This window comes from Lactuca serriola, chromosome 3 (genome assembly GCF_051521515.1).
Source record: "Lactuca serriola cultivar US96UC23 chromosome 3, Lser_US96UC23_V15, whole genome shotgun sequence".
NCBI classification, from domain to species: Eukaryota; Viridiplantae; Streptophyta; class Magnoliopsida; order Asterales; family Asteraceae; genus Lactuca; species Lactuca serriola.
In genome coordinates this window covers 303791732-303863820 of record NC_136410.1, presented here as the reverse complement: position 1 = coordinate 303863820, position 72089 = coordinate 303791732, and positions in this window count along the sequence as shown.

Below are 72089 nucleotides of genomic sequence, written 5' to 3'. Positions count from 1 at the left end.
CATGATGATTCCGGATGAAAGTATGGATATGTGTGGAGGGTAGTATTGGGTCCGTACTACTGAAAGCACAGGATCCATACTCGAATCGGGGAGAATCTTGGAGAATCTAACAGCCTTGGAAGGAGAATCCTTCGTTATGATTGGACCGTGGGGATAGCTTCTGTGTAGATTGTAGATGAGCACGCAAGGGGAAGGACCAGGGTTTAGTCCCGGCTCCGGTGGTGAGCTAGTTAGCGGAAGGACTGCCAGGATTTTGAATTCACATTGGATCTCTTTCATCAGGCGTCAAGGATTGATTGTGTGATCTATTGCACTTTCGAGATTAGATACCATGTCTTGGGGGTAATTTGTAGACCGGTTTAGGGCAGAGGTTGCTTCATCTACTGCAGTTTACCCGTGGAGGATTGAGCTGGTGAGTGTGCCAGGGTGCGACACCCTAAGTGATATGATTTCTAGAGCTCTAGAGCAGGGATTGATTTGGGGCACATTGGAAGAGGGTATCAGATAAGGTACATACATTGGAGGGTCCTGGAAAGGGACCCAAGGGTTCGAGTCAGTTGTGAAAGGCCAGCAGGGCCGGATTTAGTGCGGTACTTGCAGGAAAGTACATGAGGGAGTTCTCATTTCGATGGGTTTAGTAAGTGTATCTATGGGTTTGTTGCCCTGCTTGTGATTGGATTATGCCTTCAAACATAGATCATATTCCATTTGCATACCGTGAGTTATGGGGTGATTAGTGAAGGTCGTTTCTCTCTTTGCTAGTTTAGAGCGTTCAATGTTATATGGGCCTATGGTCGAGATCGGTTCAGAGATGCGATGTGGAAGGTCTACGGTCTGGATAGATGACTTAGCCATTATGCCTGGGTCGGCTTTTGGAAGCACCAGGGGATGTGGTTTACTGTTGAGACTTTGGTATGGTCACCGGTTATGTCACAACTAGGAATTCTAAGGTTTTTGTAAACATTAACAAGAGTAACATTTGTGACTAAAACTTGAAAGTATGCATGATGTTTATTCAATGACAACAAAATTCCATCAAACACTCTATACAAACACTTCAAACGGTCAACAAAAGATTGGAAACCCTAAAAATCTCGGTTTAAGTCCATTATGGACTAGGATATCCTTATTGGGCCTAATGGACCAATAAGCCTCCAATCTGACTATTTTGGGCTTAGGACCCTTAAGTGGACCCTAATTGGACCCATTTTCATAAAACTTCACATTTTGGGCCATAATGAATTCAAAATGAATTGGTTTTCATTAATGGGCCTTATTGGGCCATAGCAAATCCAATAAGCCCTAATGGGCCATAAAACTCATTCTTTTATGCAAATTGGGTCGTAAACTACCCTAAAGGCCCAATGGGCCGAAAACTTCTTTATGGACCTAATAATTTCGAACCAAGATAAGAAGTGGGCCAAATCAAATTACCTCCTTCCTCCTAGCCCAAATATCGGCCCAAGTATAAAAAAAAGGGAAAAGAAGTATTGTGGGGAGAGTTGACTTTGGGAGGTTCCACCGCCATATTACCCTTCATATGTCCATGCATGGACCTACATACATTCATAATGGTCATTTCACTCCTCTCTCTCCCCTCTCATGTTATCTTCTGCGAGAGGAACACACACACATTACACAAATTATCTCCATTACTCTCAAAGATCAACTTCTTTCTTCCTTCAAAGAAATCTCGAAAATTTAGCTTGGATTCAAGGATCTTCATCAAGTGTTGTCAATCTGTGGTAAGTGTTATCAAACACAAACATCTTCTTCCATTACAACATTTGGAACTCTTTCTTACAAAGCTTTATTCCATGAACACCTTAGAAGCTTCTTAAGTTCGAAATCAACTCAAGGAGGCTTGCTAGGACCAAAAATCCTCTTCATTTCTTCTTCAAAACTGTGAGCAACTAAGCAAAGTAAGTTCATACCCCGTTGTTTTCAGTTTTCACTTGTTTTTGGGGGGAGAATACAAGTATTATGTGATGATCTATGTGTGTTTGCATGTTATATGTGATTTGTTTAGTATTTGGTTGTGATAATATGTAATACTTGTTATATTTTGAGATCTATAGCAAAAAGGGTGAAAGAATCATAAACAAAAACATAATAAACAACATACATCATAGATCTAAGGGTCCTTAAGTTTAAAAAGTGAAAAACAAAACCAAAGAACCATACAAGTGTCATTTTTGCAAAAATAACAAAGATTGGGTGTAAAAAGCTGATTTTATGTAAATGATACTTTTCAAAGGGGTCAAAAACATAAATTTTAGCTTATTGGGCTTAAAATTGGGCCTCACGAGTTTGTCGGCCCAAGGTTAGGAAAAAAATGAAGTTTTGAGGGGCTGAATTGGAAAACTTAACAAACTATGAGTCTAAAACGTAAATAAACTTTTACAGGGGTTAAAAATGAGTTTATTACCAACTTGGACTAACAATGCAAAGATTTTGATTTTGGGGTCAAAATTGTAAAACTTACGGAAATAGGGCCAAAAATGTAACTTTTTACTAATAAAGGCTGGAAATGAAAAATGTAATAGTTTTGGACTGAAATTACTATTCAAATAAAGTTTGGGTGGAAAATGTCAAGAAAAATGGTTAAAGGACCAAAAATGTCAATTTTTATAAAAAGGGACTAAAAGTGTCATCTTAAAAAAAAGGTCCAAAATGGTCAATCTAAATGTTTTTGGGCTAAATAAACAATTATGAATGTTTGGGTTAAAATATCAAACTTATAACGCATGATTTTAAGTATATATATATATATATATATATATATATATATATATATATATATATATATATATATATATATATATATATATATATATATAACTAAAGTTTCGTTATAATTCGAATGTTAAGATATTTTTTTAAAACATTGTGAATAAACATTTAGTATACAACAAAATACCAACAATACGAACTTAAATTCGATAAAATATAAGCGATTCAATGGTTGGGCTCAAATACCTTCTATTTGTGTTATTGGGATTTGTGGCCCAATATCATGATTATTGGGCCCAATATAAAGACACATGGTTATTGGGACTCAAGTGACCTAATTACATGCCTAAGGGACCCTCAATGGCTTTTACATGCTGTTGGGCCGTAGTGGCCCATTTGCACTGCTAGTAAGGTCCAAATCAATTATATGCGTGATGGGCTAACATGTTTGTCGCATACTCGATAGCCTATAATAACATACGTGATTAGTGGGCCCCCGTAGTCCTCTTCTATTCGTCTGTTAGGCTTACATTTTATTCAAGTAAACATAAATCAGGTTGTTAAACAAGGTTATTCAATTTCGTTTGGATTTAGTGAGTAATAACAGGCGACACGAATAAGTGTCATTCGTAGTCTATAGTTATAATCATAGTCTCCTGGAGGGAGAGTGAGATTTTGTGTATAGATCTATACGGGGGTGACTGCCCCACACCTAAGTTGTTCGCTACAGTTAGACTCGGCCAGTCTGCGGTGACAAAATCTTCATTCAACATCGGCATTCGCTAGAATGCGAAGACATACGAATTAGTCATTATTATGCATGGTTATAACGACTCACATAGAGATCCAATACTGTCTAAGTAATCATGCGGAATCATATTCATTCGATTGTGACGATACAATAATACAAAACGATCATACTATTTTATCGGAAAACATTGGGTTTTCCGGGGAAACAACATTATTCACCTGTACTTTCAATAACAATAATACAAGAATTTATTATGAGAAACATATCACTTTTACACGTTTTGAACTCATTCACGCATATACTTATGGATCATTACACCTATTGCATAAACAATTGCGGTTTCAGAAAATATCGGATTTTCTGGGTTTTACAAACTATACAAAACATTTTCATATCAAACCTGATTATGAACTCACCAACATTATATATGTTGACCGTTTTCAAAATAACTTGTATTCTCAAGTAACAGATAAGCTAAAGAACAATACCATGTGTGTTAGGATGTTATGTTTTGAAAACTCTCAAACAATTTATGCTATGGATATGTAATATTTAGAAAATGTACTTGATGTGAACAAGGTCAGTTGTAATGTATTAACGCATGGTGATGTTTATGTTATGATTCATGTATATTCATTGTGATGATATTTCAATTTAATTCACGCGAGCCCTCAGACGTTTCCGCAGTCTGGTTCGGAGGTGTGATAGGTTATTTGGACTTCAAGATATGTGTGGGACATCATTTCATGGTGTCCGAGATTATCAGACTCTCTGGGATTCTGGAAGTGTTTGTTTGATGTTTAGGAGTTGCATGGTCCTTGGGGATTTGGGCCCGTAATAGAATACTCGCACGGACAAGAAATAGGTTGTTAACAGTTGGTTATTAAACAGTAAGAAGGATCGGGAAGCCTTCAAATGTCATGTATTGCGAAGACTTAATCGAATCTAAGTGGGGGAGAATCGCGCAGGTATTCAGAACAGGGTCAGGTACGAGACTGGGATAGCCTTCTCGCCCTCATCAAGGGAAAATGGCAGCCCAAGTGACTATTTGGTTTGTGGGTTGTGCGAGTTTGGAGTTCGGTAAAAGTCCCCAGCGTGTGAACTGCGTCTTCTTGAGGGCTTGATAACAAAATTTGGGAAAGCAGGTTGGCACTCAAATTATGAATTGAGTTCATTTTGGGTGTTCAGTCGAGTGTGTGATTGACTCTATATGCGAATCGAATTGGTAGATTAGGGTTAAGGCATTGGGCTGTGATTGTGTTAGTGTGGGAAGTGTGGTAAGACTATGGGGGTTCCTTAGCATTCACTAGCAGCCAGATGGTGCCGGAAGTGTTGTAAGACTACGAGGGTTCCATAGCACTCACTAGCAATCAGATGGTGCAGGAAGTGTTATAAGACTATGGGGGTTCTGTAGCATTCACAAATGGTCAAATACTGTGGAAAGTGTTGTAAGTCTGTGGGTATAGCCGTAGCATTCATGGACTCGTTCAGATGACATAGGTCAGGGTGAGCCAGTTCGTAAGGTTGTGAGTATGTCACAACAAAATTGGAATCAGGAGTCGGTAGGTTGAAGGAGACAGGGTATGATGTAAGACTACAGTTATATTGGTAGCATCCACCTTTTGCGTTGGATTTAGTGGCGACATGTTGTCAGTCTATCATGAGCAGATGGATCAAATGGATGGAAGGAGCCATGAGTGGCTGTATAGGTAGGGCAGTTATTGTCCGACGAGGTATCCTTCATGGATCATGTGGGACTGCTGTATGTGTGTTTCTGGCTCAGAGATCGGGTAGGTGACCGGTGGTTCGGACAGTTGGCAGAAAAGTTAGGACCAGGGAAGTCCCAATTGTTCTTCAGGAAAGCAGCTATGTGGCAGCAAAAGGAGTTGGAGCCACTTCAGTGATTTGGGGTCTGTATGTGGAATTGCTTGTTATTCGGTAGCCGCAGTTGACCGGTGATTTTGCTCTTTAGGAAGCCTCAAGGTTTTACAGGTAAGAAGTATTCTAGAAAGGCTGGTTCTTGTGGAATCAGTTTAATGATGATTCGATGTGGGTAGTCTGTCATGGAGACAAACCATCTCGAGACTACAGATATTAGATGGAGCAGAAGCGACCATGATGCAAGATAGGGTAAAGTAGTCTTTTACCCCAAGTATGGAGTTGTGGTTATGCATTGGGACCCAATTATTAATTGGTTGTTGTTTGATGTTGACAGTTCGAGAACCTGTCAATCAACACTAGAGTTTTATCTTTGGGAGTTCAGCAGTGCCAGATGAGTCTCCTCACCATACCAATGGGTCTAAGGCACCAATGTCGACCCATTTTATGATATGTGATACACTAGCTGAAGTTGTATTATGTTGCATATTAGCTGGTTATGTGACAGGGAGTATGCTAGTGATTATGTGGTATGCTAATTGATTATATGGTGTGTGATATGCTAGTGGTCTTTATGATACTTGGATGGAAGACCTCGGAGATTTCCCGGGGCACTTAGGTGTAAGACCTTGGATGTTTTCCACGACATCCTAGGTAAAGACCTCGGGGGGTTCCCGAGGCACTAGGCTGTAATACCTTGGAGGGTTTCCATGGCATCCTTAGTTAAGACCATGTGGGGGTTCCCACGGCATTGGGATAAGGCCATGTGGGGGTTCCCATGCCACCCGGTGTAAGACCCTGGAGGGTTTCCAAGGCATCCTTATGTGTTTGCATGTTTAGCATATATGTTGGTATGTATAGTTTTATTGATAGTTAGTGATGACCATGTGGGGGTTCCCATGACATTCGGGTAAGACCGTGGAGGGTTTCCAGGGCACCCGGTGTAAGACCTTGGAGGGTTTCCAGGGCTTCCCTATACGTTTATATGCATGGTTGTTGTATTTGATATGATTTACATGAGTATGTGAATAAGACCTTGGAGGGTTTCCATGGCATCTTTATATGTGTATATGCATTCTTATGCGATTGTTACGATTTATGTAGCTGTTATAGCTGATATGGATTATGTGGTTATGTGGATTGAGTGGGGTATTCTCTGGGGAACTCATTAAGCTTCGTGCTTATAATTTTGTTTATGGTTTCAGGTATCATCGATTTGGCAAAGAAGGGCTCGAATTGATCGCAGTGCAGACACCTATAATTTACGCAATGAATGATTTTGGGATAAACTCTGATAAATATTTTACTTAATGATGATTTGAAAATTTTGAAATAAATGATATCAATTCCTTGGCTACATTTACAAATGAAAATTTCACCCTTGATATTCAGGTCGTTACAATTAGTGTGCCGGTTAACCACACACGCTCCACTAACGACCAACAAGGTGCAATGTACAATTTCATGGATTAGCACCAAATTCACATTTTTCCTAAAGTAACTAAGATTGGGAATTTGTAAAAAAAAACATTTAGTTACTTTATATAATCATTATACTTATTAACAAGGAATTAATTGTCATATCCTACCCGTTCGGCTAACGACCCTCCTCCAATCAAGGATGCGGTGGGTGAGAGTGGACACCCATTAAACCGCCAATTTATAGGCAGTAACCTTATACCCCCTTTATAGACCGGCTTCATGAATGAGGCTTATTAACGGTAAGACTGGCTCGTCTTATACATATATAAGTATTACGCTTTTAATATTATAATAATATAAGGGTGTATTTTAAACATTTCAAAATAGTATGGTTTTCAATTAATACTTTAAAATTTTCGAAAATTAATACATTTTAATTTTAAAATCTTAAATATTAAAAACCTTGATTTAATTATTATCCAAAATTAAACAATTAATTTAAGTTATTAAATCTTAAAGGATTATCCATTAAATTAAACAATTAATTTAACCTAATCCCTTAGATTTCGAAAATTTGGGAAGAGATAATACAAAATCTTTAATTATCTACTTAAACAATTGACAAGATATTTACCAAAGATTAACCTAATCCTAAAATTTTGAAATCTAATCATGGGGAGGTAATTATTTTCGAAAACCCTAGGGTTAACCAACCCTTAAAATGAAAATATGAGGCCAAAGGAAAGGGTTCATGAAACCCTAACAAACTTCAAAAACTAGGGTTTTGAAACCCTAATTTCGAAATTCCAAGCCCTAGGGTTTATTTTCCATAAACCCTAATTTGTCAAATTCATTCTTTTGTATCAAATCTAATTGAAAACAACAACCAAAAACTATGATACCACTGATTGGTTTTATATTGACAATCCTATGTGTGCATGCAACCCTAGTTTGGATCTATGTTTGCACTATTAGACACACAACTTATGAACACAAGAGAAAACCCTAATATGCATCTAATAATATCAAAATACACAAGAAAAGGATTATATTACGTACCTTTGTTGCTATATAGTAATAACAACTAAATCTTGAAGTTCCTTTGCTCTTGAGAATAGGTACCACAAATGTAGTACCTCTAATGGCTCACAAACACACTAGAGTGAATGGATGAATATGAGAGAGAGGAGAGAGGGTGGCTTGCTCTAGAAATCGTCTCTTATAAGGTTTCTCAAGGGGTAGACGAAATCTAGAGCTTAGGGCTCTATTTATACTTAGGCTAGCTTGGGTTTCAGGGTGGAAACCCTAATTCCTTAGCTTAGGGCCTAAGCAAGTCCATGGACCTCCCTTCCTTAGGCCTTGGACGAAAACTCCTAGATCCTTCTACTATTTTCGGCCCATCCCTAATAAGGGTGATCCAATGGCTCAAAGCCTCAACTATCAAATAATTACAAAACAGCCCATGTACTTCTAATCTGTTCCGTTAATCCCAAAATTAATTCCAAATTAATTTCTGATTAAATACTAATTAATAATATGATTCCTAATTAATATATTATTCTTATAATATATTAATAAATCATATTTATACCTCAATTTAATAATTTTAATTATAAAATCAGCCTCTCTCCTCAATAGTCATCCTGTCTAGTCACCAGTCTGAAGGCAACCCAAAAGGACCATGCTACAATAGGGTCAAGTACATACCAAATATAGTTATGGGCTTAGACACCTAATCCAACAAGAAGGTTATAGTTGGTATGGACTGGTTGAGCCCCAATGGGGGCAGTGATCGACTGCGAGCAGAAGCTAGTGAGGGTTCGGACTCCTAGTGTGGGCGGGTTTGTGATTTAGGGCGAGAAGCCGCAAGGTGGACCGACTCTATGTTTAGCAGCAAAAGCGAGGCGCTACCTTCAGCAAGGTTGTATGGATTACATCATGTATGTTATGGATACCCGGGATAAGGGTATGACGATAGTGGATGATGTACCGGTGGTGCCAGAGTACCCGAATGTATTTCCAGAGGATTTTCCTGGGATACCTCTAGGGAGACAGGTTAAGTTTAGGATTGACCTAGTCCCTGGTGCGGCTCCAATAGCCAAGGCACCATATCGGTTGGCTGCTTTCGAAGTGCAGGAGTTGTTCATGCACCAACAAGAGCTGCTACACAAGGTAACGATGGAGAACCATCACCCCCTCTTGAGGATTGTTGATTTGTTTGACCAACTACAGGGTGCATCTTGGTTCTCCAAGATTGATCTACGATCGGGTTATCACCAGATGTGAGTCAGGGATGAGGATGTATAAAATACAACTTTTATGACTCTCTATGGTCATTATGAGTTTGTGGTGATGCCGTTTGGGCTCACCAATGCTCCAGCCACGTTCATGGACCTCATTTACCGCGTGTACAGATCGATGTTGGATCGGTCTGTAATAGTCTTCATTGATGACATCTTGGTTTACTCCAAGACTCAGGAGCGGCATGAGGAGCACCTGTGGGAGGTACTGGAGACACTGAGGAGAGAGAGACTTTTTGCAAAGTTCTCCAAGTGTGAGTTCTGGTTGCGCAAGGTGCAATTTCTAGGGCACCTTGTCAACCAGAAGGCAATTCTGGTCAATCCGGCCTAGATATAGGTTGTGATGCAGTGGGAGGTTCCGAGGTCTCCAACTGAGATTCAAAGTTTTCTTTTTTTAGCGGGTTATTACCGGAGATTCATCCAGGATTTCTCCAAGATCGTTGTTCCTGTGTGTAACGTCCCAAAATTCAAGTGAAAAAATTTCATTTTAATTAAGTTACTTATAAAACTTTCACTAGAAAATATTGAATCAACACGTCATTTCATAAAATCAAGTAACATGTTTCAACCCCTCAACATAAGCAAATAACATATAAGAGTACAATCCCAGAAAACGCCGTGCGGAAAATCAAATGTGTGTGTAATGCCATGCTACGCCACCGACTCCTTCCCCTTAGATGAAGTTGTACCTGAAACCAAAAACTGAAACTGTAAGCACAAAGCTTAGTGAGTTCCCCCATCATACCACATACCATACAATACCATCGGTATCTTTCAACCGATAATCATCATCGGTATCTTTCAACCGATAATCGTCATCGATATCTTTCAACCGGTAATCGTCATCGGTATCTTTCAACCGGTAATCGTCATCGATATCTTTTAACCGGTAATTAGGGACTATTCCACCCCTACCACTAGCATACAATAGCAAGATATAAGCACACAGTCAGACATATTCGGGTACTGACCTGCCCCATGCTCATAAGGACCACTATCAGGGAAACTATCCCTATCAGGTAACTTATCATACAGATATAACTTATAACCAAATGCATACCAGACCAAGATAAGTTATCACAAAGACAATTATCTTCTAAATACTTCTCAATGGTGGGTCGACATTGTGGCCTTAGACCCACCCCTACTGGAAGGTAACTCACCTCGTAGTAGCTGATGAACTGTGCGGGAATCCTCTGACTGCTGCTGCTGCTGCTCCGGAAATCCTCCGGCTATAATTCCCACAAGTAACTTAGTCAGAAACTGACATCTACTCTCAGGGTAAATGACCATTTTACCCCTTGACCAAGTCAAAGTCATAGTCAACTTCCAATTGACCTGATTCGCCGAGTCTCTATCCTTCCATTATACCTCATACCTCATACCCGTCTCTACTCGTCGAGTTAGGCGATGACTCGACGAGTTTTCTTTCTAAATGAACACCGACTGAATCCTCATACGACTCGCCGAGTTGTATGAACAACTCGTCGAGTTCATCATCAACTGATACTCATGTCTTGCCCTGACTGGCCGAGTTGTATGAACAACTCGTCGAGTTACTCTTCATCCTAAGAGCACATTCTGTCCTTGACTTGCCGAGTTGATGAACAACTTGCCAAGTTATATGATGATTGTCTTGCACTCGCCGAGTCCGTTCATGCACTCGTCAAGTACCATGAATTCCCAGAACACTTTGCTTAGTCCAGAACGTTGGGTCACTCCCCGGGACTCCCTAAAACCCTTCCATACTCAACTGGTCCTTATGACCCTCACTGATATGGGACCAAAACCCTTGGACTCGCCGAGTCCAAGAACGGACTTGCCGAGTCGGTCACATCCCTTACTAAGAACTTCGATTTCTGATGCACAACACTTAACCAAATGATAGATCCAGGCCCCTAAACTCGATCTAGCACGTAAAGTTACAAACTTTACGTTCATGCATGGGACTTCTGAGCTTAAAAGGCTCTAAAATGGTTCTGTTGATGCATGGGGCCTTCCTTGAGTGCAAAAGCATCCCAAGTCTGACTTTTGACTCCAATAATGACATGACCTAGAAGCTCAAACCCGCAACCATGTTTGCAAACATGATTGGCCACCAAAAATGGCTTATAAAAGCCCTAAATCACCCTAAAGAGGGATCTAACAATTGAATGAGCAAGGTTCAGACTTTATACCTTCTGTAGACTGTAAATGGTGAACCAAACTCGAATCCTTTAGTCTCCTCTTGATCCTCCTATGCTCTTCCTTCTTCCTTGAGGTCAAAACTCACAAGAATCACTCAAAAGCCTTGGATTTCCTGAAAAACGGCTAGGGTTTGCTATGAGAAGTGTTTGGGAGCATATAGGGGGAAAGGAGGCTGCATAAGGTCGTTTAAATAGGGTGCAAACCCCTGGATTAGGGTTTTTGTCCAAACAGCGGCTACTCGCCGAGTCCGGGACCCAACTCGCTGAGTTTGCAGCTTAAACCCCGCGCCTCATCCCGCTTCTACTCGGCGAGTCAGTCCTTCGAATCGCCGAGTCCAAGGCTAAAATGCAAAAATAAAAGAAGATTTAATAACAAAATACATACCAAGAACCATGTGCTACAAATCTCCCCCCACTTATTTTAGACTTCGTCCTCGAAGTCTGCCGCTCGATCCTGAAACAGCTCGGGGTAGTGCTCCATCATCTCATCCAGCGGCTCCCAAGTCGACTCCGATCCCTTCCGGTGCTGCCATTGCACCTTCACGAGTTCTACTCGTTTGTTCCTTAGATCCTTCGACTTCCGGTCAGGAATCGCTATAGGCCGCTCAATGTAATTCAGGCTACCATCAACCTGAAGGTCCTCCAAGGGTGCCACCGCTGTATCGTCCACTAGGCACTTCCGCAGCTGAGAGATGTGGAAAGTGCTGTGGATCTGACTGATTTCGGCTGTCAGATCCAGCCGGTACGCCACCTTGCCAACCCGGGCTACAACCCTGAAGGGTCCAATGTACCTGGGCCCAACTTGCCCCGCTTCCTGAATCGGATGATGCCCTTCCATGGTGACACCTTCAGGAGAACCATATCCCCGACCTGGAATTCCAGGTCTGATCAACGCTTGTCGGCATAACTTTTCTGCCGACTCTGAGCAATCTGAAGCCTGCTTCGAACCTGTTGAATCTTCTCTGTCTTGAGCACTACTTCGGTGCTCCCCATGACTCTCTGTCCAACCTTGCCCTAACATATCGGGGTCCTGCACCTCCTCCCATACAACATCTCGAAGGGAGGATGGTCGATTCTCACATGATAGCTGTTATTATACGAGAACTCCGCCAACGGGAGGTAGGTATTGATGGGTTTTAGACATAAGAACTTTCCCTATGTGCACATACAACCCTATAGCTTGGATCTAGGTTTCACTAATTGAACATGCGGCATATCCAAGACTTTCATGGCTAGATCTAATGTAAACTAACAATCAAAACATATGAAAACAGATCTAGAATGATACCTTGAGTTACTTGCTTGAAACCTTCTTCTTCTTGGAGCTTAGAGTCACAAATGTCACTCCTCTAATGGCTTACAAACACCAACTAGCAAGAAGATGAATTGAGAGAGATGAGGAAGAGGAAAATTGGCTCTAGGGTTACTCCAATCACAATAATGGCCGATTTCCTCAAACCTATGGGTCTATTTATACTGTGAGCTCCTAGGGTTTCACCCTTAAACCCTAATTGGATAACTTAGCCTCAAAGCAATCCAAATCCTCTCCTAGATAAGGCCTTGGACTACTTCTAGGTGATCCACATCCTTAAAGTCATCCAACCCATATCCCTAAGGGTTATCAGCTCAAAATACAACTTTCACACATTTGACAGTTTATACCCCTTTATTCAATTAATCTCTTTAAGTCACCAAATTAATTCCTGATTAATTTATGACTTATATTAATCAAATAATATTATTATTTCTCTAACATATTATTCTTATAATACATTAATAATAATATCTCTTCTCTCTAAATCACCCTATCAAGTTGCTATGGTGAAGGCAACCCAAAAGGACCATGCATAATCGGGTCGAGTACTTACCAAATATAGTTACAGCCTTAGACACTAATCTAACAGGTATCCTAACTACCTCCGAAATCTAAAACACATGCCCGCACCATATCCTCCAGAGTCTGGATGGTCCGCTCGCTCTGGCCATACGTCTGCGGGTGAAAGGCGGTGCTAAAATGCAGACGAATACCCAGCTCGTCATGAAACTCTTTCCAAAACCTAGAAGTAAATCGCACATCTCTGTCTGACATCACCGAAACTGACACTCCGTGCCGCGCCACCACCTCCCTATTATAGATATCGGCCAATTTCTCGGCCGAGATGCTCTCCTGAATTGGAATAAAGTGGGCGCTCTTGGTCAATCGATCCACGATGACCCATATCGAATCCATTCCCCGTGCGGTCCTGGGAAATTTCGTGATAAAATCCATTGTAATATCCTCCCATTTCCATAGAGGGATATCCAACGGCTGCATCTTGCCGTGTGGTCTCTGATGCTCGACCTTGACCTTCCTGCAGGTCAAGCACCGCTCCACGTACCTGTTGGATTAATGTCTAAGTCCATAACTATAATTGGTAAGACTTCACCCGACCCGGCAGGGTCCATTTGGGTTGCATGGCATCATGCATTTGGATAGACTATAATGAGAGAAATAAGACACTTATGGTTATTAATATATTATAAGTTCTAGTATATTAATAATAAGAATAATAAGATTATTTAATTAGTATTGATCAAGAATTAATCTAGGATTAATTAAGTGATCAAAAGAAGACTAATTAAATATATGGGTTGATTGTGTAAATCATCCATACTTGTATAGTGGGCTAATGCTCCATGGATAATTAAGTTGGGCTAAGACCCATAGGATGGTCCACGGATGCTCCATGGTGTATTTGAACCCATGGATCCAAGGAAATGGAATGCCATGACAATTAGGGTTTACCCTAATTGTAACACTATATAAAGATCTTATTCTTGACAAAATCGGTCACTAGTATCATTCTAGAGAGGGCTAGCCGATTTCATGAAGTGTAGATTTCTCTCAAGTTATTCCAAGTGTATTTGGTGTTGTGTGAACCATTTGAGGTGTCACACTTGGGGCACTAGGCACTCAAGCTTCATGAAGACTTTCTAGATCAAAGAGGTATGTATTCTATCTTGTTACACTCATTGTTTTGTATGCTAGATTAGGATAATACATTGGAAGTTCTTATTTGCATGTATAATAGAGAAAACATAGATCCAAGGTATTTAGGGTTGCATGTACACTTAGGAGTGTTAGAATGCTCATAACCCAACAGTGGTATCAAAGCCACGGGTTGTTTTCTGTTATATTGATGCAAATATTTTATATTCAAAATTGAAAAAAAAAGAAAAAAAACATGAAGTTTGTCAAATTTTAAAATAATTACTTGTTCTTGTGAAAAACTAATTATTTGTAAAATTTGAATAATTTTCTTTATGAGTTGAATTAGGTCAAATTTAATAAAAGATAAAATGATATAATTATTTTATTAGTTTTAAAAGTTTGATCTAAAGAGTTTTGTTTTTTGAAACCTCTATAAGTTATGGATATGAAAAGGTTTTAAAAAAAATTCATTCAAAGTTTTTATGGAGTTACAAAATTTGGTGTTAATGTTTTAAAGGATTCCATAACTTAAGAATAAGTTATGGATCACCAAAAGTTTTTTGTGTTACCTTGTTCTTATGAGTTGCTTAGATTAATAGAAAAGTTGAGTGAAATAGTTGTTTTCAATCCAAATTAATCTAAGAGTTGATTCTAAAATGTGTTTTTGTAACATGTCCTCAAGTTATATGAAAAGTCACATTTAAGTTTCATAAAACTCATAAAAGTTGGCAAAGGTTACAAAAATGAAGAGTCTAGTTCTAATTAAATGGTTTTATGACTCCATAACTTGTCCTCAAGTTATGGAGGAACAAGAGTCTCTTCATTAAATAATAAAAAAAAATGTAACCTGAATTAATTCCATAAGTTATAAAATAAAGAAAAGTTACTTTTTTTATTAGTTTAAAGTCTTCCATAACTTGTCCTCAAGTTATGGAACTTGAAGAGTTTTCGGATTAAAACTACTTTAAACACATAAGTTATGGAATTAATTAGTTTTGAATAGTTTCAAACCTTGCCCTCAAGTTTTGGAATTTGTAAAGTTTTCTCTTATGAATACTTTAATTCCAAGTTAGCCCTTAGAATTTTAAAAAGTTAAAATTCAACCCTTTTACTTTATAATATTATAAGTTAATAATATATATATATATATATATATGTATAAGAGTAAAGTCAGTCTTACCACTAGTACGCCTCATTCACGAAGCCGGTCTATAAGGTGGGTATAAGGTTGTTGCCTATAAAATGGCAACTTAATGGGTGTGCACTCTCACCCACCGCTTGCTTGACTGGTGGAGGGTCGTTAGCCAAACGGGTTTGACAGGACTATAATTCTCCCTTCATTAAAAGTATTAATGATAAATACTAAGTAACTAAACTCTTAATAATACCCAATCTTAGTTACTTAGGAAAATGTGAATAAGGTGCTAATCCATGAAATTACACTTTGCACTTTGTTTAAGTCGGTTAGTGGAGCGTGTGTGGTTAACCGGCACACTAACTCGTATTTAACAAGGTAGGCAAAGGGTAACTTAATGTTTATCATAGTATCGATGGAGTGTGTGTGGTTAACCGGCACATCGATTGAGGGGTAAACACTTAAGGGTACCAAGTGTGACAACCCGATAATTCAACTCTTTGTAATGACCAAAAAGGGTCAAGTTTTGTAACCACTTTTGAGTAATAAAATTTAGTTTCATAATAAAATGTACAAAAAGTTCTATTTAATTTCCTTCTATGTTTAAATGTCTTTGAACCATGATCGTACGTGAAAAGAACGCCCAAATCCGACTTCATTTAGCGAAGTTATGATTTTTCCAAATTCGGCTTAGCAACAGACAGCTAAAAACTCGAATCGGAGATCGAGCGACTTTTGGCCGGAATGACCTAAACGAGAATCGAAGGTCTCGACAATGGTATTCCAGCGGTAAAAAGTCTGGCAAAAACCGAAATCAGATAAAGAAGTTATGAATTTTCAAAGAAATTCCTTAAACACGTTGGGTTTAAAATAAATAATAAAAAAATAATTTCGGAATTTGCCGTCGGAGTCTAAACGAAAGTTGTAGAGCGTAGTCTCACCTACGCGTGGATATAAAGACCATCGAAAACGGAGTTCGTATGAAGAAGATATGAATTTTTGAAGTTTATTAAATAAATTATATATTTATTTAAATCAAAATTTCGGACCTTATCCGAAGAGGAGTCAGCGTCCTCATCCGGGTACGCAGCGCGTACCCGAGAGACTTGGCCTCTGATCATCCACGTCGCCCTCTCCGAGGCATCCGACCCGTCCGAAGTATCCGACCCGTCCGACCCGCTGTCCCGTCCGACCCGCCGTCCCATCCGAACCGCGTACCCAGCAACCCGTCCCATCCGAAGCCGAGGCAGTCGAGGCTTCGGTCATGAATGACGTACGCGTACGCGCTGCGTACGAGCGTACGCCCCGCGTTCGGAGGCGGTTCAGCCTTCCTATAAATAGAATGCGAGGCTTTCCGAAAATTTTGCTCACTTCTCTCTTCTCTCTCACGATCTTGCCTCGTTTTCCGTGCCCGTTCAAACCCGAAGCTCTGGTCTTTTTGCTCGAGTCCCGAGGGTCGATTTTACTCCCGAGATTCCCGAAAATCCCGAGAAAAATCCGTTTTCCGAGTCGAAACTCTGCCCGGTTTTCCATCTCGCTTTCTTTAATCAATCAAGTGAGTTTCATACCCCTTAATCAGCATTTTTAAACATTCTAAATGCTTTTATATGCTTTCAAGGGGGGGGGGATACAAGCTAAATACTTATAGTTATTGCTTCAATCACATCTGATTGCATTAATCACGTGTGATTAATAACTAGGGAAAACCAGTGATTTTATCACTGTTCAAACTGTCTATCTAACCGTTTTACTTCAAAATGTTTTACAAACCCATTTACTTTTCAAGTTATATTACAACTGTGATTTAAACCAATGTTCCTTATACTTAAACAGTTTTAACCAACCCTACGCCTTCAATTTGTTCTATAGATCGACATCAAGTCGATCTTTCGTTAAAAATAATATTTATGTTTCAAATGTCTTATAAAAACTTATTTATGCTTTTATATTATAAATTGCATGCCCATATATGTATAGATGTATAAATAATGTTTAAAGGGCTTAGGAAGGCCATCCACCCTATTTCCTTTTCCTCGATTTGGATGTGGTCTGGTGGGATTTCAGGTGACCATCCGAAGGTCGTTTCCATATTAATTATATATCAAATATACATATATAGACATAAAAGTACTTCCATAATCATACGTACTAGACGCACAGTTAGCAAGTTACCATCGGGGTAACACAGAATCATACTATTACAACTGCTAGATCAATGAGTCAGTTCATTCATGAGTCTATACTAGGAAAAGAATATATACAACTATACTATGAGAACATATACAACTATACTATAACGAGAAACATTTCATCACATATGCAAGAATACGATAACAAATGTGATCCACTGTATCGGAGCATGCCTTAAATGTCATGGCCCGAGTTGTAGCCAGAATTCTCTTGGAGGGAGAGCGTTGGGTTTGCGTATAGATCTATACTGGATTGACTATCCTACACCTTGCTGCTAGCTACAGCCGGACCTACAGGTCTGCGGGTGCCAAACGTCATTCCATTATTACGACCGTTCTTTATGTCGTTGTTAGCAGTCGATAGCATGGTGCCATTTATCACATTATACCTTAATATAAATCCGGTTTAAGGTAGTAGTATTTAGTACAACAGTAGTCTTATTATACCAAGCTACAGTGCTACAATGATTTACCCATTACATATTTTAGTGATAACCTCACTTAAGCATTAATGTACAAACTATATTTTTAAATGATAGTTATACTTGGGTAATTACACACTTTTACAACAGACAAGTTTACAAAACAGTTTAGCCTTGGTAGAAGGTTACCTTTATAGAAAATATAGGATTTTCTGAGAGATTCAAACTTTTACAAACTTATACATTGAGACAGGTTCAAACGTTTTTGACTACAAACATTGACACTAAAATACTTATGAACTCACCAGCTTAATGCTGATAAACTCTTTCAAAATAACTTGTATTCTCAGGTCATCAGTAGTCAGGTACCGATGCCAGCTTTTGAGATGATGGAGCGCACTCAAGACTCATCATTTTATTATTTTGATTTATGTTATATTTTTGGTGTCTAAAACTGTACAGAACACGCATGTATTAAATTTATATATTTAATGAAATGGATGATGTTGTTTGCTTATTTACATTTACTGTGTTGTGATTACCTTACATGACGTCCTCCGCCCCAGAACGTTTCCGCCGTTCTTGGTTTTGGGGTGTGACAGATTGGTATCAGAGCATTGTTTATAGTGAATTGAGTATATCAACCCATAAAAGATATACTAAACTATAAACCCATTAGGGATTAAACTCTGACCAAGAGTCTATACTTTAAATATTAAAATATTTAATTAAGTATACTAGTCTGCATTCATACTAAAACCAGTGTCACAATGACAAGAACAAAGGTATTACGATTGTTAAATATCACAAGTGAGCTCGGGGATGTATGGTCAGTCCTGGGAATGGCATAGCCTGATCAACTATGCTGGTCCTAGGAGTGATTAGCACATGCCCTAGAACGGTTGTGATAGGTTAACAAGTCTAAAAACTTACCAACAATACCACAAGAAGATCAGAAAAACTTAAACTTAAAATACTATAGGTGTATTTTGTACTACTAGTTACACGTATACTATATTCGTATACCTCTCTTCTCGCGTAGATCTAATGGCTAGATTCCATCACGGCGACCAGTACTTTCCAAATGAAGGCAATGCCGGGTGGATCGATGAAGAGCCCGATGTTGAGCATCCAATCCCTTTGGATGATCACCTTGAAGAAGGCTTTTCTGATGGATCCGACTCCGAGCCTGAAGTCAACAACCTACCGGTAGTAGGTCAAGCCCCGAACAACAACCCTCGACCAGCGTTTCTAGGTCCTACTCCCTTGTGAGCAAACAACTTGAATCGCTGAAGTGATGAACAGGGTCAACCCTTACCAGACTTGGGGAACCGAAGCTTTCACAACGTCAGCGATGGTGGCTCTGCTGACCGGACTCTGCCTGTCATTATCCATGGAATAGCTTGTGAAGTCGAGCAAGGTCGACAACCAACGACCGGGTCATAGAGTTTGATGCCATCTCAGGTGTCAACACAGTACGCATCCGCCGTCTTGAAGAAGACATGGAACTGACCCGGAGAACAAATAAAACCCTGCAGTAGCAGTTGGCTGCCTCTCGAGCTGAAATTTTGGAACTTCGGGCTCGTCAGAGGACTCAGGATCGACACCTTCAAGAGGTGTTTCGTCAAGTGTCCGACCGCAGTACTCGCCCAGGATTTTCCCATCGCCGTTGGTTGATGTCTAGTACATCTCTGTCTTTTAATTAAAGGATAGCCTTTAACATCTGTGCTCCAAGTAGCACTTGTGTGTAAAATATTTCTAACTTTCCGTACTCAAATTTGAAATCTAAGAACTATCAAACTTTTCTATATGGTATGATGTATGACCTACTGTTAGGTCGATTTTCCTTGAACTTATTACATCAGTAATACTAGTATTTTTTTTGTTGAGATCTATCTATCTGGGGAAAAATCTATACACTGGTGCTTTCCTACTAATATTTCTTATTGTGGTTCCAAGCACTCTTTCAACTGTTGGACTATGTTTAGTTAGTCCATGTGTCACTCTCACGTTGCTTACAAATTGATTCTGACCGTTTTCTTATCTTTATAAACTTATAGCTGAAAGATGCCTCCTCGCAAATCTCCCAGGAATAATCCTGCACCACCACCTCCTCCGCCTCCGGTCATCGATATTGTAGCCCTGAATGCTGCCGTAGTTGCAGCAGTGGCAACTGCCATGGCTCAGTATCACTCAACAGATGCTAGCAGAGGTGGAACCCCTGTGGAGTCAACACCGGTTGAAACCCCTGTGCGCTCGAGAGAGTGCTCATACAAAGATTTCACAAATTGCAAACCGAAGCCTTTTTACGGCACCGGTGGAGTCATTGCCCCCTCGCAATGGCTCGAGAAGACTGAATCAGTCTTCGAAATCTGTTCATGCCCTGCGGCGAGTAAAGTCAAGTACGCCGCATGCACCTTTGAAGGAAAGGCCCTGACATGGTGGAACGGCCATGTTAAGGCACTAACTCTCGTCGTAGCCAACGACATGGGCTGGGAAACAATGAAAGACCTCATGACTGAGGAATACTGCCCGAGGGGCGAGATCCAGAAACTGGAGCAGGAACTCTAGAACCTGGCGATGAAGGGAACCAATGTGGTCGCTTATACTGCCCGATTCAGCGAGCTGGTGGCCCTCTGCCCCAATATGGTTCCCACCGAGGGGAAGAAGATCGAGAGGTACATATGGGGGCTATTGCCTCCGTATCAGGGGAATGTGCTAGCGTCAAACCCCGCTACCTTCGACAGTGCCAAACGATTGGCACAACGACTCATTGACCATGGAGTCAAAACCCCTGCAACCACAACCACCCTAGCTATCCCGGAACCCTCCAAACCCGCCGATAATAAGCGGAAATTCTGGGATGAAAAGAAGAAGCAGCAGGCTGCCAAAAAGCAGCAAATGATAGCAATTCATGCCGCAATAACCCCTACTGCTGCTACTACTGCTCCGGTGAGTCGGTATGCTGGAAGTTCGCCCAAGTGCAACAAATGCAACTACCACCACAACGGCCCCTGCCGTGAAATGCAGTGCTCTAACTGCAACAGGAAAGGACACACCGTCCGATTCTGTAAATTCCCGGCACAACCTATCAACCAAGTCCCTGGCTCTGGCGCTAGCCCAACCTGCTATGGATGTGGCGAAGCAGGCCACTTTAAGAGGGACTGCCCCAAAGCGAGGAATGCTGGAGGAGCAGGGAGGGTACTGGCTATAGGCCACGGGGAAGCAGTTGCTGACCCAACAGTGGTAACTGGTACGTTCCTCCTCGATAACTCCTATGCATGCATTCTGTTCGATAGTGGAGCGGAGCGAAGCTTCGTAAACCATAAATTTGCTCGCATGCTTAATCAACCACCGCACACACTCAAAGAACTATTCACAGTAGAAATGGCTAATGGAAAAACTGAAAATACGAGTAGCATATACTTAGGTTGTACCCTAACTCTAGATAACCATTCATTTCCAATCGACCTCATGCCAGTCTCAATAAAAAGTTTCGACGTTATCATTGGCATGGACTGGTTAAGCCTTCATCGTGTCGACATCATGTGCTTCGAGAAAGCAGTCCGTCTAAACCTTCCGTCTAGCGAAACCCTTATGGTCTATGGCGATAAACCCGATGCAAGTCTTCGCATCATATCAAGTATTCAAGCATAGAAATACCTGCGTAAGGAATACCATTCATTCCTTGCTCATGTCGTCGACACGAGCCTCGAAACGATAGAACTAAAGAACATCCCTGTAGTGAGCGACTTCCCCGACATTTTCCCAGAAGAACTACCCGGGTTACCTCCGCAACGACAAGTTGAGTTCAGAATCGACTTAGTCCCAGGAGCTACCCCAGTAGCCAAGTCGCCCTACCGCTTAGCACCAGCTGAGATGCAGGAACTCTCTGGTCAACTTAACGAACTGCTCAGCAAGGGATTTGTAAGACCGAGTTTCTCACCTTGGGGAGCACCGGTCTTGTTCGTTAAGAAGAAGGACGAATCCTTCCGTATGTGTATTGACTACAGAGAACTCAACAAACTGACGGTCAAAAATCGTTACCCTCTGCCTCGCATAGATGACCTATTCGATTAACTGCAAGGGGCGAACTATTTTTCTAAGATTGATCTGAGATCCGGATATCACCAGTTACGAGTGCTAGAGGAGGATGTACCGAAGACCGCCTTCCGAACTCGTTACGGACATTACGAGTTCGTGGTGATGCCATTCGGATTGACCAATGCGCCCGCAGTCTTCATGGATCTGATGAATAGAGCATGCCGACCCTACTTGGATCAGTTCGTCATCGTTTTCATTGACGACATCCTGATCTACTCCCGAAGTAAGAAAGAACATGGCGATCATCTGCGACAAATTCTAGAGACTTTACGAAAAGAGAAGCTTTATGCGAAGTTCTCGAAATGTGAATTTTGGATCCGGAGAGTTGTATTCTTAGGACACGTAGTAAGCGAAGAGGGAATCCACGTGGACCCATCCAAAATAAAAGCCATTGAGAACTGGTCAGCACCGAAGACGCCTACAGAAATTCGTCAATTTCTAGGTCTCGCTGGCTACTACCGCAGATTCATTCAGAACTTCTCTCGAATAGCGAAACCTCTTACAACCCTAACCCAGAAAGGCGTGGCCTTTGACTGGGAAGAGAAACAAGAAAGAGCGTTCCAAACGCTCAAACGAGCCTTGTGCACCACACCAATATTATCCCTTCCCGAAGGAATAGAAGACTTCGTAGTTTATTGCGATGCATCGAATCAAGGGCTCGGATGTGTTCTGATGCAGCGAGGTAAGGTCATCGCCTACGCCTCGAGACAATTGAAGACACACGAGGTTAACTACATGACCCACGATCTTGAACTAGGAGCAGTGGTGTTTGCTCTAAAGATCTGGAGACATTACTTGTATGGAACGAAGAGCACTATCTTTACCGACCACAAGAGTTTACAACACATTTTCGATCAAAAGGAGCTCAACATGAGACAACGACGGTGGGTCGAGCTACTCAGTGATTACGAATGCGATATTCGTTATCATCCGGGTAAAGTCAACGTAGTAGCAGACGCCCTAAGTCGGAAGGAATATTCTGGTCGCAAGATCAAGTCGTTGTCAATAACCAACCATTCACACTTGTCTAGGCAAATTCAGGAGGCTCAACTTGAAGACCTGAAACCTGAAAATGTGACGAATGAATCCCTTAGAGGAATGGACAAGAATTTAGAAGCCAAGGGTGACGGAGCCTTATATTTCATGAACCGGATCTGGACACCGAAACACGGTGGGTTCCGAGACTTGGTCATGACCGAGGCGCACAACACTCGGTATTCCGTCCACCCAGGTTTAGATAAGATGTGTCTGGATCTGAAGAAGCTATACTGGTGGCCTAATATGAACGCAGAAATTGCTACCTTCGTAAGTAAATGCCTTACTTGCGCAAAGGTTAAGGTCGAGTACCAGAAGCCCTCTGGCTTACTGCAACAACCAGAGATCCCAGAATGGAAGTGGGAGCGGATCACTATGGATTTCATAACCAAGTTGCCCAAGACGACAGGTGGACTTGACACCATATGGGTCATCGTTGATAGATTGACCAAGTCTGCACACTTCCTGCCTATCAAAGAAACCGACAAGATGGAGAAACTTACGAGAACATACATTAGGGAAATTGTACGGCTACATGGTGTACCTATTTCCATTATCTCTGATAGAGATAGTAGGTTCACCTCGAGATTTTGGCAATCACTACAACATTCCCTAGGAACGAGGCTAGACATGAGCACAGCCTACCATCCACAGACCGACGGACAGAGTGAGAGAACCATCCAAACTCTGGAAGATATGTTGCGAGCCTGCGTGATTGACTTTGGGAAGGCATGGGATACTCATTTACCCCTTGTCGAGTTTTCCTATAATAACAGTTATCACACGAGCATCAAGGCTGCTCCATTTGAAGCTCTCTACGGCCGTAAGTGCAGATCCCCTCTATGCTGGGCTGAGGTGGGTGATACCCAATTAGCCAGGGGGCAAACTTCCGACAGTACTCTCACCGGTCCGGAGATCATTCGGGAAACAACAGAGAAAATCGTTCAGATCCGTGAACGATTGAAAGCCTCTAGAGACCGACAGAAGAGCTACGCGGATAAACGAAGGAAACCTTTGGAATTTCAGGTGGGAGACCGAGTCCTCCTCAAAGTCTCACCCTGGAAGGGCTTGATACGCTTCGGCAAGCGTGGAATGCTTAATCCGAGGTACATAGGGCCTTTCGATATTCTTGCAAGAGTCGGCCCCGTAGCTTACAAACTCGAACTACCAGACGCACTTCGTAACGTACATTCTACATTCCACGTATCTAACTTGAAAAAGTGTCTATCCGATGAGACTCTTGTAATCCCACTCGACGAGATCGAAATCAACGAGAGCCTCAACTTCGTGGAAGAACCTGTAGAGATCATGGACCGTGAGGTCAAGCAGACAAAGCAAAGCCGTATCCCTATCGTGAAGGTTCGCTGGAATGCCAAGCGAGGACCGGAATTCACTTGGGAACGTGAGGATCAGATGAAACTGAAATACCCTCACCTTTTTGCTTAGTTATTGGTAATTTCTAACTTGCTTGAAATTCTAATTTCGGGACGAAATTCTCTCTAACGGGGGAATGATGTGACAAACCGATATTTCAACTCTTTGTAATGACCAAAAAGGGTCAAGTTTTGTAACCAGTTTTGAGTAATAAAATTTACTTTCATAATAAAATGTACAAAAAGTTCTATTTAATTTCCTTCTATGTTTAAATGTCTTTGAACCATGATCGTACGTGAAAAGAACGCCCAAATTCGACTTCATTTAGCGAAGTTATGATTTTTCCAAATTCGGCTTAGCAACAAACAGCTAAAAACTCGAATCGGAGATCGAGCGACTTTTGGCCGGAATGACCTAAACGAGAATCGAAGGTCTCGACAATGGTATTCCAACGGTAAAAAGTCTGGCAAAAACCGACATCAGATAAAGAAGTTATGAATTTTCAAAGAAATTCCTTAAACACGTTGGGTTTAAAATAAATAATAAAAAAATAATTTCGGAATTTGCCGTCGGAGTCTAAACGAAAGTTGTAGAGCGTAGTCTCACCTACGCGTGGATATAAAGACCATCAAAAACGGAGTTCGTATGAAGAAGATATGAATTTTTGAAGTTTATTAAATAAATTATATATTTATTTAAATCAAAATTTCGGACCTTATCCGAAGAGGAGTCAGCGTCCTCATCCGGGTACGCGCTGCGTACCCCTGTACGCCCTGCATACCCGAGAGACTTGGCCTCTGATCGTCCACGTCGCCCTATCCGAGGCATCCGACCCATCCGACCCGTCCGACCCGCTGTCCCGTCCGACCCGCCGTCCCATCCGACCCGCGTACCCAGCAACCCGTCCCATCCGAAGCCGAGGCAGTCGAGGCTTCGGTCATGCATGACGTACGTGTACGCGCTGCGTACGAGCGTACGCCCCGCGTTTGGAGGCGGTTCAGCCTTCCTATAAATAAAATGCGAGGCTTTCCGAAAATTTTGCTCACTTCTCTCTTCTCTCTCACGATCTTGCCTCGTTTTCCGTGCCCGTTCAAACCCGAAGCTCTGGTCTTTTTGCTCGAGTCCCGAGGGTCGATTTTACTCCCGAGATTCCCGAGAATCCCGAGAAAAATCCGTTTTCCGAGACGAAACTTTGCCTGGTTTTCCATCTCGCTTTCTTTAATCAATCAAGTGAGTTTCATACCCCTTAATCAACCTTTTTAAACATTCTAAATGCTTTTATATGCTTTCAAGGGGGGGGGGGATACAAGCTAAATACTTATAGTTATTGCTTCAATCACATGTGATTGCATTAATCACGTGTGATTAATAATTAGGGAAAACCAGTGATTTTATCACTGTTCAAACTGTCTATCTAACCGTTTTACTTCAAAATGTTTTACAAACCCATTTACTTTTCAAGTTATATTACAACTGTGATTTAAACCAATGTTCCTTATACTTAAACAGTTTTAACCAACCCTATGCCTTCAATTTGTTCTATAGATCAACATCAAGTCGATCTTTCTTTAAAAATAATACTTATGTTTCAAATGTCTTATAAAAACTTATTTATGCTTTTATATTATAAATTGCATGCCCATATATGTATAGATGTATAAATAATGTTTAAAGGGCTTAGGAAGGCCATCCACCCTATTTCCTTTTCCTCGATTTGGATGTGGTCTGGTGGGATTTCGGGTGACCATCCGAAGGTCGTTTCCATATTAATTATATATCAAATATACATATATAGACATAAAAGTACTTCCATAATCATACGTACTAGACGCACAGTTAGCAAGTTACCATCGGGGTAACACAGAATCATACTATTACAACTGCTAGATCAATGAGTCAGTTCATTCATGAGTCTATACTAGGAAAAGAATATATACAACTATACTATGAGAACATATACAACTATACTATAACGAGAAACATTTCATCACATATGCAAGAATACGATAACAAATGTGATCCACTGTATCGGAGCATGCCTTAAATGTCATGGCCCGAGTTGTAGCCAGAATTCTCTTGGAGGGAGAGCGTTGGGTTTGCGTATAGATCTATACTGGATTGACTATCCTACACCTTGCTGCTAGCTACAGCCGGACCTACAGGTCTGCGGGTGCCAAACGTCATTCCATTATTACGACCGTTCTTTATGTCGTTGTTAGCAGTCGATAGCATGGTGCCATTTATCACATTATACCTTAATATAAATCCGGTTTAAGGTAGTAGTATTTAGTACAACAGTAGTCTTATTATACCAAGCTACAGTGCTACAATGATTTACCCATTACATATTTTAGTGATAACCTCACTTAAGCATTAATGTACAAACTATATTTTTAAATGATAGTTATACTTGGGTAATTACACACTTTTACAACAGACAAGTTTACAAAACAGTTTAGCCTTGGTAGAAGGTTACCTTTATAGAAAATATAGGATTTTCTGAGAGATTCAAACTTTTACAAACTTATACATTGAGACAGGTTCAAACGTTTTTGACTACAAACATTGACACTAAAATACTTATGAACTCACCAGCTTAATGCTGATAAACTCTTTCAAAATAACTTGTATTCTCAGGTCATCAGTAGTCAGGTACCGATGCCAACTTTTGAGATGATGGAGCGCACTCAAGAGTCATCATTTTATTATTTTGATTTACGTTATATTTTTGGTGTCTAAAACTGTACCGAACACGCATGTGTTAAATTTATATATTTAATGAAATGGATGATGTTGTTTGCTTATTTACATTTACTGTGTTGTGATTACCTTACATGACGTCCTCCGCCCCAGAACGTTTTCGCCGTTCTTGGTTTTGGGGTGTGACACCAAGTAATTTGCATGGTTACTTCACACCTTGTTTTGTGATCCTCGGCATCCCAGTCACAAAACCTGAAAGGCACACTCGAGATTGAAACATGCCATTGAACAGTTCAATGAATCTCAAAAGATCTAGGAGTTTCAAATCCAATTAAAACCTAATAATATATTTCGTTTATCTTGGTGGAAATTGGTGAATCGTCATTCACCTACCTTCAAATATTTTATAGCTTGGATTACGACATACCTCTTCTAAGTTATAAAATAGTTTGTTGGGTCCTAGCCTTAATATTTCATATTGGGTGTCATATTAAGGACTTAAGATCAACTATCTTGAATATCTCCCAAAAGATGTCTGGTTTAGACAGTTATGATCTTCCCAAATCTCTTGAAACAAGCTTTCCTAAATGAAGATGATATCCCTTGGAAATCATACTTCTTTCACCTCCTCCAATTATCCTCCCTAACCCACAAGTTCTTGAAAAGTTTAGGGTCACTCAAGCCCTACTGGCACGACAAGGTCTAGGTGTGGTCACGTCTTGGAGATGTAGTCACATATTGACAAGCCGGGAGAGTTGGGTGTCAAAGTCTTGAGAAAGTTGGTGGTTCAATCACTTTCTAAGTCACATAGTGAGTTCCTTTGGGACACCTATGAAACAGACTATGACAAGACCCTTAATGATCTTATCTATTTGTTAAGATCAACTTCCTTAAAACTTGATGGACATTGACAATAGTGACATAGGAAATCCAGAAAAGCATTCTCTTCCCAATGGAAAGGGATCGACCATAGTCAACTTGGTTGACCAAATGGTAAAGAGAAAAGCTAAGTCTGTGATAGTCTCGTGTACCATTATCAAAGGGTCCATATGTTTATATTGCCAAAGAAAGGGGCATTGGTTTTGAAGCTGCCAAATTTACCTAAGGATGTTAAAGTCAATAAGTTTGACTCTACTTCAGGTAAAGTCCACTATCTAACTCTGTTAAGTTCTATTCTGAGATTCCTGATACATGATGTGACTGGGTCACATGGTGATGTTTTAAGAATCAAAGAAAAGTGAAGAAACTTAAAGAAAGAATATGCTGAATCTGATCGCATAGATGGATTTCTATCGCGTAGTTTGAAGATCGGATTCTTAAGCTACTTCTTAGGAGTTATGAGATATTGCTTAGGAATAGATAACAACAAGTTTTCATATGGATTGTAAGGATAATTTTTTCCGCAAAGTTTTAAAATAAAAGAAAAATTTTGATTTTATTTATTTTAAAATATCCTTACAATGGCATTTGAGGAAAAATTGTTGCTTATATGATTCAATTAATAGCAAGAGTGGAAGTATGAAATTGATTCTTTCATTTGTGGTAATGTCTAAATTTACCAAATAAGGAAAGATTCTCATCACCCAAGTTTCAATTGGACCGGGACTTGGAATCATGCAAGTTGTATAGCATGATGAATGAGAACTTTCAAGTATTGGAAAATTAAGATGAATTACTTTTCACACGGATGTGTGAGTCAAGTAATGGACTAAGGGATCGAGTACACATTCTTGTGCACTGATTAAGTCCACCACAAAAGATTGATAAGACTATTCGTCATAGTTTACTAAAGCTCAGTAAATATGGTTATACTTACAAGCTTAAGTGTAATTCTGAGACATTGGAAAAAGGTTCCAATGTATGACAGAGCGAATAAGAAGAATCAAATTAGGCAGAAGGATAGAAGTTTCTCAAATCTGAAAAGATGGGAGAGTACTTTAGTATCAGTTTTATGATCATCCTAATGATTTAGAGACCTTATCACTATTCATCCTCTAAGTGCATTCTTATGACTAAGTCGAGGAATCTTGAATTGTTGAAATGGTTATATCAAGAAGATGAGTCATACTTCGTTCCAATACAAGTATTAGAGTCATACTCCAAGATTGTAATGTGAGTGACATGTCTTAAAGAAGGTTTAAAACACTTCTCAAATGTAAGAGTTAAAGTTTCCTACTCTTGTACATATGAAATTGGTAAGTTGTGATGTTTTGGATAAAACAAAGACCAACTAAGGCCAATTATGTGAAGTGTTTGTCTTGATTAGAATCCACACTATCTCTTGGATGTTTGACAAGGGAGTCTTATAGGTCAAGAGGACAGTGGGAGTCTTAAAGGTCTTGAAAGTCTCAAGAACTAATCAAGAATAAAACCTGAAGTTCTTCACTAGCACACGATTTGAGGTTTATAACCAATCGTGTTGACATTTTCTGGGCCATTCTAGTAAAAGTTGGCTTTGCATATGAGTTCTTAGAGTTCTCAATTTGTTGCACAACAACTTGGAAGCAATGGAAGGCCCTTGAGCTGCCAGGTGGCAAGAAATTAAGATTGAGTTCACTCCATATGAGTTTGGATTTGTCATTATCCTTGTCTTGTGATTATGGTTTTGACAAATTCATACGGGTAGGAACTCATACACCATAAAAATCTAAGTGTCATAAGGTTTCTCTCCGATTCATGAAAATGATGGTGAGGAAACACTTTCACTAAGTAGATTTTAGCTAGATAGCAATTGTGATATTTGCATTCTCAAAGTCGTTAGTGGAGCGTGTGTGGTTTACTGGCACACTAACCTGGACTTGTGAGAAGTGGCAAAAAGGTCTAACCATTATGATTACGACATCCCTCTTCATAATTGTTTAGACACACAAGTGTGCTATCTAAGGGAAGGTGTATGATTTTGATAAAGTCTTATCAAAACAATCTAGTATCAGAAATCTGAACTTTGGTAAGAAAGTCAGCTGATTTCTGAGTACATGTCAAAGCTAGTGGGAGCATAAGTGTTATGCTAATAATCATCATGTTAGTGGGAGCATGATAATTATAATAACTATTGCAATGTTAATTATAGAAAACAAAAGTTTCAATTGGGAAAGAGTTGTTTTGCTATAATTAAGGGAGAGGAAATTATACTTCATCTCAAATCTATAAGCTTAGATCGTGAGGTTTTAATCATTTAGTCAAGGATATATATATATGAGTTTCATGTTGGAATGGCTCAACATAAGGAAATTCTGTATATGGGTCCATTATTTGCATTCTTAAATTCTATTATGATTACGACATCCCTTTTCATAATCTGAATTATGATAACTTGGCAAATTGAAATGGAAATATTATAGCAAAAGACTGGTTTAGTCTTTATGTGAGACATCATGAATCATGTCCCATATGCTTCGAATATAGGATCGATTACATGTGCTATATTCATCCTTTCTAAAATTTTCCAAATGCCTGGGGCATTAAGAAGGGAAAAGGTTTAGAACTGGATATGACTAAAAGGATTAAACAATTGTCGAGGACAATCTAAGGTTTACCAAAGATTGGTTGCTCAAGGACAGTTGGAAGTATAGTGATAATTCTGGAAGGACCATATTGACATAGTCTATAAGGAGGCAACTCTTGTTCAGAAGTGATAGTCAAAATGGAATCTGGAAATGATTCAAGGTTAGAAATTATTCAATCTGTAATGATTGTTTCCAAGGAAACTTAATGCAAGAAGGATGTTTCCAAGGAGCTGATCTCCTTTGGAATACTCTGTAATGATTGTTGTCAAGTCTTTCTGACTTTGTGCATAATCATTACAAGAGGATCAGTGCATATAAGTTTAGAATCCAACAGATTTCAGTAAATGACATGAATTTGGAATTCTTGTATTTGCAGTAAGGATTTGGGAGTGTGAAAAGAGAATCATTGAAGTTATGTTCAATGGATCTAGTTCACAAAGTAAAGATCATAGACATAGTATGCATACTTGGTGTATGGCATGACTAGTGTTTAGAAAACATAGTGTACATGCTTGGAGCATGGGACAACTATTGTTTTAAATTCAAGAATAAAGTCGATAGCTGAAACAGTATACAATGAATAATGTGTAATCATATGGTGATAAATAAAAGGTGTTTTATTTATGTTCATAGGTTTTGATACCATATTGGATTCAATTATTATTGTGTTTCACTTTGCATGTTTTGACTTCCCGAATAAACTGGGTTATTCTTCCGGAATGACTAAGTTATTCAAACCATCCACAGTCGGTCATATGTTGGAAGTAGATATGAATTAAGATTGTCATGGGTTGGCTTGTAGAGGTCTAAGGTGTTGGACAAAGGGCTACAACACTCATGAGTGCTCATAAGTTCTGAGTATTGGATTCAACCCGCGCTCATTGGAATCACTTCATGGATTTTATCACGAGTGATCATGAGACGAGAATATCTTATATTCTTCAAACCTAGAGATATGAGTTGTTACTATGAGTTGATAGTACATTGATTGCACGAAAACGCATTTGGTAACTCGGTGCTATAAAACGTGTCTTTGTGTATGATTCAACAAGTAGTAGAACAAGCCATATGAGTCGAAGTTTATCCATTCCTTTTACCTTCAGGATAAAAGTGATATCTGTGGGCCCCTCGATGATTTGATGATGACAACTGGAAGTGATCGGCCGGGCCAGGACTGATTTGATTTGTATAATTAGTCAGTCGTCAATAATCGGAAATCGGGAAACAACAAATGGACAGAGAGAATGACTATAATCCATGTCTCAGTCCATATGATATCTAGAATGGAGGAATATATGATCCCTTATCTAATGGACAAGTCATTGACAAAGGTCAAAGTTCATCTACAAGGTCAGAGTTCGACAAAAGCTTTTGAGAGCTACGATTGCCAGTTGGTTCCTGAAGTCATACGCAATAATAGTTTTAGACTTATCCAAGTGGGAGACTTTTGGATTAATGTCTAAGTCCATAACTATAATTGGTAAGACTTAGCCCGACCCGACATGGTCCATTTGGGTTGCATGGCATCATGCACTTTGATAGACTATAATGAGAGAAATAAGACACTTATGGTTATTAATATATTATAAGTTCTAGTATATTAATAATAAGAATAATAAGATTATTTAATTAGTATTGATCAAGAATTAATCTAGGATTAATTAAGTGATCAAAAGAAGACTAATTAAATATATGGGTTGATTGTGTAAATCATCCATACTTGTATAGTGGGCTAATGCTCCATGGATAATCAAGTTGGGATAAAACGCATAGGATGGTCCATGGATGCTCCATGGTGTATTTGAACCCATGGATCCAAGGAAATGGAAAGTCATGAAAATTAGGGTTTACCCTAATTGTAACACTATATAAAGATCTTATTCTTGACAAAATCGGCGACTAGTATCATTCTAGAAAGGGCTAGCTGATTTTCATGAAGTGGAGAATTCTCTCAAGTTATTCCAAGTGTATTTGGTGTTGTGTGAACCATTTGAGGTGTCACACTTGGGGCACTAGGCACTCAAGCTTCATGAAGACTTTCTACATCAAAGAGGTATGTATTCTATCTTGTTACACTCATTGTTTTGTATGCTAGATTAGGATAATACCTTGGAAGTTCTTATTTGCATGTATAATAGAGAAAACATAGATCCAAGGTATTTAGGGTTGCATGTACACTTAGGAGTGTTAGAATGCTCATAACCCAACAGTACCATGCCACATCCCGCTTCTTGCAGGGCCACTAGTAGTCCAGACGAAGATCCTTATCCATCTTCGTCGCCCCAGGGTGAATGGAGAATCGGGATTTGTGTGCCTCCTCCATCAGGACCTATCGAACGCCTCCATGATAAGGGACCCACACCCTACGGTGAAGAGTCAATAACCCTCGGCTATCATAGTCGAAAGAGGAAACCTGCCCCATAATCCGATCACTCTTCCGATGTTCCTCCTTCATAGCCTGCTGCTGAGCCTCCCTGATCCACTCCAGAAGTGGAGTCACCACTGTCATCCTCAGACATATATCCCTGATCAGTTCTGCCTTGCGGCTAAGCGCATCGGCCAAGACATTGGCCTTCACCGGATGGTAAAGGATCTCATAATCATAATCCTTTACCACATCAAGCCACCAACGTTGTCTCATATTCAGATTTGGCTGGTCTATGAGATATCTCAAACTTTTGTGGTCCGTGTAAATCATACAACGAACCCCATAGAGGTAATGATGCCAAATCTTGAGAGCGAAAACAACAGCCCCCAACTCCAAATCATGCGTCGGGTAGTTCGCCTCATGAGGCTTCAGCTGCCTCGACGCATAGGCGATAACATGCCCCCTCTTCGTCAATATCGCGCCCAAACCTGCGATGGATGCATCGCAATACACAAAAAAATCCTCCATGCCCTCTGGCAAGGCCAAAATTGGTGCCTCGCACAATCTCTGTCTCAATGCCTCGAATGCGGCCTGTTGCTCAGGCCCCCAACGATACACCACCTAATTCTTAGTCAGTCGGGTGAGCGGAAATGCTATCTTGGAGAAGTCCTGAATGAATCTCTGATAGTAGCCTGCTAATCCTAGAAAGCTTCGAATCTCAGATGGAGATCTCGGAACCTCGCAACTCATCACGGCCTCCACTTTGGCCAGATCTACCGAAATCCCATTCAGGTTGACAAGGTGCCCAAGAAACTGCATCTCACGCAACCAGAACTCACACCTGGAGAACTTAGCATACAAGTTCTCCCTCCTTAAAGTCTCCAGAACCTCCCGCAGATGCTCCTCATGCTGCTCTCGTGTCTTGGAGTAAACCAAGATGTCGTCGATGAACACTCTCACAGACCGGTCTAACATCGGTCTACAAACCCGTCTGAAACGCAGTCTTCTTCACATCCTCCTCTTTGAACCTCATTTGATGATACCCTAAACGCAAATCAATCTTGGAGAACCAAGATGCTCCCTGAAGCTGGTCAAAGAGGTCATCAATCCTCGGAAATGGGTAGTGGTTCTTCTCTGTTACCTTGTTCAGCTCCCGATAATCTATACACATCCGATGTGACCCGTCCTTCTTCCTCACAAAACGAATCGGGGCTCCCCAGGGTGAACTGCTCGGTCTAATGAAACCCTTGTCTAACAGCTCCTGTAGCTGTGTAGACAACTCCTACATCTCAGGAGGAGCCAACCGATACGGTGCCTTGGCTATCGGAGCCACACTAGGAACTAGGTCGATCCTGAATTCCACCTGTCATTCTGGAGGTATCCCAGGCAACTCCTCGGGGAATACGTCCGCAAACTCCCGTACCACAGGTACATCGTCCACCCTCGCCCTACCCGTTTCCCGGGTATCCATAACACATGCGACATAACCTGCGCAACCCTACTGAAGGTAATGCCTAGCTCTCACTGCTGAACATAAAGTTGGTCCTCGCTGTGGCCTCTCACCCTGAATCACTAGCTCTCCCCCACTTGGGGTCTTGACCCGCACCAACTGCTGCGTGCAATCAATAACTGCCCCATTAGGGCTGAGCCAATCCATGCCTATAATCACCTTGTTCCGACGCAATGGAATGTGAACCAGGTCTACCAAGTAGCGATCCTCAAATAACCTCAGCACACACTCTCGAAGTACCGTCGATGCCCGCACCGAATGGTCGTCGACAATCTTTACCTTTAGACGACAATCTAACATGAACGAGACACAAATGATCGGGTAGCGCCCGAGTCAAACAATACCAGAACCAGGATGTCATTCACATGTAACGATCCTAAACAGAGCACATATCAATAACACAATCACAACAAGAAAAAGATCAGAGGGAAAGAATCATACCCGTCACCACATCAGGTGCAGCGCGTGCCTCCTCGGCTGACAGCTGAAATGCTCGGCTTCGCACCACTGGAACCTCTGTCTTGACCTTCCAGCCATCTATAACCCGCGCCGTCGCTGAGACCGGCGCCGCCGCTGGCACTGCTGCTGACGCTGCTGTCAATCTCGGGCAATTGGCCCTTTTGTGGCCCCTCTGATTGCAATGGAAGCAAATCAGGTATGTCATTTGTACCGCAGGGTCAGGGGCAGTACGATCCCTGCAACAAATCCCCACCTTGCCACACTTATAGCAGCCCGAACCCAGCCTAGTGCGACAAGCTCCCTCGTGTGACCGACCGCATTTCCCATAGCGGTCTCGTCCTGCCTGGCTCTTCGGCCTACCATCAGATCCCTTGGGCTTCTTCCCCAAAGCCCCGGTCGTCAGCCCCTCCACCGTCTTCCTCTTCTAGACGTGCTCCAGATCAATCTCCCTCTCCCTAGCCCTAGCAATCATGGAATCCAAGGTAGGGCAAGCCGAAAAACTAACATGCTCCCGAATGTCAGCTCGTAGCATGTCATGGTAGCGGGTCCTCCTCATATCCTTATCACCCGCATACTGGGGCACCAGCAATGCCCTCCCCCGGAACTTGGCGGTGATCTCCGCCACAGTCTCCGTAGTCTGCCTTATATCCAAAAACTACCTGGCCATCCGCTAAAGCTCCACAGCTGGCGCAAACTCCGCCCTAAATCTGGTCACAAAGTCCAACCAAGTCATAAGCTCAACACCCGAGGCTCCCAATGAGTCACCAACAGACTCCCACCAATCCCTAGCCCTGTCTCGCAAGCATCCTGTTGCATATCTCACCTTCGACCCCTCTGGGTAGAAGCTCGTCAACTACGCAGACTCAATGTATGCGATCCATCTCCTAGCAGCAATGGGGTCTTTCACCCCATGGAAATCCGGCGCACCACTTCCACGAAAGTCCTTAAACGACAGTGTGCGCATACCCACCTGGCTAGACGCCATAGCACTCCTGAATGATATGAGATGATCCTCCATCAGCTCAACAATCCCCTCCTTGATCGACCCGAAGATGATAAAGCTCGACTCAAGGATGCCTCTCATGATCTCATAATCGATGAACTCGCGTAACCCGTCATCAACCTGCTCGGATCCCGAACCCGAGCCTGATCCTCATCCTGATCCGGAACCTCCTGCTCCAAATCGTGTGTGGAGAGGTTAAATTGTAAAAGTCAAATTGTGTGTTTGTTTAGTTTCGCATTTTTAGTTATTTTACTAAGTCAGTTTTATGCGAAGCGTATTGTTTAGACTTAGTATATTTTTTGTACACTCAACTTCCCTATAAATAGGGACTGAGGATAGAAGTAGAGGATAACTTTTGGAACTCAAATATCCTTTCTGCTTATTCTTGTAATCAGTCTTTATCAATATAAGATCTGATTAATATTTACTCTTCGTGTTCTTACTTTTCAATCACTCAAATCATAATTGCTTTCATAATCTCGATAACAATTCTCTTCAATTGGTATCAGAGCAGGATTCAAACTGCATCGATCTGATTTTCGTGTTAGAATCATTTGCTTTTTGAGTAGCAACTTTACTCAAAATTTTCCACGCATTTTGGTTTTGAAAATCAAATTTGATCTTCAGATTTGAATTGATTCTGTCTTTGAATTGTTTAGTCGAGTAATCGATTAGTGATTTGTGATCAATTCAGTTGATCAATTCTCAAATTCATCAAGTTTTTCAAGCTTTCTGAAAATTTATGTGTTCATCAATGGCGAACTTCAACATGAATACAATGACTTCCTTCTCTCACTTGCTTGGTTCCTCAACCAAAATTCCGATGTTAATTCCTGAATACTATGATCAGTGGGCTGATAGAATGGAGGATTACTTAAATGGAATTGATGAAGAACTTTGGAATTGTATCGATGGAATAGTGCAAGCTCCTGCTAATGTTCAACCAATTGGACCATCTACGACATCTGCTGAAGTTGTTGAACAACAAAAACGTTTGAAGAATAATGAAAAGAGGTGCATGAGGGAACTAAGAGGTGCTCTACCTCCTGTGGTTTACAATTACATCCGTAGTTGTAAAACAACCAAGGAGATCTGGAACACTCTAAAAGAGAAGTATCAAGGTAGCGAAAAGACGAAGATCAACTCTGTGAAGCAATGTCTAGTTGAACTGAAGGAATTCAGACAAAAGGATGTTGAAACTCTTGAAAATTACTATGATCGTCTGAATGAGCTTGTGTTTCGCTGCAATAGGTATGGAATCACTAGGTCTCTCATGGAGTTCAATTTAACTTTCATCATGGGCCTTCGTAAGGAATGACGAAGCGTAAGTATGATGATTAAGAATCAACAGAGTTTTGATACAACTCACTTGAATGATCTCTACAATCAGCTGAAAACACATGAAAGTGAAGTTTCAGAAATGTATGAAGAATCAAAATAGAGTATTGGAGGTCCTTTGGCTCTTGTTTCAAAGATATCAGAAGTTGATGTTAATGAAAAAGATGGTTCAGATAATGAATGATTTTTGATGAACTATGATGATGAAGTTGTGGCATTCTACTCAAACAACAGAGTTAAGAAGTTTTTCAAAAAGCCTTTTAATCCAAAAGTAAAGGCTAGTGATGCGAAGAGTGGAGTCACAAAAACTGGAGGAGAGGAGAGGAAGAAAATGGAGAAAGCTGATGAGAAACAAAAAGATGCGAAAGAAGTGAAAAAGCTGAAAGGTGACTCAGGAATTTACTGCCACTACTGCAATGGTGCGAATCACTTTGCAGCCGATTGCATGTTGCGAAAGAAAGAAGAGAAGAAGGAAAAAGTTAAAGATGAAACATACTATTCAGAAAAGATTGAAGAGTTGTGCGCTAAGACAAAAGGAGTGTCTGTAGCTGTGAAGGGTGAATATGATGAAGAAGAGAGTGGAACATATCAGATCTGGTCTTCAGGATCTAATGACGAAGAAATGAGGCATCCTACACATGGAGCTATGTTCGCAAGTTTTGAAGATTGCGAAGAGGATATTTCAGGGAGGTGCTTCGTATCCAAATCCACGGACAAATCACCCATGACCACCAAGGTACGTGCTATACTTGAATCTTTTAATATTCCTTTATCTGCTTATGATGCTGAAATCACCTCATTTGATGATATTGTGGCTTATTTTGATTATGTTATTGTGTCTGCTAGTACTGAAGCTCAAAATTGAAATATGCAACTAGGTGAGACATGAAGAGAATTAGAAATAAAAAGGAGCAGAGTAGAAAAACTTGAAATGCAGATAAAAAATGTAGTTTATGATAGGAATAATCTTACAAATGATGTTAGGTTGTTACTAGCACAAAGGAACATATACTATAATTCTGCCAAACGATTGTATGCAAAATTAACTGCTTTACATCATTCTTCTGACATTAGCAAAGAACAACATAGGAAACTTTTACTTTTTCTTGAATATGAACGTAAAAAAGTTGATGTTGTTTCTTATGATTGCGAAAGTACAATTGCTCAATTTGACAAAATAGCTGATGATAGATATGCATATGGTATTGTAAAAATTGATGAATTCCTGATTGCTGATGAGTTGATTAACATTGTCAACGAAAGTTTGACAAAGAGTGAACAAGTGAAAATCTTAAAGAAAACCGAAACTTCAACTCTTGATTCTCAATTCAATTATGCTGATATTGATGACAATTCAGATAATGTGAGTGAAATCAGTGAGATAGAAGAGGAAGAAGAGGTTGATTGTTCTCAATTGTCAATCATTAATATCACATCTAAGATCAAAGGTAACGAAATTATAGATGATTCGATAGTCAAAGATGACATTGAAAAACCCTCTACTTCGCAACATTGTAATTTTGATAATGTGGAAGTTGAAAGCTGGAAATCTGATGACACTGATGAAAACAAAGAAGATGTGAACGATTCACATGAAATACCTCCACGAGTTGTGGTTGATCAAGTGTTTGAAAATACAAAAAATTTGACAAAATTTTAAATGACAAAGGCGCACATTATTTTGAAACCAACACTGTGGTATATCCAAATTTTGTATGCACTGATAAAACCATTTTTCCAAATCAAGTTTTTGTCACTACTAGGAATGCTGAGAAAATTCATCCTGAATTCAACAAAATGATTGAAAAAGATAATCAAAGGTCAACTACTGAAGGTTTTTTTGCAAATCAAAACACAGAAGAAAACAATTTAACTCAAAATTCTTATGTGTTTCAAAAACAAAAATCATCACAAAAATGGGTGGTTAAAGGTGAAAAATCAAACAAAGTTTTTGAAAAAGTTGAAAAAACAAAGGCTGAAGTGAAATTAAATTCTCATGAATTCAAATTGATGGTTGGAAATTATTCAACAGAAAATAATGTTCCAAAAAGAAAAGCAAGAAAAGCAATCTTTTGGCAAGTTGTGTCTAATGATAAACCAAAAGTTGAAAAAGAACAAATTTTAAAAACAACATCATCAAAATTTCAAAGAAAAAATAAACAAATAGATACAAGTTTTCACAAACCAATAAATTATGTTGATAAAATTCCATGTGTTCGCAAATATGACAACAATCGAAAATTTGAGACTTCGCAAAAATTTGTAAATAATCAAAAGTTTCAAAATGTTGGCGAATTCACAAATACTTCATCAACTTTGAAAAATTCAACTCAAAAAAAGTGAAATTTTCACCAAAACAACCAAATTTTCCAAATCCTTCAATCTCAAAACCGACCAAAGTTTCGTATACAAAAAGAAAATTTAATGTAAGTACGATCAATCGTTGGCTTGAAGGGAAAGGAAGACAATATCAAAGTGGGAAGTTTTCAGAGCAACAAATAAAGAATGCATTTGACAAGTTCACAAATAACTCTTCCACTGCTAGTTCATCATCTCATAATTTGCAAGTTCCGGTTCAAAATGGAAACCAGTTATCAAAGCTGCGAATGTTGTGAAGGATGAGATTACAATCAATGGAAATCCAAAACTATTGAACGACTATATTTCAATATCTAGATATGATGATGTTGATATAATGGATTCTGTCACAAACAAAGTGAAAACATGGTTTTTAAATTCAAAGAATTTGTTTCATTCTACTAATGATGGACCCAACAAGTCTTGGGTTCCTAAATTTTTTCAATAAATGCAGGTACTGTATGACGAGCAATATGATGCAAAATGGTATATTGATAGTGGTTGCTCTCGTCATATGACTGGAAGAAAGGAAAACTTGCGAGATTATAGAAGCTTCGAAAATGCAGGAGTAGTCAAATTTGGGAATAATCACAAGTGTCAAGTGAAAGGCTATGGGAAAGTCACAAATGGACAATTCACTGTTAACAGGGTTGCTTATGTTGAAGGACTTCAACATAACTTGATTAGTGTGTCACAACTTGTTGTTGGTAATGGAAACCAGGTTGTATTTAATGAAGAAGGAAGTATCATTTCAAATGCAAAGACAAATGAAGTACTTCTCAAATCCAAAAGATATTGTGATATGTTTACACTGGACATCAAACCAATCATGGGAAAACCTATTGTGTGTTTACTATCAAAGGCATCTAACGATGTCAGCTGGCTTTGGCATAGAAGATTGTCACACTTGAACTTTCGCAATATTAACAAACTTGTCACTGAAGATTTAGTTCGAGGTTTACCTGTACTAAAATTTGACAATGATTCTCTGTGTGCAGCTTGTGAACAAGGAAAACAACATAGAAAAGGTCATTCGATTGTGATAGATTCGAAAATCGTAGAACCATTGGAACTTGTTCACATTGACTTATGTGGACCGTCGACTGTTGCTACAATCAATAAAAAATGATACATTTTAGTTATTGTTGATGATTTTTCTCGATTCACATGGGTATTTTTTTTTCTCAGGTTAAAATCTGAAGTTGCTCAGACGATGATTGATTTTATCAAATTGATTGAGATTAGCCTTAAAAAGAATGTTCGCAAAATTAAAAGTGATAATGGTTATGTGTTTAAAAATCAAACTCTTGATTCTTTTCTCACAAGCAAAGGCATTTCGCATAATTTCTCATCACCATATACTCCTCAACAAAACGGTGTTGTTGAAAGAAGAAATTGATCTCTATGCGAAGCAGCCAGAACAATGTTAACATATGCGAATCTACCTCAATATCTTTGGGCTGAAGCAGTTTCAACTGCATTCTTTACTCAGAATAGATCATTTATTCATCGCAGATTCAATATCACTCCATATGAAATCATCAACAATCGAAAACCTAATGTCAAGTTTTTCCATGTTTTTGGTTGTAGGTGCTTCATAATGAATCTCAAAGATAATTTGACAAAGTTCCAAGCTAAAGCTGACGAAGGCATATTCTTAGGATATTCGCAAAATTCAGTAGCATACAGGGTGCTAAACAAGCGAACAAGAAAAGTTGAAGAAACTTTCAATTTAACTTTTTATGATTACTATCTTAAACAAACGGATAGTAATTTTGAGAATAAATTAATTCTTGTTGATTCAAATACACAAATTGATAATTCTGAAATAAATGATTTTGATAATGACTTAAATTTTGGAATTCCTGACAGGGCAATTGATGCGGAACACAATGCTCCTGATAATATATCAACAGAATCCTCAAAACATACTGATGATTCAACGATCACTACAAGTACAGAATCATGCCAAAGTGTGCATGAAGTTCATATGGAGGGGGAGCGTACAATTAACAATGAATTCACAACGCAAACTTTCGAGGGGGGGAATGAAAATATGAATCATCAAGTTCAGGGGGAGCATTCACAAAATCAACAGGAACATCATTTTTGAGGGGGAGCATCAAGATGAACATCATGTTGAGGGGGAGCATGATGAAACAGAGACAATTAATCTTGATGAAAATGATGAGTTTCATGAACTAAATGATAATTTTCTGTTGCAGGATCTGAAAATGAAGATATGTATGAAGATGCACCATTGGAATTAAATCCTGATTATCCACCACTTGAGAAATGGACAAGAAATCATCCAAAAGAACAGGTAATTGGAAATCCACAAGATGGTGTGTTGACAAGAGCTCAAATTCGTGCGAAAAATGAGGTACTGAATGCGAACCAAGAATTGTGTATGTTTAATGTCTTTATTTCGAAAATAGAGCCAAAGACAGCAAAGGATGCTATGGAACACTCAGATTGGGTTGTTGCTATGCAATCTGAACTGGCTGAATTTGAACGAAACAAGGTTTGGAGATTAATTCCTAAACCCTCTGATGTTTCAATTGTCGGATTAAAATGGATTTTTAAAAATAAAACCAAAAAGATGGCAATATTATTCGAAATAAAGCTAGACTAGTTGTTAAAGGTTACTCGCAACAAGAAGGAATAGACTATGAAGAAACATTTGCTCCTGTTGAAAGACTCGAAGCAGTTCGCATATTTTTAGCTTATGCAGCTCACAAAGACTTTGCTGTTTATCAAATGGATGTTAAGTGTGCATTCTTAAATGGAGAACTTGTAGAAACAGTGTACATTGAACAACCACCAGGATTCATAAATGAGGAACATCCTGATCATGTTTACATTCTTGACAAGGCAGTTTATGGGTTAAAACAAGCACTAAGAGCCTGGTACGCAACACTTACAAATTTCTTGAAACAATCTAAATTTAAACAAGGATCAGTTGACCCCACTTTGTTTTGCAAGAAAGTTGGGAATCATCTCATGGTTGTTCAAATTTATGTTGATGATATTATTTTTGGCACAACTGACCCAACATTGTCAATTGAATTAGAAAATCTAATGAAAAGTCAATTTGAAATAAGCATGATGGGAAAAATTAATAATTTTCTTGGATTCAATATAAGACAGAACAGGGATGGAATCTTAATCAATCAAGAAAAAGACACGAAGAACTTGCTTGAAAATTTTTGAATGACTAACAGCACGAAATTGAGAATACCAATGGCAGTGAGAACAAGATTAACTCCTTCGTTAGATGCTCCTGCTGTTGACTTAACACTTTATCGAAGCATGATAGGGTCTTTATTGTACTTAACTGCAAGTAGACCTAATATTATGTTTTCGGTATGTAATTGTGCTAGATATCAAGCTAATTCCAGAGAACCTCATTTGACTGCAGTGAAAAATATTTTTCGCTATCTTAAGGGAACAGTTTCGTTAGGACTTTGGTATCCTTCGAAAATGGGATTTTTCATTCAAGCTTTTTCTGATTTTGATCTAGGAGGATGTACTTTGGATAGGAAAAGTACGAGTGGTGGATGTCAGCTATTGGATGGGAAGTTGGTAAGTTGGCAATCGAAGAAGCAAACTTGTGTGGCTATATCAACTGCTGAGCTGAATACATTGCTGCTGCTGCTTGCACTTTGCAAATTATTTGGATTCAGAGTCAACTTTGTGACTATGCAATAAACATGAAAAGAATTCCCTTGTATTGTGATTCGCAAAGTGCAATTCGCATTTGTCATAATCCAGTACAACATTCAAAGACAAAACACATTGCTCTTCGATATCATTTTATCAAAGATCATGTGGAATATGGGCACATTGAAATTCATTTTGTTAAAAGAACTGAACAAGTTGCTGATATTTTTACTAAACCTCTTGATGAAAAATCATTTGTATGAATTTTAGCAGGTTTGGGGATGATTGATGCAAATTCAATTCGAAAATATTAAGCATGAAAGTTTCATTCAGCAGTTATGAGACAGAATTGCTCAGATGTTACTGTTCATCCAGAGGCTTTGCATGGCTTCGCATCCACATCTCTTCGCATCTGCGATCATAACAACTGAGGTTAGTTTACGATTCATTTTGTAGTTTTTGTTTTTGAAAAATCAAAAATCCAAAAAGATTTTATGTTTATTCATTTTTGTTTTTGAAAAATCAAAAATCCAAAAAGATTTTATGTTTATTCATTTTTGTTTTTGAAAAATTAAAAAAAATCCAAAAAGATTTTATTTTGTTATGTTTTTAATTTTGAAAAATTCAAAAATTACAAAAATATTTTTGTTTTCTTTGTTCTTTAAACATTGTGTGTTGAGAGTTTTGTCCAGGGCTAAATGCGAAGAGGTCATATTTGTGTTTCTATGGGAAGGTATTATTTCTATAAACTTTGAACTAGTTAGGATGTCCCTAGAAGCATGATGTTGCATGTTGACTCAAGCCTCATATTACTCTATGTGTGAGAAAAGAAAGCCTTAATGAAATTATCACATGAAAATTTCTTCCCGAAAGGCTTGTATTCGCGTAAGTCAAAAGAGCTACCTTACTCTTCTCATATGAGTTAAGAGTTTTCTATTTGGTCCACATATAACAGAGGTACATTCGATCTAATAACCAATCTTTTTCATCTCAAAATTTCTTCACACAAATCACACACAAAGACGTATATCCCAGAGGTCTCTGATCCAACCCATCGAGACTTAGATATACAAAAATTCTTTGTTTATGATCTGACATCATGAGTCCGTGATGAAAGTGAAACCCAACCATCATAAATCTTGAGGAATTGACGGGGAACATAGTTCCAGATTTTAACGAAACTTTGGTTTCAGTACCAAAATTTAGAAACTCCAAATCATATTCAATTCGCATGTGTGGTCTTGATCAAACATTCGCAACCCACGATGTCTGTTACCAACCAAGATCCAATACAAAATTTTTTATGAATATGATTTATGTGTGAGTTTTATTCGCAAATCCTAGTCATGATAAATATTTTTAAAAGCCAACTTGTCACTGACTACACTGGTCATACAAGTAATTTCATTTACAATTTCTCACCTTATGTTAAGGTTGATATGTAATGAAATTTGAAACCAACCCAAAAATATCTTTTAAAAGAAGCCCTTCGATACTTATCAAAAAGTATTCGATTGTAATTCACGGGAAACTACACAAGCTGTTGATCATCTCTCTTGATGATTAACGAAGCAACCTATGCCTGGGGTTCAACTGCATTCGTGTCAAATTGAATTTTTGACATCACAGAATTCCAAAAAGAAAATTAATTGATTCTCATCTTATTTCTTTGGAACAATGCACACACAAAATCCTTGAGGTTCTGAGTAATACCAACTCAGGCTGATGATTTCGCAAATCTGGCATATGACTTCACTTTACATCCCAAAAGTGAAAGAGCCTTGCCTCCATGCGAAGGGTTTTAACGGTTCAAATTCTATAACGGGAAACTTGACAGGCTGTGTACTCAAGATGGTTGGTATTCTGTCCGGTTTTCTAGGAGATGTGACAGTTACTTTTTGAAGCGTGGTTATCTTTTACAGTCATGATCCGATTTTCAAGGTGCCACATCGGATAACATTAAATGTATCCCGCTTTAATTTCAAATGGATTTGGGTAACCTATAAAAGGGGGATCAAGATCGTCGTATATGGTTACGCGAACAAAATTTTCACAATCCTAAAAAGCTTCAAACTTCTTCAACTTCATCTTTTTCAAACCCTAACAATGGCTGGCACTCAATCAAACACTGATGAAGTTCTTTCTCAATCCCTGATGAAAATCCAAAGCACCAACTATCAAGTTGATCCGAATGTATCTTCTTATCCCGAAGGACTGAAGATGCTCATGGTTGCCCTGAAACGATCACCCCTGTCCACCGCCATGTTTAGTTCCTTCTCAGTTCCGATGACATGGTTGTCATTGGCAGCTTCATCGACTTCACACAACTACACCACTGATGTGATAACCTTCAACATGATGAACAACAAACGGGTTAAACTTACCAAGAAGATGTTCGTTGAGTTCTTGCAAATCCCTAACAACCCTCCATTTTTAAACCCATTAATTCTCAAATCATCCACATGTTCAACGAAATGGGCCATCAATAAACTCTAGAGAAGATCAGTGACTTCAGAAAGTCAGGATTACCGTGTATGTGGAATTTTCTGTTTGGGATTTTTCTCAGATGCTTAACAGGACGCACAGTTGGTCTTGATAGGGGGCGTATGGATGTTTAAGCCATGGTAATGGGCTTGTACTATGACATTAGTGTGGACTATGCAACTCAGCTATGGAACGAGTTTGTTAAGAGTCTAGAAAACACGAATTTAGAAAAAGGAATTTCTTGTGCAAGGTATTGGAGCCTGATTCTTGAAAAGCTATACGAAAAAGAAGGAATTCAAGTTCCAGAGGGTGCTGATGTGGCTGAATTTTCATTATATCAATTTCCTAAGGAGGTGGAGGATGATGAAAATATTTTTACTCATGTTGCTCGCATTTCGGATGCGATGCTTCGCAAAGTATCATCTACTCACAAGGTGTTGATACGCTACATGAAGACTTTCGATCCAGCTGTGGAGACTGGAATTTTGTTACAAGTTGCTGCCAAAACCCAAAAGAAGAAGAAGGCTACCAAGAATGATGCAACTGCTCAGTCTTCGAAACAGGGTCAGGAAGAGGAGGTTCAGATAGAGGAAACCTCACCAAAATCGAAGAAGGAAACAATACCCTCAAAATCAGGGGTATTGAAAAAGATTCACAAGATTGAAGTGAGTAGTAAGGGGGTTACCGTTCGCAATATTCCAGCTCCTGTCTCTCCAGGATCTAAGAGGCAACGTGCACAAGATGTTGTGAAACAAATGCAACAAACATTATTGAAAAAGCGAAAGCTGATAATTCGCAATGAGTCTTCCGATGAAGAGGTGGTTCCAGACACTCCACTAGTTTCTACATCGGTAATCATTTCTGTTCAACCTGTGTCAACTATTCAAGTTTCACAAATTTCCTCACAACCACTGGAAATAGTCACTACCAAATCAGTTTCTGAGGAGGTACCTATTTTCGATATGGTTGTCAACGTATCTGATACGGGGGCACCTATCACAAGTGTTGAAACCACTTTACCAGTCACTTTGCCCTTTTATTTACCATCTATACCCTTTCCAACTACTACACTATCCACAACCTCATCCATTTTTGATCATCCTCTACAAAACCCATTTACAACCCTACTTCCCTCACAATCACCGGAAACTCCTCAACCTTCGCAACCCATGTCGGATAACGAAACCGAAGGAGGAGATTTTGGAGGAGTATTTGAAGATATTCACTTTGATTCAGAGGAGGAGGATATACCTGATCATATGCTTATGACAGGAAAGCAGTTCAAAGTCCTGAATCATAAGTTGAATGCCATTATTCAGTCACAACTTGATTATGGCAGAATATCATCTATCTCAGCAATGGAGGTTGATATTATGCTTAAGGCGGCTGAGAAGCGAATATTGGAAAAGGTTGATAAGACAGATAAAAACACTGAGCTTCACATTCAAGCTCAAGGAAGTAATTTTTCTACAGTGGTCCAGGAGTTAAAAACTGTAGCAAAAGAACGCCATGTTCTGTTTGTACAGGATGTGAAGAAATTTCAGGAGGATGTCAACTTTAAGTTTGAAGAGTTGAAAACCGAACTTGCAAAGGAGCTTCGGGATATTACTTCTCAACATATCGAAGTTCAAAAGAGGGTTGACGTGGTTGCTATAGCAATGCACAAGGTTGTTGCTGCCCCTATTCTTGAAGCTAACCACAAAGAAACCCAAGAGAAGTTTTACCAGTTGATCAAGTTGGTGACTGAGCTGAAAACTGTGGTTTCACAATCTTCATCGCAGCAAATTCTCACTCCTGAGTTCTTGTCTCTAAAGGTTAATACTTTGGAACAAGCAATTCAGAAGGCACTTGCACCAATCGCCAATTTTACCTCTTTACTACCAAAGAGTGCCCCACTTGCTTTCACAAGGGTGCAAGGGGGAGAGAAAAATTTAAGTAAAGAGGAGGATGCAAAGACCGTGGGAAAAGTAATATCTACTCAGATCAAATCTACTCTTCCAATACTTACGATGCCAATTTCCTCAACCACAATAACCACAAGACCAATTGCCAAAGGAATATCGATTGGGGCAAAAGAAGGAAGTTCGAGTACGAAACCTCAAACTGATATTGTGGAAAAGGAAAAGGAATTTTGTACGAAAAATCGAAGGAGGAGAAGAAAGCTGAAGCTGAGGCTGAGTTGGAAAGAATGAGACAAGTCCAAAGTATTATGAGGCAAAGGGCAAGTGATCCTCCCACGATGAACAAAGGAGATCCTGCGAAGCTGTACTCTTATGAAACTATAGAGTCAAAAGTTGTGGGAAGGGAAATGTATGAATTCGAGAAGAAGCCAAAGAGAAGTTATGATATTGCGAATTCAGACAGTTGTCAGTTAGATTTTCCGATCAACGAAATGCTCTTCATTACAGCTCAATGCAAGATTAGCGAGAAGTTCGATAATCCTGATGACTACACACACATGAAAATCCGATTTCATGTTGTTTTGGGGAAGAATCCAGATGAAGTATGGTCTTTAATGAAGATCAAAAAAGTGTTAACGATCAAGAAAGATACGATGTTTGAAGACATGCTTTAGAATTTTCGTTACTTTGTTATTCGAGCTGATAACAAGCAGTATGACTTCACAATAGCTGACTTCCCTCTGATGAATTGCAATGATTTGATTCATGTGGCTCTCATTTTGAAAAATATGGAAGAGAATAAGCTCAAAGGATCTGAGAACGAAGTGTTTAAGATCGGGTTCGCACATGTCAAGATGTATATCGACAATTACTTCGATTGTTTGGCTCTAACTGATGAAGAATTGGCAACTACTTTGGGAAGAGAAGTGAACGTCCCTTGGGAAGAAACCTTATCCCAGTCAGCATTATCAAAATATGTTGTTGGGGAAATATGCCTGAAACCTTTCGGCATGGTGTTTTCGGGAAGAGATACGAAGGGAAATCCCAAGAAATTTTTGTTTAAGGTCTCAGAGGTTGAAAGATATACTTCTTCGCAATATACGCACTTTATTGTTCGTATGAACAACTGCAAGAAGAATAATGAAGGAGACAAGAAGGAGCTCAAGAAGGTGATCTCCTGGTATGAAGAAGTGCGAAAGACAATTCACTCAGCTGTTCAAAGGCTTATGGACTAAATAGCTTCGACTGTTTACAAAGGGGGAGATTGTAGAGGTTAAATTGTAAAAGTTGAATTGTGTGTTTGTTTAGTTTCGCATTTTTAGTTATTTTACTAAGTCAGTTTTATGCGAAGCGTATTGTTTAGACTTAGTATATTTTTTGTACACTCAGGTTCCCTATAAATAGGAACTGAGGATAGAAGTAGATGATAACTTTTGGAACTCAAATATCCTTTCTGCTTATTCTTGTAATCAGTCTTTATCAATATAAGATCTGATTAATATTTACTCTTCGTGTTTTTACTTTTCAATCACTCAAATCATAATTGCTTTCATAATCTCGATAACAATTCTCTTCAGTGTGGTCACCATACTGAAAATACCTGCATAAAGGTCAGGATCATACATATACTCGAGAGGTCTAGACACTCTCCAAGGTTCCCGGTTTCATCTAGGCCCTCTTTGGTTCGAGTACAAGTCCTCTACTTTTAGTAGTACAGACTCATACTACCTTCCACATCTACCCGTGCTTTCCTCAAGGATTGCTTCGACTTCACCAGGTCCCTTTACCGATACCCTTTCCACTAACCTCATCCTAGGCTTCCCTAGGGCACACTCCGACCTACCCTCTGCCATCAGTTGCACGGGATCCCCTACCAGTTCCCCTTAACTAACTTGCAGGTACTGTTACATATCCGCTCCTTAGTTAGTTGGAAATAGCCAGAACCCCCATAACACAAAGCAAGCAGCATTTGTGCATCGAGTAACCACATCAGGCATAACCTATACAGGTCATCCTACTGCTGACTAAACAGTCCTATCATACAGTTCATACAATAGGCATAGAAGGCATCCTCCTAGATCCTTATCCCTAACTAGAATGCAATTATCAGAATCATATATCAGGCACACAAGGAATCTTCCTAGATCCTTAGTCCTATTCTAGCATGCAATTCTGAATCAAAGCCATAAAGCGTAACATAACATGTATGGGTATCTTGGGGAAAACTTACTTGAGCCCGGCCGGTCGCATGCATCACACACCTTGCCTTTCGTAAAATCCTTTCGTTTAGATTTTTAGAAAACCATTTTAATGTAAAAATCTTTTAACCCCTTAGTTTGAGTCCAAACACCCCCAAGGGCGTGTTTGAATCCCTCAAACCAAGGCTCTGATACCAACTTGTAACGTCCCAAAATTCAAGTCCAAAAAATTCATTTTAATTAAGTTACTTATAAAACTTTCACTAGAAAATATTGAATCAACACGTCATTTCATAAAATCAAGTATCGTGTTTCAACCCCTCAACATAAGCAAATAACTATCAAAGTACAATCCCAGAAAACACCGTGCGGAAAATCAAATGTGTGTGTGATGCCATGCTACGCCGCCGACTCCTTCCCCTTAGATGAAGAGGTACCTGAAACCAAAAACTAAAACCGTAAGCACACAAAGCTTATTGTGTTCCCCCATCATACCACATACCATACAATACCATCGGTATATTTCAACCGGTAATCAGCATCGGTATCTTTCAACCGGTAATCGTCATCGGTATCTTTCAACCGGTAATCGTCATCGATATCTTTCAACTGATAATCGCCATCGGTATCTTTCAGCCGGTAACTGGGGACTATTCCACCCCTACCACTAGCATACAATAGCAAGATATAAGCACACAGTCAGGCATATCCGGGTACTGACCTACCCCATGCTTCTAAGGACCACTATCAGGGAAACTATCCCTATCAGGTAACATATCATACATATATAACTGATAACCAAACGTATACCTGACCAAGATAAATTATCACAAAGACAACTATCTTCTAAATACTCCTTAATGGTGGGTCGGCATTGTGGCCTTAGACCCACCCCTACTGGAAGGTAACTCACCTCGTAGTAGCTGATGAACTGTGCGGGAATCCTCTGACTGCTGCCACTGCTGCTCTGGAAATCCTTCGGCTATAATTCCCACAAAACACTTAGTGAGAAACTGACATCTACTCTCAGGGTAAATGACCATTTTACCCCTTGACCAAGTCAAAGTCAAAGTCAAAGTCAACTGGAAGTTGACCTGACTCGCCGAGTTGGGTCGCCAACTCGCCGAGTCTCCATCCTTGCATTAGACCTCATACCCGTCTCTACTCGTCGAGTTAGGCGATGAATTGACGAGTTTTCCTTCTAGATGAACACCGACTGAATCTTGATCCGACTCGCTAAGTTATATGAACAACTCGTCGAGTTCTTCATCAACTGATACTCATGTCATGCCCTGACTCGCCAAGTTATATGAACAACTCGTCGAGTTACTCTTCATCTTAAGAGCACGTTCTGTCGTCGACTCGCCAAGTTGATGAACAACTCGCCGAGTTCTATGAAGATTGTCTTGGACTCGCCAAGTCCGTTCATGCACTCGCCGAGTACCATGAATTCCCAGAACACGTTTCTTAGTCCAGAACGTTGGGTCACTCCCCGGGACTCCCTAAAACCCTTCCACACTCAACTGGTCCTTATGACCCTCACTGATATGGGACCAAAACCCTTAGACTCGCCGAGTCGGTCACATCCCTTACTAAGAACTTCAATTTCTGATGCACAACACTTAACCAAATGATAGATCCAGGCCCCTAAACTCGATCTAGCACGTAAAGTTACAAACTTTACATGCATGCATGGGACTTTTGAGATTAAAAGGCTCTAAAATGGTTCTTTTGTTGCATGGGGCCTTCCTTGAGTGCAAAAGCATACCAAATCTGACTTGTGACTCCAATAATGACATGAGCCAGAAGCTCAAACCCCCAACCATGTTTGCAAACATGGTTGGCCACCAAAAACGGCTTATAAAAGCCCTAAATCACCCAAAAGAGGGATCTAACAATTGAATGAGCAAGGTTTAGACTTTATACCTTTTGTAGACTACAAATGGTGAACCAAACTCAAATCCTTAAGTCTCCTCTTGATCCTCCTATGCTCTTCCTTCTTCCTTGAGGTCAAAACTCACAAGAAACATTCAAAAGCCTTGGGTTTCCTCAAAAACGGATAGGGTTTGCTATGAGAAGTGTTTGGGAGCAAAAAGGGGGAAAGGAGGTTGCATAAGGTCATTTAAATAGGGTGAAAACCCCTGGATTAGGGTTTTTGTCCAAACAGCGGCTACTCACCGTGTCCGGGACCCGACTCACTGAGTCCGCAACTTAAACCCCGCGCCTCATCCAGCTTCTACTCGGCGATTCAATCCTTTGAATCGCCAAGTCCAAGGCTAAAATGGAAAAATAAAAAGAAGATTTAATAACATAATACATACCAAGAACTAGGTGCTACACTGTGACCCGATTAACTAAGAAGTTTGTGAAATTCCTCTTGGGGCCTGAGCAGCAGGCAGCCTTCAAGACTCTTAGATAGCAGTTATGCGAGGCACCAATTTTGATCGTTCCAGAGAGAGGTGATGACTTTGTGGTTTACTATGACGCTTCAATCACCGGTATGGTTGTGGTTTTGATGCAACGGGGTCACATGATAGCTTATGCTTCGAAGCAACTGAAGCCTCACTAGGCTAACTATCCAACACATGAGCTAGAGCTGGGGGATGTGGTTTTTGCCCTCAAGACTTTGGCAGTATTACCTCTATCGGGTTCATTATACCATTTACACTGACCACAAGACTTTGAGGTAGCTCATGGATCAGCCGAATTTGAACAAGAGACAACGTCGGTGGTTAGATGTGGTGAAGGATTACGACTGTGAGATCCTTTACCACCCAGGCAAGGCCAAGGTGGTGGCTGATGCCATTAGCCACAAGGCAGTGACAGATCTGATTCGAGATATATGTCTGAGGATGAAAATGATTACCTCATTGCTGGAGCAAATCCAGGAGGCGCAGGTCGAAGGCCTGAAGGAAGAGCACTAGAAGTGCGACCGGAACATTGGTCGGGTGGCCTCATTTGATTACGATAGCCGAGGGCTGTTTACCCTGCATGGGAGGGTATGGGTTCCGTACCAGGGAGGAGTACGACAGGTTCTGATGGATGAGGCCCACAAGCCGAGATTCTCCATCCATCTCGCGGTGACGAAAATGTACCGGGATTTTCGCCTTGATAATTGGTGGCCCTGCATTAAGCGAGACATTGCTTGAAACGTAGAGTGATGCTTGACCTATAGGAAGGTCAAGGCCAATCACCAGAGACCACACGGAAAGATGCAGCCGCTAGACATTCCCGTGTGGAAATGGGAAGATATCACCATGGACTTCATCACCAAGCTTCCTAGGACTGCACGAGGAGTAGATTCAATATGGGTCATTGGATCGGTTGATCAAGAGTGCTCATTTTATCCCAATCCAGGAGAGTATCTCGGCTGAGAAGCTAGCAAATATCTACGTGCATGAGATAGTGTCACGACATGGAGTGCCTGTCTCAGTGGTGTCAGATCGAGATGTCCGTTTCACTTCCAGGTTTTGGAAGCGGTTTCACGAGGAGATGGGTACTCATCTCCACTTCATCACCGCTTTCCACCCTAAGACGGAAAGAAAGAGCGAGAGGGGGATTCAGCCTCTTGAGGACATTCTGCACGCATGTGTTTTGGATTTCGGTGGCAATTGGGATACGTATCTTCCGTTTGCGGAATATTCGTATAACAACAGTTACAGTGCCAGCATAGACAGACCCCCATTTGAGATCTTTTGGGGCGAGGTCGGTCAGAGAGTCATGGGGAGTACCAAAGTAATACTCAAGACTACTGAGACGATCCAACAGGTCTGGAGTAGGCTCCAGACTGCTCAGAGTCGGCAAAAGAGCTATGCAAACAAGCGTCATTTATAATTGGAGTTTCAAGTGGGCGACACGGTCCTCCTGAAGGTGTCACCTTGGAATGGTTTCATATTGTTCGGGAAGCGGGGAAAGCTGGGCCCCAGATACATCGGTATGTTCAAGGTTTTGGCTCGGGTGGGTCAGGTTGCTTACCGTTTGGATCTTCCAGCAAACCTCAGCCAGATCCACAACACTTTTCATGTCTCTCAGTTGCGGAAGTGTTTAGTGGATGATTCCGCAATTGTGACTTTGGAGGATATACAAGTGGACGACCACCTATATTACATTGAGAGGCCTTTTGCGATTCTAGACCAGAAGACGAAAACCTTGAGGAACAAGGTTGTGGAGTTGGTGAAGGTGCAGTGGCAGCACCGTAAAGACTTGGGAGCCAGAATAGGAGATGAGGGAGCACTATCCAGAGATATTCGAGGCAGCACACTTCGAGGACGAAGTCTAATTCATGTGGGGAAGAATTGTAACGTGCGAATCATGAGGTATAAAATATTGGTCTTTGCACTTGGAAGAGGCTGGTACTACGATTCACCTTGTAGTCTAGCAGATAAGCAATACGTCTCACATAAATCCAAGAACTGGTACTGCGATTCACCTATTCAACAAATAGGGACAAATCCTCAATCTACATGTGACAACTGGAAAATTTTGGAAGAAGCAAGGTCTAAATTATAACAGTGTATAAGTGAATTCACAACGTAACCTTGTTGCAATAAAACCTTGAAACCTAAGAGGGTATTAATTGTATATGTAAATATGTACATATATACTTAGAAAACTATGTCCGTAATAAACACTTAAGAGTCAACAAGTTACAACAAGTCAAGTCAAGTCAAATAGTTAAGATTTGATGCATGAGTTATGTCATCCCTTTGAGATTTCGGTGTTGGGGACCCAAGAACATGAGATTTCAGCTGTAGTGGTCCAAGGTCACATGCCTAGGCCAAAAACACACCAAGATTAAAACCACTAGGACTGAAAACACCATTGTGGAGGGATTAGGACCGAAATCACATGGTGTACTAGGTGATTTCGGTCATGCCTTGGCCAAAAACACCAATTTGATCCTTCCTAAGGTGATTTCGGTGGGAATAAAAGGATAAGATGTCGACTTTATGACTTGACGCTTCACCCTTTTCCCATGCAAAACAGTACCCAACATATATCAACGCAATTAACCAACAATTAACCAAGCAAATATCCCATCAACTTATACTCCTTATCTTTGGACGAGATCACACCCACAAATCCCCACCCATTACATTTTCTCTAAAGATTACTCTATTCTCTCTCAAGAAAAATCAAGTCCAAGCTTCCAAGTTCAAACATCTCCAAGTTTATCCTTAGAGTTTTGGTAAGATTTTATTGTTAATCTAGTGTATTTATACACATTCATGTTAGTTTCATCATATTTACACATATTATTATGTGTTAAAACTCTTAGGATAATATTCTTTCCAAGGAAGTTCATTCACCACATCCAAGTGTTTAGGCTTGGTCATCTTCACATGATCTCTTCAAACAACCTACAAATCCACTCAAGGTGAGTTCATACCCCCATATTTTCGAGTTTTTCATGCGGTCATGTCATGAGTAGGGCAGTTGAATCTTTGACCTGCGTCCTCGAACCTCACGATGTGGGGCACTAGATATCACGACATGAGCCAGACCTAATGCCCCCAAACCCTAAAAATTGGGTATAAAACAAAATGAGGAGGCTAGGGTCGCCCATCCACAACCTCTTTCACTCTCACGTCACTGAAAACCCTATATTTGATCCTTTTGAACCCCTTTAGCCATTGTTGGAGGTTTTGGTGTTAATGGTGTTTTGTTTTCTTTGAAGAAGAAGAAGAAGCTCGTGTGGTGACTCATTTTGGCAAGATAAGCACATCTTTGGGGATTAGTTGAACTTGTCAGCTCCAATAACGTAGAAAGACACTACCTTTTCACTTAAGGTTGCTAGATCTAGGTTTTGGCTACCTTCTTTGCATGAGATCTTCGTTATCAAGCATGAGGTTCATAAAGTTAGCAACTTTATGAACCATTGAGTCATTTGTTGTATTAGAACCCCTGGATCTAGACTTAGGTGCAAGTTATGGCCCCCAAGCTTGAATCTTTATGATTATATCAACTTTTAACCTAGTTAGTGAATAAATCGTGCATTGGATATGCATGGCTGAAAAGATATGAATTTTATGATCATTTACACTAGATAACGTATTTTGGAAAGTCCCAACGCTCATCTTAAAGGATTAAGAGCTTAATGCTCACAGAACAGTTCTCACGACGTGAGAACGATGATGTCCCCAGTCTGAGACCCTGAGACGAGTAAACCGGGTTGACTCTCTGTGTCGACCCAAGCCGAGTTGACTCTCACGACTTGAGACGGGGAAGCATACGACGTGAGCATAGAAGGATAAGGAAGATTGGGCCATTTCCTTGGACTATGCTATTATGGGCGTATTGGATTATTCTTGAAGGATTGGTAGTGGACTAAGTCACTTGTTTGAGCGTCAGATGGTGACTATACAAGACTTTAGTGGTGGAGTACTTACACTTTATGGCGAGGGAAGTAGATCGGTATCAGCTTTCTGCTCTGCCGCTAGGGCAAGGCAGAGTCTACAATATGGATGCATGGGCTTTTTAGCATATTTGATGGATACAATGGTTGCCACTGAGAGGCCATGTTCTGTTTACGATGTTCCCATAGTATGTGAGTTCCCGGATGTTTTCCTAAGGAATTTACTGGTGTGCCTCCTGGGAGACCGGTGGAGTTCTGGATCGATGTGATTCCCGGGGCGGCTCCTATTGCCAAGGCACCTTATCACTTTGCATCATCCGAGATGTAGGAGTTATCCTCTCAACTCCAAGAGCTGCTGGGGAAGGGCTTCATTAGACCGAGTAGCTTGTTGTGGGAGCAACAATCCTTTTTTTCAAGAACAAGGATGGTTCACACTAGATGTGCATCGACTACCGGGAGTTGAACAAGCTAACAGTCAAGAACCATTATCCACTTCCGAGGATCGACAATTTGCTTGATCAGTTGTAGGGGGCGTCTTCGTTTTCCAAGATTTATTTGAGATCTAGGTATCATCAGATGAGACTTTGCAAGGAGGATATTCAAAAGACGAGCTTTCACAATCATTATGGGCATTACGAGTTTGTGGTGATGCCTTTCGCACTCACCAATGCACCGACATCGTTCATGGACCTCATGAACCGGGTGTGTAGGCTTGTGTTGTATAGGTCTATGATCATGTTCAACGATGACATTTTGGTGTACTCGAGGTCTAGGGAACAACATGAGGAACATCTACGGGAGATTCTTGGGATACTGAGGATGAAGAGGCTTTATGCCAAATTCTCCAAGTGTGATTTGAAGTTACGAGAGGTCCAGTTTTCAGGCAACCTTCTTAACCAGGATGGGATTTTGGTTGACCTGGCCAAGATTTAGGTAGTTATGCGATGGGAGGTGCCGAGATCCCCATCCGAGATCAGGAGTTTTCTAGGCCTGGCAGGCTACTATAGGAGGTTTATCATAGATTTCTCCAAGATTGACGTTCCTCTCACCAAATTGACCAGGAAGGGTGTGATCTTTACTTGGGGGCCTGAGCAACATGCATCATTTGATACTTTTTGCCAGAGATTGTGTGAAGCTCTAGTGTTAGCGCTTCTAGAGGGAGTAGAGAACTTTGTAGTCTATTGTGATGCATCCATATCTGGGATGGGTGCAATGTTGATACAGAGGGGGCACATGATAGCATATGCATTGAGGCAGTCGAACTCTCACGAGACGAGGTATCCTACCCATGATTTGGAGTTAGTGGCGGTGGTATTCACCCTCAAGATTTGTCGACACTATCTTTATGGCATCCAATGTACCATATACACAGACCATAAGAGCCTGAAATACCTTATGGATAAGCCAACCTGAATATGAGACAGATGAGGTGGCTGGATGTAGTGAAAGACTATGACTGTAAGATTTTGTATCACCCTGGCAAGGCTAATGTGGTAGTCGATGCCCTGAGTCGTAGGGCTGCGAGTGCTCCGATCTGAGATGTATGTATGAGAATGACGGTGATGACTCCAGTCTTAGATACCATCCGAGAGGCCCAACCGGTGGCCATGAGATTAGATAACTGTAAGAGAGAGCAGGTGATTGGGAAGATTTCTAAGTTTTAGACTAATAGTCGGGGGATTATGAACTTCTGTGGGCTGATATTGGTGTCATATTTAGGTGGAGCTCGATGGATTTTGATGGAGGAGGCCCACAAGTTGAGATTCTCGTTCCATCCTAGGGCCACCAAGATGTATTTGGACTTGAAAAAGGATTATTGGTGGCCCTATATGAAGAGAGATGTGGCATGGGTAGTCGAGAGATGCTGGACCTGTCTTCAGGTCAAGGCAGAGCACTAGCATCCCCATGGCCAGTTGCAGCCTTTGGAGATTCCCCAGTGGAAGTGGGAACAGATCTCTATGTATTTTAATCCCATGTTACCGAGTACTGCGCGACGTATCAATGCGATATGGGTGATTGGAGATCGGTTGATGAAGAGTGCTCACTTCTTGGCTATAAGTGTGAGCTCTTCTGCGGAGAAATTGGTCGAGATCTATGTTCGAGAGGTGGTGTCACGGCATAGGGTGCCAACATCGATACTTTTAGATGTGATGTGCGTTTTACTTCCAGGTTCTGGAGGAAATTTCATGAGGAGTAGGGCATCCGACTACATTTCAGCACCCCATACCACCCACAGACAGACGGGCAGAGCGAGCAGATGATTCAGACGCTCGAGGACATGCTACACGCATGTGTTATAGACTTTGGTGGGAGTTAGGACACCTACCTACCCTAAGCTGAGTTTTGATACAACAACAACCAAAACTTTGGGATGCCTCCCTTTGAGCTTTTGTACGGGAGGAGGTGTCGGACTCCCATCTGTTGGGGAGAGGTCGGGAAGAGGGTGATGGGGAGCACTGAGAGAATGCTCAAGACGACAGAGCAAATCCAGCCAGTCACACAGAGGTTACTGACAACCCAGAGTCCTCAGAAGAGTTACGCAAACCGGAGAAGTTTTGAGCTAGAATTCCAGGTCGGTGATTTTGTCCTCCTGAAGGTATCCCCTTGGAAAGGGGTGATCCAATTCAGGAAGCGGGGCAAGCTGGGCCCTAGATACATTGGCCCTTTCAGAGTGATTGATCGAGTAGGTAAGGTGGCTTATCGGTTAGAGCTGTCTGCAGACTTGAGCCAGATCCATAACACCTTACATGTGTCCCAGCTGAGGAAGTGTGTAGCCAACGAGATGAAAGTGACCCCTTTAGAGCACATTCACGTTGATGATCGCCTAAACTACATTGAGAAGCCGGTGGCAATTTTGGATAAGAAGTTGAAGGTCTTGAGGAGTAAAGAGGTACCCTTGGTTCAATTTCAATCGTAACATCCGAAGGGATCAGAGTGGAGTTGGGAGTCGGAGTCCAAGATGCATGAGCAGTACACAAAACTGTTTCCGTAGAATGACTTCAAGGGCGAAGTCTGATTCTAGTCGGGGAGAACTGTAACATCCCGACTCCTAAGTATAAATTTGAATCATTTTATATTCATTTTTTAAGTGCAACTCGACGAGTTGGAGGCCCCAACTCGTCGAGTAGAAATGGAGATAGCTGCGCGGGTTTTTGAGTCAACTCGACGAGTTGGAGGACCCAACTTTACATGTAGGTCCTGTAGGAGCTGAGCAAGAAAACCCTAATTTTTAGGGTTTTCGCCTTATTTAAAGGTCCTTAAGTCCTTTACCCCTCCTCCATCATTACCTTATCACACTGAGAGAAAGCCTAATCGAGCTATCATCCACTTTGAGAGAGAGAGGAGGCTAAGAGTGTGTATTTTGGTGCATTCTTTGAAGGAGCTTGAGGAGTAAAAGGCTTGGAACAAGAAGTAGTCTTTGGATCTGGCACTCTTTCGGTGCTAGCGGCCATTTGGAGGTAAAAAGCCACTATCTTGATCACTTGAGTGCTAGATCTCTCCATTAGAGAGTTTATGGCTATTTTAGCATTTTCTTGAGTCATTACTGATTTTGAGCATGTTTTAAAGATGAGACTTCAGATATGGACAATACTAGGTCCCTTAAGCCGAAAGATTCAAGCGTTATCAAGCTTTGGCCAACTTCCATGCCTTAAACCCTTTGTTGAGCTTTTTGTTGGCAAACATAGCCCTAGATGTCATGCATAAGTGTAAACCTTGCAGCTTTACGTGGTATTTCAGCCTTAGAAGGCTAAATGTAGAGTTTGGGGCGTTAGTCTCGCTTAAAAGTTTCTGAATGAGGGATTGAGCTGAAGGAACTCGACGAGTTGGTTAGGTTTTTCCCCGATAGTATAGACGCGTTACAAACTCGAGGAGTTGGTGAGACAACTCGGCGAGTTGAGTTGGATTTTCCCGATATTTCAGAGAAACGAAGGAACTCGAAGAGTCGCATACATGCACTCGACGAGTTGGGTCAACATGGACCATTGACTTGAGGGTTGAGTTCCGTTGACTTTTAGCGTTTGGTCAAGTTATGGACTTAGGAGACCGTGGAGGGGTAAAATGGTCTTTCACCCTTTCCGAGAGTTAGTAAAGGAATAGATTAACATCCTTGGAGTTGTTATTAAAAATTGTTAAATAGAAATGATTATGATATATGTAGGCGGATTCTAGGCCTAACATTGAGTACGAGACACACTTGCTTACTACGAGGTGAGTCTTCTCACTACACTTACCTGAGTGGTAATATTGTGTGACCAGAGGGTCTTATTTGAGTTATTGACCGGAGGGTCTTATGTGTTTTGTAACCCTCCGCTTATAAAATAAATAAATAAACAAATTAATGAATGAATAGTAGCCCTAAAATCAATAATTATATAGCAAAGTGTTGGTCTCGAGGAGTTAATTGTCACAATTTTAGAAGTTGGGGGTTAAAAGTGTAAGTTCCAGGATTTATTTTGTAAAGACTTTTAGAAGGCATGGTCTAACAACGTAAAATTTTCAAAACAAATTGTCATTTTTCAACACAATAAAACTTGTACAATATTCTCAAATCTCATGCTATCAAGTATCATCATAAATAAACATATCCCATAATCTCAAAACATAATCTTCTTCCAGTGTGTACAAATCATGATGGCGCCTTCGCATGATCCTCGCTAGTACCTGAAACACATAACACATAACACGGTAAGCATAAATGCTTAATGAGTTTCCCAAAATACCACGTAAAACACATAAGCCACTCGAGGATATAACCCAGTATGACCCTCCGGTCAATGTGTCTCAGCGGGACCCTCTAGTCCCGTAGCTCGTTGGACTCTCTGGTCCGGTCTAAATCGTTGGACCCTCTGGTCCGATCTAAATCGTTGGACCCTCTGGTCCGGTCCATATAAAACATAGCATACATATATCTCAACGCACATAATTCAAACATACACATAACACATACGACCCTACGGTCTGCACATGGATACCACTCTAGGTAATGTATAGTGAGAAGACTCACCTCGGGTAATCTCAAAAAGTCTCAAACTCGAAATACTGATCTAGCCTCCGCCTAATCACATCAAATAATTCGCCTCTATTCAACAACGATTCTCAAAGGCTAGTCTGATCCCTTCCTATAGTCTCTCAGAAGGGGAAAAGACCAGTTTACCCCGTCAATGGTCGGAATATCCAATTGTTGACCAAATCCTAAAAGTCAACGAAAGTCAACACCAGTCAATGGTCTTGCATTGACCAGACTTGTCGAGTGCACTCGTGTGACACGACGAGTCCATGCATGTCTCCTGAATCCTTTCTAAGGCCTTACTTGGCTCGTCGAGTTAACCTTTCACTCAACAGGTTAGCTCTGATCATGAATCGCGGGGCAACCCAATCCTACTCGTCGAGTTCCCTTATCGGCTCGGCGAGTTTCTTCCATGTCAACACTCATTTGACCTTCTAAGGTCAGATCTAATTCTATAACCTCTAGATCTGACCTTCTAACACCCAAATGTCATGTAAAGGTTCAATATTTATGTCCATGCACCACACATCAAGCTCCATTTGAAGAAATAACTCTTAAAATGACAACCTAGGTTCAAAGCTCCAATGGGACAGCATAAAGTTGGATGCTTGGGACTCTCTCGACCTAGAAGGGTCCAGAACTACAACACAAGTTGCTAGAGGGGTTCGAGGCATCCAAAACCCCAAAAAGAAATGATTCAAGCCCTAACCCCAAAGAATGAAATATATACAATAGAGAGAAAGAGGGTTCCGATTTGGTACCTCAAATGGAAGCTCCTTCATTGACCAACTCAGAAAAACAATCTCCTTGGATCAATCTTGCCGGAGCTCCTCTCCTCCTTTGCAAAATCACACCAAGTAGCTCGAGATGGTTCTTTCTCTTACTCTACAAGCTCAAGCTCGTTAGGTTTTTCTCTTCTGGAATGGTAGCCGCAAATGAAGGCCATAAGTGCCTTTAAATAGGGCTCGGGCCCAAAGATTTAGGGTTTTTGTCCACAGCACGGACTCGCCAAGTCGACTCACCAACTCGTTGAATCCATTCATTAATCCAAGTCATCAGTCGCGATCCTACTCGACGAGTTTACACGCCAACTCGTCGAGTCCCCCTTGATAATCTAAAATAAATACATCAATGATGATACATAGAAATCCGCATCATACAATTCTCCCCCACTAGAATCAGACTTCGCCCTCAAAGTCTCACTTTGCAAACAGCTCTGGATGTTGTCCCGCATCTCCGTCTCTGGTTCCCAACTTAACTCGGACCCTCTTCGATGTTGGCATTGGACCTGAACCAGGGGCACCTCTTTGTTCCTTAGAACCCTGATCTTCCGATCCAAGATTGCGATCAGCCTCTCAATGTAATTCAGACTCGCATCCACCTGAATATCCTCTAGTGGCACTATTGCCGCCTCATCGTCTATACACTTCCTTAACTGGGATATGTGGAAGGTATCATGAATCTGACACAACTCCTTGGGTAGCTCCAAACCGTATGCTACCTTGCCCACTATGGCGATTACTCTGAAAGGACTAACGTATCGAGGCCGCAGCTTGCCCCTCTTCCTGAATCGGATCACCCCTTTCCAAGGAGAAACCTTCAGGAGTACAACGTCTCCAACCTGAAACTTGAGCTCGGATTACCACCTATCCGCATAACACTTCTGGAGGCTATGGGCTGTCAGTAACCTCTGCCTGACCTGCTGTATCTGCTCAGTCGTCTTAATCACTATCTCAGTGCTACCCATCACTCGTTTCCCTACCTCTCCCCAACATATGGGAGTCCGACACCTCCTCCCATAAAGAAGCTCAAAGGGAGGCATACCAATACTCGAGTGGTGGCTGTTTTTGTAAGAAAACTCAGCCAAAGGTAGGTATGTGCCACAACTTCCACCGAAGTCCATAACATATGCTCGAAGCATGTCCTCAAGCGTCTGAATCATCCGCTCACTCTGTGCATCTGTCTGTGGGTGATAGGCGATACTAAAGTGCAATCTCGTCCCCAACTCCTCATGGAACTTATTCCAGAACCTTGAAGTGAAACGTACATCTCGGTCTGACACAATCGAGATCAGCACTCCATGCCACGACACCACCTCTCTCACATATATCTTTGCCAGCCTCTCCGCAGAAGAGCTCTCACTGATAGCAAGGAAATGAGCGTTCTTCGTCAATCGATCCACAATCACCCAAATTGCATCAACACCCCTCGCGGTCCTTAACAATTTAGTGATGAAGTCCATAGAAATTTGTTCCCACTTCCACTGGGGAACCTCTAGTGGTTACAACTTGCCATGCGAACGCTGGTGCTCGGCCTTAACCCGGCGACAGGTTAAGCACCTCTCTACGACCCATGCAACATCCCTCTTCATACAGGTGTTGTGTTTTGAGCATTCTAACACTCCTAAGTGTACATGCAACCCTAAATACCTTGGATCTATGTTTTCTCTATTATACATGCAAATATGATTATTCCAAGGTATTACCCTATCTAGCATACAATCTTTGTTACTTGGGTAATAAACTAGATAGAAATACATACCTTGTTGATGTAGCTTGATTCCATGAAGCTCGAGAGCCTAGTGCATCAAGTGTGACACCTCAAATGGTTCACACAACATCATCAACACAAGGAATAACCAAGAGAAGAAGACACATGAACTCTAGAAATCAACTTGCCCTCTTGTGTATGCACTAGTCCCATTTCACCAACCAATTGGGTCTTTATATAGTGTGGCTATTAGGGTTACACCATGTAACTCATGACTTTACCCATTCCGTATGCTCCATGGGTTTTAACCTCCATGGAGTATCCATGGGTCACCACATGGGTTAAACCCAACATAAGGAATCTTGGATCATAAGCCCACATATATAAGAATGAATGATTTACATAATCAATCCCCATATATTTAATTAATGTCCTTTTGATCACTAAATTAAGTCCGAATTTATTCGTAATCGATACTAGTTAAATAACATGATTTCATATTAATATATTAGAACTTCTTATATATTAATATGTCACAAATGTCCTCTCCTCACAAACGGTCTATCCTAATATTCCGATCCCATGCAACGCAAATAGACCATGCCGAGTCGGGTCAAGTACATACCAATTATAGTTATGGACTTAGACACTAATCCAATAGTCTCCCACTTGGATAAGTCTAAAACTATTATTGTGTATGACTTTAAGAACAAACTGACAATCGTAGCTCTCAAAAGCGGTTGTCGAACTCTAACCTTGTAGATAAACTCTGACCTTTGTCAATGACTTGTCCATTAGATAAGGAATCATATATTCCTCCATTCTAGATATCATATGGATTGATACATGGATTATAAATCATTCTCTCTGTCCATTTGTTGTTTCCAGATTTCCGAATTATGATGACTGAGTAATTGAACAAATCAAATTAGTCGAGGCCCGACTGAGCACTTACATTTGTCATCACTATAGATATCGCTTTTATCCCGAAGGTAAAAGGAATGGATAAACTTCGACTCGTATGGCTTGTTCTACTACTTGTTGAATCATACACAAAGGCATATTTTATAACATCGAGTTACCAATGCGGTTTCGCGCAATCAATGTACAACCAACTCATAGTAAAAACTCATATGTCTAGGTTTGAAGAATATAAGATATTATCGTCTCATGATCACTCGTGATAAAATCCATGAAGTGAGTCAAATGAGCGTGAGTTGAATCAAATACTCAGAACTTATGAGCAATCATGAGTATTGTAGCACTGCTTTTGTCCAACATCTTAGACCTCTACAAGCCAACCCATGACAGTCTTGATTCATATCTACTTCCAACATATGACCGACTGTGGATGGTTTGAATAACTTAGTCATTCAGGAAGAGTGACCTAGTTTATTCTGGAAGCAAAACATAAAAAATGAAACACAAGAATAATTGAATCTAGTATGGTATCAAAACCTATGAATATAAATAGAACATTTTTTATTTATCACCATACTGGTTATTCATTATTCATTGTTTCGGTTTTATCAACTTTATACTTGAATTAAAAACACTAGTTGTACCATGCTCCACGCATCTACACTATGTTTTTCTAAACAATAGCTTTGCCATACACCAAGTAAGCACTCTATGTTTTTCTATGATCTTTACTTTGTGAACTAGATTGATTGAGCATAATTTCAATGATTATCTTTTCACACTCCCAAATCCTTATCGAAAATATAAGAATTCCAAATTCCTATCATTTACCGAAATTTGTTAGATTTTAAACTTATATGCATTGATCCTCTTGTAATGATTATGCACAAAGTCACAAAGACTTTTCAACAGACATTACAGATTATTCCAATGGAGATCAACTCCATGGAAACATCCTTCTTGCATTAAGTTTTTCTAATCTTACACAAACTGAATAACTTCCACCTATGGAAACATTTCCATATTCCCATTTTGACTATCACTTCTGAACAAGAGTTGCCTCTTTTCAGAATACGTCAATAAGGTCATTCCAAAATTTTACACTATACTTCCAACTGTCCCTGAGCAACCAATCTTTCGTAAACCGTAGATTGTCCTCGACAATTGCTTAATCATTTTAGTCATATCCAATTCTCTATTTTTTTCCCTTTAATGCCTAGAGCATTTAGAAAATTTAGAAAGGATGAATATTATAGCACATGCAATCGATCCTATATCCGAAGCATATGGGACATGATTCATGATGTCTCACATAAAGACATGATACTAGACCAGTTCTTTTGCTATAATATTTCTATTTGCCAAGTTCCTAAAATTCAAATTATGAAAAGGGATGCCGTAATCATAATCGAATTTTAGAACGAAAATAATGGACCCATATATAGAATTTCCTTATGTTGAGCCATTCCAACATAAAATTCATACATATAACCTTGACTAAAGATGACTAAACCTCAATCTAATCTTTTAGAATTGAAATGAAGTATAATTCCTCTCCCTTAATTATAGCAAAACAACTTTTTTTCCAATTGAAACTTTGTTTTCTATAATTAACATTGCTAACTTGCAATACTTATCATAATTATCATGCTCCCACTAACATGAAAATTATTAGCATAACACTTATGCTCCCACTAGCTTTCACATGTACTCAGAAATCAATTGAACTTCTAGAAATCAATACTTTATTGACTTTCTTACCAAAGTTTAAATTTATGATACGAGATGGTTTGATAAAACTTTATCAAAATCATACACCTTCCCTTAGATAGCTCACATGTGTGTCAAAAAAAAATTTTAGAACTAAAAAGGGATGCCGTAATCACAGTCTCGATTGTTTAGACTTTTTCCATTTCTCATAAGTCCATGTTAGTGTGCCGGTTAACCACACATGCTCCACTAACGACTATGAAAATGCAAAGATCACAATTGCTATCTTACTTAAAATCTACTTGGTGGAAGTGTTTCCTCACCATCATTTTTATGAATCGGAGAGAAACCTTATGACCCTTAGATTTTATGGTGTATGTGTTCTTATCCACGTGAATTTGTCAAAAACCACTATCACAAGACTAGGTTATTGACAAATCCAAACTCATATGTATTGAACTTGTGCAATCTTAACTTCTCGCCATCTGGCAGTACAGGGCCTGCCATTGCTTCCAAGTAGTTATCCAAATAATTGAGAACATGTAGAACTCAAATGTATAGCCAACTTCAACTGGAATAGGCACATAAATTTCAACATGTCAACATGATAGGTTAGAAACCTCAACTCGTGTGCTAGTGATGAAATACAAGTTTTTATTCTTGATTAGTTTTGAAATACTTTCAGAATCTTTTAGACTCCTACTATCCTCTTGACATATAAAACTATCTTGCCAAATATTCAAGAGATAGTGCAGATTCTTTATCAAGACAAACACTTCACACAATTGGCCTTAGTTGGTCTTTGTTTTATCCAAAACATCACAACTTACCAATCTCAAATGTACAAGAGTAGGACACTTTTACTCTTACGTTTGACAAGTGTTTTAAACCTTTCTTTAAGATATGTCACTCAACTTACAATCTTGGAGTATGACTCATCTTCTTGATTTAACCACTTCAACAATTCATAACTCTTCTTTTTAGCTATCAGAATGCATTTAGAGGATGAATTGTGATGAGGTAACTTAATCATTAAGATGATCATATAAAATGATACTAAAGTACTCTCCCATCTTTTAAGATTTGAGAAACTTTTATCCTTCTGCCTAATTTGATTCTTCTTATTCACTCTGCTATACATCAAAAGTTTTCCAATGTTTTAGAATTATACTTAAACTTGTAAGTATAACCATATTTACTAAACTTTAGTAAATCATGACGAGTAGTCTTATCGATATTTTGTGGTGGACTTGACTGGTGCACCAGAATGTCTACTCGATCCCTTAGTCCTTCACTTGACTCACATATACATGTGAACAAGGCATTAATCTTAATTTTCCAAAGATGAAAATTCTCATTCATTACCACAAATGAAAGAAACAAATCCATTTTCCAGTATTGCTATCAATGGAATCATATAAGCAACAATTTTCCATAAATGCCATTGTAAGGATACTTAGAATAAATGAAATAAAAAATTTCCTTTTATTTTTAAAAACTTTGCGGAAAACCTTATCCTTACAGTGCAAAAGCATATGGAAAAATATTATAGTTATCTATTCCTAAGCAATATATCATAGCTCCTAAGCAACAACTCAAAATTCTGATCACCGAACCATGTGATTGAAATCTATCTTCGCGATCAGAATCAACATATACTTCCTTTAAGTTTCTTCACTTTTCTTTGATTCTAAAAACATCAACATGTGACACAGTCACAACATGTAATAAGAATCTCAGAATAGAAACTTAATAGAGTTAGATAGTTGATTTTACCTGAAGTAGAGTCAAACTTCTTGACTTGATCAACCTTATGATCTTTCAGGTAAATAGGCAGCTTTGCAATCAATGCCCCTTCCTTTGGTAAGAGAAACATATGGACTCTTTGCGAATGGTGTACTGGACTATCACATATTTGCCTTTCTCTTTACCATTTGGTCAATTGAGTTAACTATGGCCAATCCCTTTCCATTGGGAAGAGAAATCTTTTCTGGATATCTAATGTTACCATTTTCAAAGTCCATGGTAGTTTGGGAAGTTGATCTTCTAATCAAATTTGATCTACCAGTGCTCCAAATCATTGTGATTCAGTAGCCCAAAGCAAATAGATAAAATCATTAAGGGTCCTGTCATAGTCTTTTACATAGTAGTCTATAAAGAACTCACTATGTGACTTCGAAAGTAATTGAACATCCAACTTTCTTAATACTTCGACACCCAACTTTCTCGGCGTGTCAATATGTAACTTAATCTCCAAGATGTGAGAACACATAGACCTTGCTTTCCAATAGGGCTTGAGTGACCTTGAACTTGTAGGTTAGGGAGAAAAATTAGAGGATGTGGAGGATGTGAAGTTCCAAGAGATTTGGGAAGATCATAGATGTCTAAGCTAGACATCTTTTGGGAGATATTCAAGATACTTGATTTAAAGTCCTTAATATAACACCCAATATGAAATATTAAGGCTAGGACCCAACACAATATTTTTATAACTTAGAAGAGGGATGCTGTAATCCAAGCTATAAAATATTTGAAGGTAGCTGAATGACGGTTCACCAATTTCCACCATGAAAAATGAAATAATATATTAGGTTTTAATTGGATTTGAAACTCCTAGATCTTTTGAGATTCATTGAACTTTCAATGTCATGTTTCAATCTCGAGTGTGACCTTCAGGTTTTGTGACTGGGATGCCGAGGATCACAAAACAAGGTGTGAAGTAACTATGCAAATTACTTGGTACTTTTAAATGTTTATCACCCAACCGATGTGCCAGTAAACAACACACGCTCCACCGGCCTATGATAAACTTTATGAAACCCTTTGCCTACCTTGTTAAATCAAGCTAGTGTGCCGGTAAACCACACGCGCTCCACTAACCGAATTATGCAAAGTGAAAAGTGAAATTTCATGGGTTAGCACCTTATTCACATTTTCCTAAGTAACTAAGATTGGGAATTTATAAAAGGTTTAGTTACTTACTATTTATCATTATGACTTTTAATGAAAGGAAAATTTATAGTCTTTGTCCTACCCGTTCGGCTAATGACCCTCCACCAGTCAAGGGAGCGGTGGGTGAGAGTGGACCCCCATAAAACTGTCATTTGATAGGCAGTAACCTTAAACCCCCTTATAGACTGGCTTCGTGAATGAGGCCTACTAACGGTAAGACTGACTTGCTCTTATATATATATATATATATATATATATATATATATATATATATTAACTTATGATATTATAAAGTATAAGGGTTGAATTTTAACTTTTAAAATCCTAAGGGCTTAATTTGGAATTAAAGTATTCATGAAAGAAAACTTTTCAAATTCCAAAACTTGAGGGCAAGTTTGAAACTATTCAAAACCTTTTTAAATCCATAACTTATGTGTTTAAAGTGGTTTTTAATTAAAAACTCTTCAAGTTCCATAACTTGAGGACATGTTATGGAAGACTTTAAGCCATTAAAAGAATGTGACTTTTCCTTTACTCATAACTTATGAAATATTTATAAGTTTTATGATTCTTAAATGTGACTTTTCATATAACTTGAGGACAAGTTACAAAAACACATTTTAGAATCAACTCTTAGATTAAAATGGATTGAAAACACATAATCAATTAACTTTTCTATTAATCTAAGCAACTCATATGAACAAAGATAATTCAAATCGAACTTTTTCATGTAATTAGCCTAATCACTAAACTAATACAAAACATGAATCTATTGATAATTATCTTTGAAATTGGATTAGCATGAACATTACCACATCAAAAATAGGTTTATAAGTTCAAAAATAGCTTATGGTAATGTTTCTAGTCCAATTCTAGCCAAAAAAACTCGAAAATATGTTGTCTGGGGTTCCAACTCGTCGAGTGCACGAACCAACTCGGCGAGTTGGATGCATTTAGCCTTGGACTCGGCGAGTCTACTGAGCAGACAGAAACAAAATTTGTTTTTTCAGCCAATTTTTGCAAGTATAACAAGAAAAGAAGCCTAGGCTCTGATACCACTTTTGGGTTTTGAGTATTCTAACACTCCTAAGTGTACATGCAACCCTAAATACCTCAGATATATGTTTTCTCTATTATACATGCAAATATGATTATTCCAAGGTATTACCCTATCTAGCATACAACCTTTGATACTTGGGTAATAAACTAGATAGAAATACATACCTTGTTGATGTAGCTTGACTCCATGAAGCTCGAGAGCCTAGTGCATCAAGTGTGACACCTCAAATGGTTCACACAACATCATCAGCACAAGGAATAACCAAGAGAAGAAGACACATGAACTCTAGAAATCAGCTTGCCCTCTTGTGTATGCACTAGTCCCATTTCACCAACCAATGGGGTCTTTATATAGTGTGGCTATTAGGGTTACACCATGTAACTCATGACTTTACCCATTCCTTATGCTCCATGGGTTTTAACCTCCAAGGAGTATACATGGGTCATCACATGGGTGAAACCCAACATAAGGAATCTTGGATCATAAGCCCACACATATAAGAATGAATGGTTTACATAATCAATCCCTATATATTTAATTAGTCTCTTTTTTATCACTATATTAAGTCCAAATTTGTTCTTGATCAATACTAATTAAATAATATGATTTCATATTAATATATTAGAACTTATAATATATTAATATGTCACAAATGTCCTATCCTCACAAACGGTCTATCCAAATGTTCTGATGTCATGCAACCCAAATGGACCATGCCGAGTCGGGTCAAGTATATACCAATTATAGTTGTGGACTTAGACACTAATCCAACAACAGGGACACCAATAATCTCTCTTCAAGTATAAATACATCTTAGTGGCCCTGGGATGGATCGATAATCTCGATCTATGTGCCTCCTCCATCAGGGTGCTATGTGCCCAGCCCGTATACGGCACCCAAATCCGACCACGAAAGGTCATAAGCCCTCGGCTATCTGTCACAAACTCGGATACCTATCCAATCACTCGTTCCCTCTTGCCTGGGCCTCTCGAATGTTATCCAATACCAGAGTCATCACTGTCATCCTCATACATATATCCCGAATCGGGGCACTCTCTGCCCTGCGGCTCAGAGCATCGGCTACCACGTTAGCCTTGACCCGGGTGATACAGGATCTCACAGTCGTAATCCTTTACCACATCTAGCCATCTCCTCTGACGCATATTTAGGTTGGGCTGATCCATCAGGTACTTCAAACACTTGTGGTCCGTGTATATGGTACACCGAACCCCATACAAATAATGGCACCATATCTTAAGGGCGAACACTACTGCCCCCAACTCCAAATCATGGGTGGGATATCTCGTCTCATGAGGCTTCAGCTGCCTCGATGCGTATGCTATCACATGCCCTCTTTACCTGAGCACCGCTCCCAACCCTGATATAGTGCATCACAGTACACCACAAAATCCTCCATTCTCTCCAGAAGGGCTAACACCGGGGCTTCATATAGTCTCTGGCGAAGAGTCTCAAACAAGGTCTGCTGCTCAGGACCCCAAACAAAAGCAACGCCCTTCCAGGTTAATCTGGTGAGGGGAACGACTATCTTGGAGAAATTTCTAATAAACCTCCTATAGTAGCCGGCCAATCCCAGAAAACTCCTGA